Source organism: Ziziphus jujuba, chromosome 9, assembly GCF_031755915.1.
Source record: "Ziziphus jujuba cultivar Dongzao chromosome 9, ASM3175591v1".
NCBI classification, from domain to species: Eukaryota; Viridiplantae; Streptophyta; class Magnoliopsida; order Rosales; family Rhamnaceae; genus Ziziphus; species Ziziphus jujuba.
Genome location: NC_083387.1, coordinates 19,346,269 through 19,418,357, shown reverse-complemented (window position 1 = coordinate 19,418,357; position 72,089 = coordinate 19,346,269). Strand labels below are relative to the sequence as shown.

The window sequence follows — 72,089 nt, the reverse complement described above, 5'->3', positions numbered from 1 at the left end:
TAACAGACCCACTCTCAGTTTCTGTCTCTTGTGCATCTTTTGGCTGATGGATGACTCACGGTGGCAGTACTGCATGGACGAGTGGCGGTTTGTTTGAGATCTGAGAGAAAAATAGCACAAGAATTTCCCTCATTTTCTAATTTACTCTCAGTGCTGAGAGACAAAGAAGATCCTGTGGTTTGTGACAAATGGAGTATAGGAAAATCAAAGACGACCAGGTACTCGCCCTTTCACAATCAATACTCTTCTCTTAGCTTCTTTTTTATTTATTTATTTAATTTTTTTTCCTTATATATATATATATATATATATATATAAAATATACTATGAAAATCTCAATTCAGGATAACAATGGGGATTCAGTTGCTGAAGATATTGAGAACTTGCGGGGAAAATCTCTTTCTGGTAGTTTTTTTTTTTTTTTTTTTTTTTTAATTTTTATTATTATTATTTTTTTAATTCTTTATTTTTGGGCCACTGATTTTGGGGGTGTGGCAGTGAGCAATGTAGCGGGAAGCTTGGGAGGGAGTCCAGTAGAGCGCTCCAAGTGGAAACGCAAGTACGGATTGTATTATTTCCTTTTTTCTTTTTCTAATTTTCATTCATTTCTTTTTTAAATGATATCAATTGCAATCAGAATGAAATTTTGGCAATGTTAAAGGTCAATCGTGACTCTTGCGTTGACTATTCTTACGAGTTCGCAAGCAATTCTGATTGTGTGGTCCAAAAGAGCTGGCAAGTACGAATATAGTGTTACCACCGCTAATTTTATGGTGAGGAATTTAGCATTACTCCTCAAATTGAAGTGCAATGTGGGCTTTAACCCCTATTGCCAATCTGAAATTTGATTTAAACTTTGATGTGTATATGTTAAATGGGTGTTTGGGTTTTTTGTGTTTTGGGAATTTAGGTGGAGAGTTTGAAATGTGCATTATCGCTTGCAGCCTTGGGAAGGATCTGGAATAATGAAGGTGTCACTGAAGATAACAGGTTGTTATTCGGTATCTTATCTGTTTTCTTCTTGAATTTTTTTTCCTTTTAATTCCTTAGCAGATGATTAATGGTTTTCTAAGTTGTTGTTGGTTTATTATCACAATTGAATTGATTGTGGAGGACAGTAAAATTCTACTTCCAGGCTATATTGTTTCTGATTATTTAGTACATATGTCATTCATCATAGCATGTACAAACACTTTCGGAATAGATAATCTTTTTAGATTGCAGTGGAATTATGTGTTTGCTGGAATTCTACACTTTCATATGAAATAAACTTAAAAAGAATATTCATATAATGTCTATTACTTACCAAGTATCTTGCCGCCTTACTAGGTTGAGTACAACTCTTGATGAAGTTATTGTTTACCCCATTCCTGCGTTGCTTTATCTTGTGAAAAATTTGCTTCAGGTGAGTTTCGCTGGTTTGATTTTTTCTAGTAATTTTAGTCTCCCCCCCACCCAAACCAAAATTTGATTCCATCTCTATATTCTTATATCGCAGTATTACATCTTTGCTTATGTGGATGCTCCGGGTTATCAGATACTGAAGAACTTGAATATTATCAGTACTGGTGTATTGTACAGGATTATACTCAAGAAAAAGTAAGTAGTCTTCATTATTTATGGTGGATTTCATGCCTGAGAATAATATGTTTCCTGCATCTCATATGTGGGATAGTTGGTGAAGAAAAATCGTGTTAGTTCCATATAATCTGTGTTTATATTCTAGTTGATATTGCTCCTCTAGAAAAAATAAAATAAAATATAATAAAAATAAAGCTAATAAGGGAAGAAAACATGCCGAAATGAATAGGAATAGAAAGGTTCACAAATGAGCAATTACAATACCTGAGGGAATTTTAAAAAAGAGTAATGTTCCAAGTAACTATGATATAATCTACTTTATGTGTTTCTGAGGATGGAGCTTGATGAAGACGACTGATTGTTTATTTTTTATTTTTTGGCATTGAAGATTTAGACAGACATAAAGGACCTTGTAAATTTGTTACAGATCTGTGTTCTTATTTTATCTTACTACAGGTTAAGTGAGATTCAGTGGGCAGCTTTTATTCTGCTATGTGCTGGATGCACAACGGCACAACTGAACTCAAAGTAAGAGCCACTACCACCATATCATTTAGTTGTATCTTGTGATTGAATTGATGCAGAATTTCTCTCTAAGTACTCATGTTAGTCAACTACGCATATCAGCCTTGTAGATTTGTTTTGGGCTACCTCATGAATTCTACAAACTCAGGGGCATATGTAGATGTTTTTGATTCTCTCTGACTGGTTCTGAACTAATTAAATAACTAACGAGGAGTTTTAGGTCCCTAATATGTTATATGTTCTCAATGCTATTTTTTAGATCTGACATCATCTCAATGCAGTTGTCACTATGAGTAGGGGTAATGAGAGCTATTTCCTACAACTTAATCATTACATTAGATTAATGGATTTTCATTTCTGCAGTTCTGATCATGTTCTTCAAACTCCTTTTCAAGGTTGGATAATGGCCATTGTAAGTTGAAATTTTTTATGCTCTTATTCTACATACAATTTTACTTATATTGTAGGCTTATACAGTTGTTATCCTATGTGAGTACCATCTTTGCAGGTCATGGCACTTTTAAGTGGTTTTGCAGGAGTTTATACTGAGGTGAATTTCTATTGCAGAATCTGCTGTATTGCTCATGTTTAAAACATTGTTAATCATTCAAATCATCTCCCTAGCTTACTTAATTTGATAAAACTTTGGGGTGGGATTAATTTCAAAGGCTTTAGAAAAAAGTGATTCTGGACATGCAGACCGCCATTACAAAAAAAGGGGTGAAAGTTTTGTTGCCAAAAAAAAAGAAACAAAAAAAAAAAAAAGGAGGGGCCGGTTGGGGGTGTGTGTGTGTGTGGTGGGGGGAGTTTCGATCAAGTGCTCTAGATTATAAGTTGTCAATAAACTTGTTTTATTTTTTGGTAGGCTATAATCAAAAAGCGTCCTTCAAGGAATATAAATGTGCAAAACTTCTGGTTGTATGTCTTTGGCATGGCATTCAATGCGGTTGCTATTCTGATTCAAGATTTTGATGCTGTGATGAACAAGTAATTTCAAGTTTTCTTTCTATTTCTCATTTTGATTTACTGATTTATTTTCTTCTGTTTTGCTGAGACCATATCTAAAAAATCTGTAATGCCTTTCAAAGAAATTATATTTTTTTTACTTACTATATTGCAAATATCACAGTTATATATATGCTCAGATGATCTCTCCATTTAATATGTAATTGTTCTTTCTTCAGGGGATTCTTCCATGGGTACTCATTTATTACTGTATTAATGATTCTCAACCATGCGCTCAGGTACTTATCATTTCCAGCTTCATCAGTTTATCAATAGCTCCTTACTTACCATTGTCTATCCTAATAAATCATGCTCTCAGGTATTGCAGTCCTCTCCTATAGCAATGTAATTGATTGTTATATGGAAGTAATTTTGTGACTATCATATTAATTTGTAGAAGGATAAAATTGCATGGTAATATCTTAGAATAGGTTCAAATATTGGGCTGCATAATTATGAATTCAAAACTGCATATTTTGTTGTATAGGTGGTTGGTAATTATACATTAGTTAGGCAAAAATGACTCATCTCTCTTTTTTCTGCTTGTTGCATACTTCATAGCAGTGTAATGGGAAAAGCACTGGAATTTGCCTGGGTTGGCTTGGTTTAAGTGTATGGGGGAAAAATTTTGAACTAAACCAAATTAAAGACAAACTTAATTTTTTTTATCTTTATATGTCTATATACATACATATATATATATATATATATATATATATATATAAGTTTTATGCATTTGGTACTTTATTTGATTTTATAGTTTATTTATGTGTATTATGTATATGCATTTTGATTATAGATATGTCTACATAGTTTGATTTTGTAACATTAAATTCCCTTGAGCTATTAAGTACTTGTAAGTTTGATTTTGTAACGATTAAAACTATGTACATAATAAATAAATCCTTAAAGTAGAATGGGATTGAATTCTTTGGTTGACTTGCCATTGGTATTCTAATGAATCAGTTGTTATGAAAAACTGCTTCTTTGACATGTCCATTATATCCGTTAACTCATATATGTTTATTTTGAAAACAATATTAATATTATGGATAATAACACAAATAATTAAACTTTATAGAAATTTGTGAATAAAATTGAATTGTTTAAAATGTTTGAAAAAGATAAGGATTAATCTTGAGACTAACGAATTGTAAAAGACTGCCACCATACAGCTCTAGCAGAATTAATCAAGATTATTCAAACTTCTCGCTATGTACCACTGAAGAGCTTTGCTTCTTTAGTAAATTATATAATCTAGCTGACATATGCGACAAGGGTCACTTAATCTTGCATAGTCTCTTTCATCTTAAAACTTTATTTATATCTCTGTTGTAGTTAATTATATTAAATTCACCCTTTAACATAGAACTTCTCTTTGATAGTTAATAAAGTTATTCTCAAAATCACAATTTATATAGCATGCAGAAATTGCAAATAGTTTCTATTTGAACTCCGGCATTAATTTGAGACACTTGATCTTTCCATAATGGATAATTTTTTATCTGTTTGTTTGTCTTACTTTTGCTGCTTGGATTCAATATAATATATTATCAGTTTTGCCTTTTTTACAGTGGTATTGCTGTTTCAATGGTTATGAAATATGCTGACAATATCGTTAAGGTAAGAAATGGAAGCATGACTTCTTAAATGGCTATGCATTATTAATGTATATTCACTTGCATCTAGCCTATTGCAATACTTGTGTGCTACAATCATATCTATGCTTGGGCATATCACTGATACATTTTTCCTTTAATTTTGCTTAATTTATTTAGGAATTATTTGGATTCTTTTTAGGGATGAGTTCATAAGTTTTCCACTGCACTAATTAAATTTGTTGGTATCAACATCTTGCATATTTCTTTTCCTTGCATAGGATTCCTGAGGGTGGCGAGCTATAACTTCTATGTTTTATCAATGATGGAACTTGTAAAAAGATTATCTTTAAAACAATCATGGAATTTGCATGAAGAAATTTTTTTTTCTTATGGAATATGTCGTGTTAAGGCTTTAATGAAAATCTTTTAGGCTTTCACCAATATATATATATGTATATATATTTGGTTTATGATGAAATGTTATTTTCATTAATTAAGATCTGTTAGAGCTCATTTGGTAGAAGTTGTTTGTCCTTTTACGCTTTTTCATATGGCTTTTACTCTATCTCTTTAGGATTAATGCATTCTCTTCAAATGTTGGTTAGACATTCTTACCTAGTTATAAGCTTTGAATGAAAATAATAAAATAAAATATATATAAATATATATACACAAAATTAGAAACAGATTGACATGGTTTTCAATTTTGTGTTTATGTTTTTTTCTTAAGCTGGTAATCAGGTGAAAATATCTACTTATCATTTGATTAAACTATCAATCAAACATAACTTAAGTAAAAGCTTTAAAGAAAAACTGAAAGCTTAATACACCAAAAATAAACTTGTTACCAAAACCGACACTTAGCTGTTATATGTTACCAAGCTGAGCATGATGATTATTAGTAAAGCTACAATTCCTTTGTTTGTACTTTTTTCCCTGCTAGCTTGGTCATGGATTGATAATGTTCATTATATGCAAATTATTTGATTTTAGCTATTAAAATTATGTTAGACTTAGTGAGTTGGCTTCTCAGCTTGAGTATTATTTTACAGAGGAAAGTTCCAATCTTTACTTAGCTTCACTGCATGTTGCAGGTCTACTCTACTTCAGTGGCTATGCTTCTAACAGCAGTCGTTTCTCTGTTTCTTTTTGGCTTTCATCTCTCTCTTGCCTTTTTCCTTGGCTCGATGTAAGTCCTCTGCTCACGTGGAATGTTGCTTAATGTTGCTTCCTTATCAATCAATTTAAATCATATAATTTCAGGACTAGACTGGCCAAAATCAACTTAAATCAAATGATGTAACAATTAAAAACTAGCAATTAGGTTTGATGGTTCCGATTATTTTTGTTCAACACATAATCTCAAACTGCACATTTATTTCCTTTCTTATGATGCCGCTAGGGTTAAACAGCATTAAGGCCATTTGAGGCATGAATTGTTATTTTTCCAACATATATGTATATATATATACGTATACATATACATGTACATATGTATATCATGTATCTTTACTGTGTTTCTTTCTTCGTCCAGTGTTGTCTCAGTTTCAGTTTATTTACACTCAATTGGTAAGCTGCAAAGATAGTGACGACTTCTGCTTGTCATCTCCACCCAATTTTGGCAAAGGTCAAGGTTTCTGCTTACATTCTGATATCTTGCTATTTCATCTTATATATATATATATATATATATATATATATGTCTTGAATACTGACCAAAAATGTAAATTAGATGGCGACTATCCCCATGTCCTGTATCTTGTGATCAAATTAATCCAAAATTGATGAGATTTAGGTTCTAGTCTCCCACATCCGCTTCAACTTTCTTCTAAACTACATTTTGTTTGTTGTCTCGCTGAAGTATGATGAATTTTTGAGATTTTTATGTTTCTATTAGATACAAAGCTAGTAACGTGAATGACACTTTCATAATGGATGGGTATATGATGACTCGTGTCAATGTTTATTAAAATCTGCTAAATAGGATAATCATAGTAAGAGCCACTATCGAATTCGAGCATGAATCCTCTGGCCTATATGCAATGTTAGATAGAAGGAAATAATTGGATCTCTGAGATGCTCAATGCAACCTTCTTATCTTACAAAACGGTGGAAAAAATCCAAATAAAAAAAAAAATTGGTGGAAAAAGTTTCATAGTTTGATAAGTATTGCAGTAACAGTAGGGGCTGATTTTTGGCTGTACCATTTGTCTATAACTCTGCATGGGTACTAAAACTCATGTTTTATTGCTATTAACAGCTGACAATCTTTGCAGCATTTCCGCAATCAAATCCTGGAACAGAATGGACTGTGTCTTCAAGTTTTTGACGTCTCATTCAGTTCATAATGATCATCTGGTAATACCTTGATTTCACTGGATCTTACAGATTACAGCTGTTTTGTTTTGTCATCAAGGTCATAGCCAACCTTGTATTATCTTTGATATACCTACTTAATCTACAAAATGAAGGGGCATTTCTAACTGAGGCTTGGAGCTTCCAGTTGAAATACGTGTGTTCCTAACATTGCATCTTATAAAAAGAAATTTGACGGTTCAATCATTAGTACCCCTTGGCCGCGTAAACAAGTCAAAGCAAGGCCTCGGTTTCTTCTAACTATCCTCTCAGCAAGTAAATATCACAAGATTATTTGTATTTGGATGAGAATATCTGCTATTGATTATGGATTGATGAATTCCTTATGTTTTAGGGAATGATTGTTAAGTTTAATCTTTGCATAATTTCATAAGTTCAGTATTGCTTCAAAATTTCATTAATTGGTTTCTTCTTCATCTTCTTCTTTAACAATGAATTGTTTACTTTGAGAAATTTTAAAAATTAGTGAAAGTTTTTTAGAATATGGAAATTGCTTACCATTACGTAATCAAAATACAAGCCCAATGGGTAGGCATAAACAAGTCCGAACTGATCAAACTGAATGGGTTGGATTTGATCTAGTTTGGACAAGTTTTTGATAAAAATTAAGCTGAATCGAATAGACTATGTATATAGATTTGTTAAATATTAATATTTTTATTATAGTTAAATATATATTTTGAAGAATTAATTACACTGCAAACCTTGGAATTTTTTCTTAATTACAATGGGGTATTTTCAATGTTTTCATAATTACATTGCATATTTTCGATGTTTTTTTTAATTAGAACCGGATATCTTTATGTTTTTATAATTACATTGTACACTTTTGAGGTTTTTTTCTTAATTACAATCCATCTTCATGTTTTCATAATTATATCTATCTTCTGATAAAATTTTATTCTTAAAAATGTAATATCTTTTATTTGTCAGTTAAAATTTTATTAATTGTCCTTTGTATATATTAATTAAACGAGAATTTTGATTGATTTAAAAAATAAAGCTTTTTTAATTTGAAAAGGTTGAAATCCAATGAATAATAAATACAAGAATAACTATCAATTTTTAACGACGTCCTCTAGAATGTTTAAAATATAATTTTTATGTTCTCTATTTTCTTTTCTTTTTTAATTTGTTTTCAAAACTTGTTTTTAAACATGAATGGCCAAAATTGTGATATGTGCATTGAGAGGATTAGTGGACTTCATGTTTTCAACAGCTACAACAGGATCATCCTTGTGATATTATATATTTTTATAAATTATGTTTTTTCTAGTTATTTTAGTTTGTAGCTGTTTTCTTTTCTTTAGTTTTTTTTTCTTAATTTTTTTTCTTTAGTAGAACTGATTATATGTCATATTAAATATTATAAAGTACAATAAATATTTTAAAAATTCTATAGTCATGGATAGCCTACGTAACTTTTAACGATTGTATACAAAAAAGAAACTTTATATATATGTATAATTAAGAATCTTAGTCCTAAAATCCCACATCCATTTATTACAAAAACATGTCAGTCTTATCTTTTCATATTTGGCTAATTTCCTAAATTTTTCCATGAACAACTCCAAAAGACGATCCAAATTTTGCCAAACAGGAATGGCCAAACTTGCTTGGCCATTCATTTTCAAAAATAAGTTTTGAAAACAAAATTTTTTTTAAAAAAAAAACATAAATTAGAAAACATAAAAATTATGTTTTAAACATTCCAGAAGATGCCAATAAAAATTTATAGTTATTTTTGTACTTACTATTCGTTGGGCTTCGACCTTTTCAAATTAAAAAAATTTTATTTTTTAAATTAATCAAAATTCACGTTTAATTAATATATACAAGGGACAATTAATAAAATTTTAACTACCACATAAGAGAGTACATTTTTATGGATGAAGTTTTATCAGAAGGGAAGCGGATGTAATTATGGAAACATGAAAGTATTCGGTTATAATTAAGGAAAAAACCTTGAGAGTGTGCAATGTAATTATCGAAACATAAAGGTATCCGGTTGTAATTAAGGAAAACATCGAAGGTATGTAATGTAATTATGCAAATATGAAGATATTCGGTTGTAATTAAAGAAAACCTCAAATATATGCAATGTAATTAACCATTTTTTTAATTATTTAATTAAAAATATTCATAATATTAAATTCAAAATTAAAAAAAATAAAAACAATGAAACATAGAGTACTGGATCAAAGTCCATATCAACAAAACTGATAATGGTTGGTTCAATTTTGATTTGGCTCTTTGTAAAGGTTTGTTTCAGCTTTGTTAAAAAATGGCTGCAAGCGGATGGAACTTAACGCCATGCAGCTTCGAAATAAGGAAATAAATTAATGCCATGCAGCTTCTAAATAAGGAAATAAAAAAAAGTTAGCCAGGAGATCCAATTTTACTTTTCATTTACAGAGGATGATTCTAGATTATGAGTTTAACTGTTTTAGGGTTAGTACAATTGGATTTAACTGAGGCTGTTCATTGGTTCAAAAGGACTCGTTTGGTAAGAATAAATTAGATCTAATTATTAATCCGTTTTGTAATTTTCAAACCGATTGGAACCAATTTCAATTTCAAATCCAATCAAATAATGGTTGGATTGGATTGAATTTAAATTTGAATTTGTAATATTAGATTATAAAATTTTAAATATTAGATAGTTGGAACTTTGATTTTAGAATTTTGAAACCTTGGATTCCAGCATTTTCATAATAAAAAATAGCCAATATTTTTTTTAAAAAAATCTGTTAACATTTTGAAAATGAAAATTTTAATTTTAGAATAAGATAAGCAAAACAAAAGTAGTTAAAATAATATATCAACTACAACTAAATTTTAAACTAAATAATACAAACCAATATAAATGATCAATAAAACAAAAACAAAAATAATTTACTTATTATTTTTGAATATATATTTTTGAATAATTTATTTTTAATTGGCTTCGTTGGGATTGGTTGATCGTTTTTTTCTTTTGAAATTAATTTAAATCAATCCAACTACTGATTTTGAATTTTTGAAATCGATCTAATTTAATTATAATGAAATAACCGATTCAAACAAATTACATTGGATTGGTCAGTTTGTCAATTAATCGATTTTGTTACACTCCTAGATTTGATGTTTGAGTAAAGATATCAGCATATTTCACACAATTGCTTTTAATGTTATTTTTATTTCATATATTTTATTAGATCCGTTCTACGGATCAACCCAGTACCCAAAATTGTCACAGTTATGGAACATATAATTTCAAGCATATATCATGGAAAATTACTAACATCTCTCTGTTTTGCTGGTTTCAAAATGCACATAAATGCATTTCTATTTTCCAGAAATTACGAAAACACATTCTCACGTTTCATTATTGCAAAATCACTCTTTCCTGCATACCTTCTTGAAATATTTACATGGAGATTAAGTGGATGAAAATGTATAAATGTCAATCATAGAGTTTAATGGACTATATTTACGTAGAAGGAAAATGTGTGAGGAAGTGTTTCAGTGATTTATGAAATACAAAGGCATTGTTATACGACTAACAAAACATTAGAAGCATTATGGCAATTTTCTCAAATATATAAGTAAAACCAAAGTGCATTTTAGATAATTCCATAAAAAGTCAAAATAATTACAGAAAAATAGGTCACTGGCAGAGCCTTACTTAACGAATTAATTGATTGATCATGTAATTTCTGGCTCACCAAACCTCTGTCTATATTTGATTTAATTAATGTTTCGTATGGGAATTATAAAAGGAATGAGAGTCATTGTAATTGAAAATGCTCTTATTCATCATCAAATGATGGATAGGGACTTTTCACTTTATTGTATGAAAGAATTAATAGTCAAAGATAGTTAAGGTGGAAAATTGCGTTCTAGTAGTTAAAAGTAGTAAATAATTGTTAATGGCCTAATTAGAAGATTCAGACATTGCCCAGAGAATTCAGCAAAAATGGCGTAAATCACAAATCTAATCAACCACCACCGACTTCAAATCTTCCCTCAATTGTTTTCAAAATACCTTCCAACTTCTTAAACATTAAAATCGAAATTCTAAGGCAACCACATATGATATAATAATATATTGCAAAAACATAAACTAGTTATAATTTTCTTTTTAAAAAAAAAAAAGATATTAGATGTTATGTGTCTCAAAGCTTTGTTGATCTTCTCTGGCCAGATGCAAAGTTAGATTCTTTAAAACATCTACAACTTGTACAAAATAAATTTTACAACAATTGTCGAAATCTTGTATACAAGATGTATTAATCTGGAAGAAAGTGAGGGGAAAACAGTGGCAGATCTCAAGGGCAGGCACGGGCATCCTCCTCCGTCAAATTGTTTTTGGTGGTTCAATTCAAACTATAAAATTTGCTAGATACATTACATTCTATACACACCCATATTAAAATTTATTTTTGTTAGGTACACTAATAAATTGTATCTATTTTACCTTTAATGAATAACAAAATAAAAAAATAAAAGCTGAATACACTATAAGAAACTTATGAAAAACTCTATTGTACTTGCAACCCCAATTTTTCTATAAAAAATAAAATAAAATACAAACTGATTGGATCAAATAAAAAAGCTTAAAGTGTTCTTTCATGTGGATTGAGGGTTGAACGAAACCATATCAAATCTAAAAGCTTCAAATGTTCTTCTACAAAATGATTCGCCTGTTTGGTTTTAGGCTTCGAAGGAAAGTCAAAGCATTGTGGTTTCCACTCCATTAAACACCTATTCTTTGAATTTTTAGTGAGTTTAGTTTTTCACTTTTTTGCTAAAAAATCGTAACCACAATTTTTATTGGTCGCAGATTTCTGGTTGAGACTTTCATTTTTGAAACCCTCATTGGTTCTATCTCACACAACTGGTGACAATTTGGTGAGTATAAACGATTATATATATTGCAATTTATCGTTTTCATTCCAACCTTAGTAAGCTAAGATTAAGCACATAAGTTTATTTGTTTTTTCAAAGGCAAATTCCAATATAGTTTTTTTTTTTTTTTTTTGGAACAAATTATTTAAGTTACAATTTATCTAAAATCCCCGCATCCCATATGATTCAAATTCGTACTTTCATGGACACAAATAGAAGATGCTCAACCACTAAAATTATTCGATTCATCAAATACTTATGTAGTTATTCATAGGAAATTGAACCATATGTATGATGCGTGAGACATATAGGACTGGTTTAGAAGGATGCTTGAATGAAGTAGGTTGCCAAACTGATTAATAGACAGAGGACGACGATAATTCGTGAAATAGTTTTCCCTATTAGTTGCTTTGTTAGTGATGATGTGATGTGCTGCATGATAAATTTTGTTTAATTTTCATCAAACTTTTTTTATATTTGATTTAAATACAATTTATTTTTTTTAGATTTAAAAGTACCATCAACTTTCCATTAGGTTCTAAAAAATTATTGTTAGTTATAATTTTTAAAACTTAAAAGAAAAAGTTGTATTTAATGTAAACCTCAAGGGCTTGAATGTAATATTCACTTTTAGATATTATGCGGCTTATCAAGGGATTATTTTTTTTCTAAATTGTAAAATGGATAAATATAGATGTATATATATGTTTTTGGTAATGTTTAAGGCTATTTATAACATTTTATCAATAATATAGCTAGAATATTAAAAAATCATAAAATACAGTGTTTTTAACAAGTTTTATAATATATATATATATATATTTATTGTATTTATCCTAAATGTATGATAAATCTTGTAAAAAAAAATGTATTTGGCCTCCCAAAAAAAATAACTACAAACTTTCAATATTTTGATTTTTTAGTTTAATGTTAGGCCATTAAAATCACATTTTTATCAATGATAAAAAAAAAAGAGAGCATATATTTATAATGAAGATAAAATAGAATATGATATTTGATTTAGTGGAATAGGTGATAAATATTGTAGCTATATACTATGTGTTGTATTTTATAGAAAAGAAAATTTAAATTTAAATAATATTTATATATTAAACTTGATAATATTTTTCATACCGGTGTGTATATATATAAATATATTTTAAGTACTTTTCGGAAAATATTGAAAAAATATATTATCCATCTTAAATTTTTTAACAAAGAGATTAATTTCATTATTAATTACTATATAATAATTTTATTATTTTATATTAAAATTCCATTTATTACATATCCATACATATATCCTAGTGCATGTAATTTTTGTGTTAAATATTTTTAATAATAAGAATATCTTTTATTATATACATGTTTTTTACTTTATCTTCTCAAAATTTTTTAAAAAAATCAAATAAGAAAATCAATCTCATTATTAAATATCCTAAATTAAATCTTATTATTTTACAATAAAATAAATATAACAAAGTAATAAAAATATTAATATATAGACTATACAAATAAGGAGATGAATGTTATTATTAATTACTGTATATAAAATTTTATTATTTTACAATAAAATAAATATAACAAACTAATAAAGATATTAATATATAGATTATAAATTTTTTTTTAACATTTTTTATTCTAACTATCTTTCTTTTTTTAATTTCTTGCAAGTAATTAATTTTTCTATATTAAATATTTATAATATAATTTAATTACCTTTATTATTATTATTTTTATTATTTATCTACTAAATACGTTTTTACCTTGTAAGGTAATTTATTTATGGTTATATATATTTTACCTTATAAGGTATTATTTTACAGTAAAATAAACATATTAAAGAAATAAAGATATTAATATATAAATTATACAAATAAGGAGATCAACCTCCTTATTAATTACAATATAAAATAAATATAACAAGTCAATAAAAAAATTAATATATAGATTATAAAATCTTTTTTGTTTTAATTTTTCTTATTATGACTATCTTTCTTTTGTTATTCCTTGCAAATAATTAATTTTTGTATATTAAATCCGCATAAAATAATTTAATTACCTTTATTATTATTATTATTATTATTTACCCTGTAAAATGCTTTTACCTTGTAAGATACTTTATTTATGGTTACATATATTTTAAAGAGATTAACTAAGGAGATTAATCATATTATTGAAATCTATATGTTAGGATATTTAAATTCCATTTATTAAATATCCATATATAAATATGTAGTAGTGTATGGAACATCTTTAATAATAAGAAGGGAAAAACATGATTGTTTCACATAAATGTTTATTGAAATATATTTAACCACATTAATAGCCATAAATAATAAGGAAAAGGGGATATGATTTTTTTTCTTTTTTTTTTTTTGGTATAATGATTTTGGAGGCAATCCAAAAGAATCTTATGATGACATGTGACATTTTATTTACTGACTATTCAACTTTTATATATTATATGGATATATTTTGTACTTATAAAAATGTAGTTTGGAATGCATCAGTTGTGCACCATGGTGGATAGTAAACCTAACCAATAACTTTCAATCATAATACATCATTGATGAGTAATTAACATATCATATTTTAAAAATTCTTGACTACTTCAAATTAAACATTATGTGGATATTAGGATCAAAAGATAATGACTAAAAAGTAAATCAAAAATTATGAAGGGAGCATGCCCGTCATTAAAGTAATAATGCAAGTATCTAGTTCATAGTTCCTATATAGTTGTACATCTATTTAAAAGGTTGACTTCCAAATGCAACTAGACCGTATACGAAAAATTCGATGGTCTATTTTATGTATAATGATATTGCCACCCAATTAAGACCTTTGGAATATAAATAGACCGTTTCAAAAATATATATTGGTCCATTGAGCCAATATAAACAAGGCTAATATTTAGATAAAACTACTTGGAACATAGAAACAGAAAAGTCCACATAAAAGAAATAAAAGTCCATCTTACCATGTACAAAATATATATATATATATATATATATATAAAAGGATTGTTATCTATGTTTCCCACCTCTATCCCTTTTATCAGGTCAATCTCTAGGTTTTTGAACTGTCTGACTTACTATCTATTGTTGTTGCTACATTAATCAACTGAGTTGATTCAACCTTCAATTTGGCCTGTTCATGTGTTATTGTCGCCTAAACCAACTAAGGCAACCATTTATTATACCATGATATATCTATCAAATCACATGCCAAGCATAATAACTTGGATCAAACAATAATGCAATGTTTATTCAAATGAGTGATATGTGAGGAGATTATTAAAGCCAATGAAGAAAAACAACAAAAAACTGATCATATTAAAAAAAAAAAATTGCTTACATCCCTAGGGTGATTCTTAAATTGCAAGGATCTTTTATATACTTGACTACAAATACTCTACAATCATAGCCATTCTTTTGTTCCTTGATATCTCCTAGATTTTCAATCTACATAATTCTAAACTTGGAACTTGTATGAAATACTTTTTGTATTTTAATGGCCAATAACGTATGTAACGACATTAAATGTCACAATTAAAATTAATAAGAACATGTAACACCTCTTTAAATTATCTTTCCAATGTTAAGATAAATGCAGTAACATATGGATATGTCATGCCAATTGGTATAGTTTACAAGTTTACAAGAAATTTGTTTTTGTGCAGTGTTTCTCCTACCTTTTGGTAGTGGATCTAATATCTCAGCGACATTAGTGTGGATGTTGACAAACAAACTAGTGATTAAAACCATGAATAAGAAGTAGTATCTGCAAAAGGTGAAAAAAAATGAAAAAAAATATGCAATACCAATATAAACAAGCAATATTTTTAATGATATTGAAACCAGTATAGCTAACTAATAATGATTTACTTTCTTACAGTACTTTAAGTCCCCATAAACTTGCTCATCAACTTCCATTTTTGTGCAAATGTTAGCATATTTCCAATGCTAATGCATCTTGCTAACCATTTTAAATAAAAAATAACCTAACATGGTGAGTAATATACAATGAACTAACAAATCTACAAATTAACAAACTAAATAATAGTTCATATTTGGTAATGAAGTGGGAAATACCACCTAAGGCAATTATTACCATGCTCTACTCTTTCTAGATACATCCTATATTTCACTACTAGAAAAATGACTTTCGCATAATAACAAATTATGGGTAAGAACAATATTAGTGATTACTAATAGAACAATCATATTGAATATATTATAACATGACTTACACAGGTATCAAGCCAACTCTGTGGATACAATGTTAGAAATGACTATTGCTCATAATGGAGGAATCCGATTTAAACCAAAATCTAACTAATAGAAAACAAAATATTATATAATAAATAGGTTTCATTTCTTAACAAAATAAACCAACATAATATAAATAGTAGTACCTTTTTGGAAGAGAAGTATAAATAATATATTCCAACAACATTATATCATTGTGGGTAATTTTTTCTGGACAAGGAAATGAATTAACATGATCACGTCCTAAAGTCTAAGATGATTGTGTGTAATGATTGCTTTTCCTTTCCTCATCTATTTGCAACTAGATTGGACTATTTCAACATTTGTATGAATAAGTTGCAATGCAGGGATACCACTTCCTATAATGTACCATATATAGAAAAAACATTTTGGCATTATAATGAATTAGAATATTTTACAAATAAAAATAAGTTAATGGAAAGTCTCACAAATTATACAAGTCATACTGTTTGATCAATGAATGCATCATATAATTTGTTAAGTGCATTGTCAAATGTACAAAACCTTGTGCAATAAATTGAAGACAAATCATATCCATCAACATCATCAGCTTCAACATTCATTTTTCCTTTGTCTTTAGTTTCACCTGAAGCTATGCACTCATCTACAAATTTCTATTACCTACCATTACAGTTTACAGTCTTCCTGTCTAACTAGTGAGTTAACTCCCTTTTTTTGAGTACATGCTTCTTCAAGCTCAGCAATTGTATGAATTAAGGTTTAAACTTCTTTCATAATGTCCACATTAAATCTAGAAATCCTTCCTTTTAAATTTTTTATCTTTCCCTCAAAGTTGAAATATCTCTTTTCATTGAGCCCATGTCTTCCATCAACACGTGTACAATGGCAAGTTTCTTCCTTAGGTCAATTGTCTATGTATTATTGGTTATCTCATTGACTAATTGTGTTTGTACTTATAAGTATAAACAATATATTTGTGAAATGAATAACAATTACTAAAATGGTGATTTAGTCATCACGACTGTATATACCTCTATTGATCCATTGCCACCTCTTCTTTTCAAGCATTACTTAACCATTTTGATTTCCTTGCCTCCCATGCACACATTGGAATGGACTCATAAACGATTGGCTTACAAATAACTGAATATCCTAGTGAAATAACATCATAAAGTACCACAAGAATAGTTAAACATTTAGTTTACCACACAATATCACCATCATAAAGTCACATATGTAGTGTAATTCAAGTTATATAATTGACGTAAAGTATTAATCATTTGAGATATACCTCTAAGATCAATATGCAATTTGAATTGTACTTTGGTTGCATATTTTGTACTTCCATATGCCTTTAAGCACGAAGTCAAATGCCCAACTACCTGAATCATGCTTCCAAATACAACTAGCATTGCTCATCGATGAAGATAAATCACTCAGATATATGTACACGGTGGAAGAGGAACTCAAAGTTGTTCCCATAAAAAACAAAGTGAACATGACCTTAAAATCATTATCTATGTAGGACCCTAATAATACACAACAAATTTGTAGGCTTATTTATGGTCTAGACCCAAATAAAGGAGAGGGTAAAGGAAAGAACATAGGTTTAAAGGAAGTATTAAGAATAGGGCTTATTATTCATTTTCAAATATGGGAAATCACTAACGTCGCTTAACTTAGTCTTTGAGCTAGTTCCTCATGGCGAAACAGCAAGGTTAGCATTCCTTGGGATATAAGCCCATATCACAGTGATGATGTGTCAATATTCCATTAGCTCAGCATTGTCTAACCTGAGGTGGGGCCTTAAATGATGTTAGAAAATGCAGCAATCAAGACACGTGTCTTCTCCAGGTTAAGCCCTAACAATTTCTCTCATATATGTATATATATATATATATATCAAGTAACATCCATAAGGTAAGGGGATGCCTCTTTTTATTACTTGCTGAACAAAAACTTCATCTTCTTCCTCTTAAAATTTTGAAATTATTCTTTAAGCTTTGAGAGATTTCTATGACTAACTTGACTATTGGAGTGTCTACGCCGGCCCCCACAGTAGTGCCCACTAATTTTTTTTCCATTACTTTAGTTGCTTAGACAGAAGGAAAAGACAACCAGACACACTCAACCTCATTGAACTTGGAGTTCACCAGATTGACCAAAATTCATGATCAACAGCATGGCGCCATCTGTGGACTTCATGTAAGGCATTATTTTTTCTTATCTACTATTTCATTCGTTGGTAGGATGGATATTATATAATATTTTTGAGTTTTATTTTTGAGATCTTATGGTATTTGTGAAGCTATGAAGTGTTCTCTTGTGAGTAGAGTTTATATTCCATGTGATACTTAATTTTAAGTTCTTATGAGGGTTTGTTTTATGAAGGTTTTGCTTTGAAATGGGTCTTGAAATCTTATTGTGTTGAGATTTTCTTCAATTCTTTGTAAGATCTTATGATGTTTTGTTTTACTTTATGAATTTTTTTTTTGGATTTTAGATTTATGGTTCCATATTGTGACTTTGCTTAATTTCTCTACTTGAATCATGGCTATTTTGAGAACTGTTGGTCAAGAGAACATTCCAGAAACGCCACCTTCACAATGTGAGTTTGGAGAATCTTTTGTCCAAGGTGTTCGGCCTGAACTTAGGACTTTGGTGAATTCTGTGGTGGTCCCAGATATGCAAGTTCCACGATCTCATAATGCTTTTCCAATGCTACCTCCACGATCTCCAACTTTGCACCACTATACTAGTTTAAAGAGGCATATTGGTGAGTAGGCAGAGCCTTATGGGATAAACAATATTTGAATCTCAAAATAAAAAGAATCACCTGTATCAATTCATTTCAAGTATGGGTGATTTTTTTCAATGTGAAAAAGGGAGGCATAGAACTACTACTATCAATATACCTTCTCCGTTAGATGAGCTTAATGCTTCCTTCATTATTTCCCCTGGCACTAGTCAACTTAATGTAGGGATACATTGGAATTGGTGTGGTAGGGAAGGCTATCATGGCTAGGATAGACTTCTTCGAGCATACAATGTAAATGACCAACCTTTTAGGTTCTCACGCCATGGCATAGCTCAAGATCTACCACCATTGCTTTTTTTTTCTTAAGCTCATGAGATTCCCCATCTGTTGAGGGAATCTTACATAATGGTTTAAGGTATTCATTGATGTCAAAGAGATTAGCTGAGAAGCATGAGGCAAGGCATAACCAGAGTGCTAAAGCAATTGATCATAAGGTTTAAGGCCATCACAACAAATAGGTGGAAGCTGATTTCTAATCACTTTGTGAGCAAACAAAACAACTCTATGCAAATCGAGGTACCACCTATCCTAACCAACCCTTATGTTTTAGCAGAGGTTGGACTAGCTTTCCATTCTTCAATGACATTTTCACCGCCCAACTTCCACCAAAGCAATTGTTCATAAGGTTTGAGACCATCACAACACATGAGTAGAAACTGATTTCCAATTACATCGTGAGCATATTAGGGTACCACCTATCCTAACCAACCCTTAGATCTTACGGGCGGTTGGACTAGCTCTCCATTTTTTAATCACATTTTGACCACCTAACTTCCACCAAATTTTAAAATACAATCTACGGACCAATTTAAAGGAATAGGAGACCCCACTAAGCATCTTGGGTCTTTCCAAACTTGGATGGATTTTAAGGGAATTTCTGAGTTAGTAATGTGTAAGGTGTTCGCCTTTACTTTGCGAGGATGAGTGTCAACTTGGTTCAGTAAATTGCAATTGGGATCAAATTGGTCTTTTGAACAGCTAAAAAATAGCTTTGCTGTGAATTTTGTTGGATTCATATGAAGCCATCAATGTATATATTGTCTGCTATTCAAAGAGAAAATGAGTCAATAAAGAGTTATGTGTAGAGGTTTGCTAAGGCTACTATGCACATTGAGAAATTTATTTATGATTTGACAATTTACTACTTCATTTTTGAACTTCAAATTGAAGAATTTATGAGGATGCTTACTGATAATCAACCTCAAACTTTTCCAAAAATGCTTGCTAAAGCATAGAGATTCATTACCACAGAGAAACTTCTTAGCTCACATAAGTATCTTGAAAAGAGGGGGCATCAAGGTAAAAAATGATCAAAGAAAAATCACCATTCAAACAAAAGTATAAAAAATATCAACCAAAAAAGTGATGTGTCTCCCAAGGAATCAAGACTACATTTACGAGGAAAATTTGGGCATGTTTGCATGGTCTTATAAGGACATGCTGGATATTGATCCTTATTAATGTTCATAGGTTGCATGTGGACTATCTTTTCGAGCTATATGGTGGAAGCGATGAGCGTTTAATGCCGAAAGATGTGAAGCTTTGAAGAAGAAGGTCGATAAAATCCTAGCTGTGAGGTACACTACAAAAGTTTATAATCCAAGCTAGTTATCCAATATGGTACTTATGAAAAAGCAAATGGGAAATGGAGAATGTGGGTGGATTTTACTGACCTCAACAAAGCATATGCCAAGAATAGTCTTCCTTTACTAAGGATTGATTAGCTAGTGGACTCCATGGCATGTCATGAGCTATTCAGTTTCGTTGATGCATATTCTCTGTATAATCATATCAAAATGCATCTAGATGATCAGGATAAAATGACCATCATTGTTGATCGTGGACTTTATTATTATAAAAATGATGCCATTAAGGTTGAAGAATGTAGGTACAACTTATAAAAAACTTGTCAACAACATGTTTGCCTAGCAAACTGGTAAAACTATAGTGGTTTATATGGATATACTCATGAAATGTTTGTCATCTGATGTACCTCAACGAGATGTTCAATATCCTTAGAAGGTATAAATTAAAACTTAATCCTAATAAATGTGCTTTTGGTGTATTAGCAGCAAAAGTGAGGCTAACTTAGCAAAATCTAAGCTATGTTGGAGATATCATCACCTTATAATGCAAAAGAAATCAAAAATTGATTGGAAAGTTGTCGCTCTTTATAGATTCCTCTCTAGAGCCATCAATCAGTGTTTGCCTCTCATTAAGTTTGTTCGAGGAAGCAAAAAAATTGAGTAGACAAATGAATGCAAATAAGCTTTCAAGAACTAAAGAGATATTTGAGCTCACCCCCACTTTTCTCACAGCCACCTTTTAGGGAAGTATTGTTGCTATATTTTGTTGTCTCTCCCATAGCATTAAGTGCTGCCTTAGTTCAAGAGGAAGGAACAACTCAATATCCTATCTATTATATAAGCCGAGCAATGGTACCTGCTAAAATAAGATACCTAAAGACTAAAAAGCTTGCACTAACCTTGGTGGCGTCATCTTGAAAATTAAAGCTTTATTTTCAAGCTCAAACTGTCGATGTGCTTGCCAATTAATCATTAAGGCATGTCTTGCAAAAATCGGATACTTAAAGAAGATTAATTAAGTGATTTGTGGAGTTGGGTTAATATAATGTGAATCGTAGGCCTAAAATGTCTATCAAGGCTCAAGTGATCGTCGACTTCATTGTGGAATTTACTAGCCTACTTGAGATTGCATCTACAGATGCTCAAGTTGTTAAGGAGCAGCCCAAAGGTTTGCTTCTCACATGGCTTTCTGTGGATGGGGCTTCTAATAAGTATGGCAGTGGTGCTGGGCTAGTACTGATCTCCCTAACACTCGAACATATCAGGTTGAAATATACCTTATGAATGGGATTCAAAGCTTCAAATAATGAAGCTGAATATGAGGTTTTAATAGCTGGGTTAAGTTGGCCAAAATTGTAGGTGTACAAAAGCTACTAATCTATAGTAACAAGCAACTGGTTGTTATGTAAGTGAGTAGAGAATACCAAGCTAAAAGCAAGAAAATAGCAGCCCACTTGAAAATAGCAAGGAAATTGGTAAAAGCTTGGAACGGTGTCAAATTACTAAGATATCGAGGTCAAAAGATAAGGAGGCTGATTATTTGGCTAAACTTGCCTCTGCCCCAACTATAAAGTTAAAGCGTATTCTGCCAATGGAATTCTTAGAAAATCCCAACATCTATAAAAAAACCAAAGGAAGAGTTGTAACACCCTGTCCCGAAGTACATCGGAATTTTCTAAAGTTGACCAGGTTTGATCGTCGTTGACCGAGAGGGTTCAAAGTACGCATCGATCCAAGTTTGTAGACTAGTATTATGTTGAAAAAAAAGCTACAGTTTGAAAGTTATGAGCAAAACAAGTTAAGATCCGAACTGTCCGAGGGTGCCAGAGTTGACTTTTTATTCTTGTGAAATTTACCTTTGACTCATGTATGGTTATGAAGTATTCATTGATATGAGTTCATAGACTATCAGTACGCTTAATTCGAACATTTGGTTGAAAAGTTATGGACCTGCAAAGTTTTTCAAATACCGTAATATTTTAATATATTTTTTAATTGAGTGAACAGTGTGTGCCACATGTCGTGTTCTCAACCAATCCCGTGAGTGAATAGTATCACCCACAAGTGGTTTTATGTGGCCTGAAACGCATGTGTGAAAGGGGGGAGAAGAGAGAGAAAGAGGGGAAGAGAAAGAGAGGGAGAGGAACCACCACCACCGTTGACCGTCGTCCGGTCATTTCTAAGCCACACGCCCCAGCCATCCATCTCCACCCTCCCATTTTCGGCTAAACACCAAACTTTCACGGCCACTCGACCGCCGACGTGCCGGGATTGGAGCCTTTTTCGGCGAGTGGTCGAAAACATTTCAACCTCGATTTCTCCCAAACTGAACCTTTGTTTGACTCACTGCCAGTCCCGTTGAGTCACCCATCCCCGGATCTACCTTCCCACCAAAAATCATGGCCAGTGGCCACCGAACACATTGCCAACGGTGATGGTTTCCAATGACCATGATGGTTCGTCAGAAAACTTGATTCAGGTGATTTCCCGATCACACCGCCCATCTTTTTCCACTAATCCGAACCCCCTAAACCCAAATCGTAGGTCAGTTTCCTCCAATTCACGGTGGTTTGTGAGATTCGAGGACTTGAATTCCAAGAGCTTTCCAGCGACATTCCAACCACCACGGGTTCGATCTCCAGAAGGTGAGACTCGATTCTCAATTCTCATGTTGTAAGCTTCGTTTCAATATATTATTTGTGAACTTGGGATACTTTTTGTGTTAGCTCCCCCGGATACCGTATATTATTTACCTGAATAAAATATTAGTTTATTTGATATTGTGTAATGTTGATATTTTAGGAGCACTTGTGAATTGTGGAATCGATCCCGTGGAGAATCTTGATTGAATTGCGTGCTCGAGATGAGTGATCGACCTTCAAATTCATTTTCGGATGTTAAATTATATCTATTTTATGTCAAATAAGTATTTGAAAAATATCTTTTATGTGTTGGATGTTTAGTAAAATTTTTATATGAATTTATATTGCTAAATTGTGATGATTTTGATGTATGTGTTCCTGTTTATATAATTTGGATCAAAATATTTATGATTTCAAATTTTATTAAATTATTTTTTAATTTAATTGTAGAATATTTATTTCTAATAAAAATATATATTTATATGAATTTATGCATTGTGGGATATTATGCAATTTTAATACAAATTTATATATATATATATATATATTGAATTTTGAGGGATTGAAGGAATATTTATTTTAAATTATTGTTAATTTCATTGATGGATTTGAAAGAAATTATTTAGTTTAAATTTATTATATATTGATAAATTATGGAATTTAATTATATTTTGATTTTTGAGAAAATTTGGAAATTTATTTCTTATTAAACTACTGTTGAGAAAATTTTGGGAATTTGATGCATAATAAATTTGTTTGCATGGTTTTAAGAATTTATAAATTCATGGGACTTAAGCATTGATTTCATGGATTGGAAGAAAAATAAATAAATAAATTTATTACGCATTAACGCGAATTTATGAAATTATTTTATGGTATTGAAAAATTTTGGACATATATGTATATCGTTGGATCTTGAGATGATGGATTAATTGATGAATTGGTATTGATGGGTGTTAGCCCTTGTTTTATAAAAAAAATTGGAAATGGCATTTATATATATATATATATATATATATGATTTTATAATTTTTAGACGCACTTATACAGTACTGGTGTTCTGTACTATGTTTATATGGATATGATTAGCACGCATGATTAGGCCATTGGACTTGAGGACTGGCAGAGTATAATGCACAGTGAGCATTAGCCGCCTCCTCTATGACCAGGATGACTATTGATAACATCTGTCCGGTGGGACGCCACGATGATCGGATGCAGATTCTCTCTTTAACCTCCCTGTCAAGCAGTGCTTTGGGATGCTGGACACCGTCGAGCATCACTAGTATATAGTATGGTACGTTAGGATATTCTCGACATGATTTTCAAAACGAAATATTTTAAAATTGTATTTTAAAAATGCATTTTACTATGATTTTATCATTTAAAAATTTAATATGGATTTCATTATTATTAAATCGATTTATTGCATATTAAATTGTATTTTGTTTATTATTAATTCTTTGATTATTTCATGGATTGATTAATAAATTTTATAATTAAATATTGAGTTTAAGTTGTTTGGTTAATTCGATTTGTGCTAATTTCTTCTAGTATGAATTCTACCATTTATTTGTGACCTTATTTTATTTCATGATATTTTATTATAGATTCAATTATTTGTAATTAAATTACCTGCATGGTTATATTGTAAGCTTGAACTTATTTGTATTTTATTTATTATTTACTTCATTGATTTTTGGGGTATATAAATATTGGGTTTTGTGAAACGTTTTAAAAGGGGGAATATTTCCAACTGAGTGAACTGTGAGGGTTTTGAGAGAAAATATTACTTCAAATGCTTAGTACTTATTTATTAATTTATTCATTGTTAATTGATTAAGTTTATTTTATTATTAGCATTGTATATTAGATTGGATCACTCACTGAGATGATTAGCATCTTATAGTTTTAAATTTCGTTCCCCTAGGCTCAGGTTGTAGACGTCGATCGACCACGGGTGAGCTCGACGACTTGTTCATTTCTAACAGTTCGAGACGTCTTCATTTCTTCTTTTCCTATCTATTTTGCATTGTAATAACTATCATACCTAGAATTTTATAAATTTTTTGTATACTATGTTGGATGTGTTATTTAATTAATTATGACTGATTCCCTGTTATTTATTTGAAGTGCTGCAAACTTGTGAAAATAAATTGTAATAAGGTGGTGCATATAGAAGTGTGCTTTCTGTACAGAAAATTTTATGGTAAGTCCAACTCTTAGAAGAGATGCTGCCGAATTTTCTTTGGAAAGTCCTGTAAGGTTTCCATGGGATCAGGGTTTATCTAGAGTTTTGGTGAAAAATTTTGGACAGATTTTGACAATATTACTTGACTAGGGGAAAACTCCCACTTAGTAAAGTTGAAGCTCAAAAGGTGAAAATATCAAGCTACTCGTTATTTAAACATTTGTTTTGAGATATCAATATATAATTAAACTTTAAAACTTTATTTTGAGGCTTGAAAGATGAATCTAGCCAATAAATATAAATATAAATATGTATGCATATATATTTGGGGGACTGAAATTTCAATTCGACCCTAACATGAATTCAGAGAGAAATTATCTCGAAGTTAAGGATCAGAATTCAAATTTTCAATGAAAGGTGATTTTAATGCAGTGAAAGGAAAAACTAAAATAAAAAAACCAACCATTCAGGAGACAATTTGGAAGAAAAAGAACTCCTTGACCCAGCCCAATAGGTTTATACAATAAGCCCAAGCTGACTATATAGGCCGAAGATTGAATTTTCTTTCTTTTTTTTTTAACATAATTTTTATGTTTAAGTTCTTGCAGTTATTTTTATATATATTCAGCTAATTCTATTTTGCTTTACTAACCAATAAAAAATTAATAATTTATATGTTTGATAACCTGTCTCTAATATGCATATTACAAAGTGCCTTGTTGCCGCATTTATCTAGCGATATTTCTAAAAAGTGCTGCCAAAAGTCATTATAATTTGTCACATTTTCTTTTAAATAAATTATCTAATTTATAAACTATTCAAAATACTTCTGTATTATATATAATTCGAACTCATATTGTTATGGACACAAATAAAACTGCTCAACCACTTAAGTTAATTACTTCATCAATATGCTGCATTTTTAAAAATTGTCTTTAGATTGCTGTATTTTTTAAATTTCTAGTAACTTTACTGCATTTCTCATATTTCATTATATTATTTATAATAAAAAAAAGACCATAAATTTATTGCTTTTTTTTAACCTATTACAGCTATATATATATATATATATTTTTTTTTTTTACCTATTACATCATCTTTTAACTTTGCCATAAAACTATGGCATTCTTTAAAATATTATTACATAATTTTTTATATTTGTCTCAAATTTTATCTTGAAAATTTAAATTTTATTACTAGTTTGTTTTTTTGAATTAAAAAACTACTTTAGTATTTTTTTAATATGAGTTAATGCTCTCCGGTGTGGTAAATTTTATTTTATATTCAAATTAATTGTCAAATACAATACCATAACATATAAATTTGAATTATAGAGGACACAGGGGTTTAAGTAATTTGTAATGTTAAAAAAAAAAAATAATAGTCAAATACAATATTATCTTCAATTGCCATTGTTACAAAATTCCAAAATGAAACGGCTTCTATATCCACTTAAGCTAACAATTTGAAAAAGCAGACAATATAAGCCTTTTTTTTTTTTTTTCCTTCTCCAGTAATAATCAAATCAATGTAGATTGTTTTTGCTCAACTGCGGTTAAAAACAGTTTCTTCAATATAAACCGCTTTCCTCTAGACTCTTAACACACTTGAAGTTCTAGTTTTCCTCATCGATTTGCATGGATATCTATGCTATTTGATGATCTTTCTTCCAATTTTTCTATTTTATCCAACCGGTCAAATTGGATTACTGCATATACTGTTTCTTATTATATATATATGGATAATATATTTCATGTTTTTCAACATAGACTGGGAGAAGGATGGAGGAATTTCTTTTTTTTTAAGGTAATTTGAAAGAGTTTACGAGCAATTTTACTTTAATTAGAAGACGTCTGTTTACTGTGAATCCTTTTTATATTGATCAATGATATTTAAGAATATATACATCAGTTCATTTTTATTGATGTTATTTTTATTTTGGAAAAACTAAATAAAGCGGTAGATTGGATGGCAAGATTAGCAAAAAAATAAGTTTTTATTTTGTGATTGGAATATTAATCTATTTTCTATGTTTCTTAAGATTTTGAACAATGATGATAACTGATGTATTATTTCCTATTTATATATGCATTCTCGTTTCTTTAAATAAAATAAAAATAAAAATAAAAAGAAAATATAAGCCTTATCCGTTTTCCTCTGTTATTAATATCTCTTATCTGCTTCAGTTTCTCCAATTTCACCGCATACACTGGTATCTAACTATCCACTGCCCCTGTTCTACCGATAAATTAAATAAGAAAAAAAAGGTCATTAATACCGTCAAAACCTTATCTGAATCACCTGGTACTCACCTCCATTCCTTTCATTTACACCTTCGCTAAGAATCCCCATGACATTGATCAATCTGATGTTTTGGATGACCCAGAAGATCAAATCCCCATCGTTGACCTTTCCCTCCTCGCCTCTAGTAATCCCTACCAACGTTATTATTGACATAAAAAAATTGTAATTATTCCATTTTTGGGTGTTAACTACGTGTCAATTTTCTATTGGCCCAGTTGCCCAAGGGAACAACAAGGAAATATATAAAAATAATATTTATTTATATAAATTAAACTATCTGGACACATATTGATTATTGTTTCTAAGGTAATAACGGCCCGGCCGTTTGATATAAATATAAACATATATATATATATATATATAGAGTTTTTTTATAGTTAGGTTGGTTTTGACCAAAATGGTACAGTTCAAAAATATAAAAAAATATCCAGTCATTAGATTTTAAGAAGTCTCACAAACGGTTTAAATACTTCCCTGTTATACGTGCGAAAATTGCACCTTTAAAAAAATTTCCTTTAACCTTCCCGCTTTAAAAAATCTTTTCCTTTTCCTTTCACACCACTATTTCACACAGACCTCACCATTTCAAAATTCTCAAATAAAATTCATCATTTCTATTTCACACAAACCTCATCATTTTAAAATTTCCAAATAAAATCCAACATCTCTTTCAAAATTTTCAAAGTAAATCCACCATTAAAATACCCAAATAAAATTCACTATCTGTAAGTGTTTTGAAGTTCCCAAATAAAATCCACCATCTCACATCACCATTCCAGCACCAGATATTCTTCTATTGCTTCCACCGCCCAAACCTCGCGATAATCCCAAATCCATTGAGGACTTGGGATAAATGTTAGTATTTCTAAGCCATTGGTTTTTTTTTTTTTTTTCTTTTTGTGAGCCTTTGTTAAATTTTTTTTTTTTTTTTAAATGTGAACGAAAGGCTTATTAAATCCTGCATTATCTTTTTCAGAAGTCACAATTGGAGATTAGTTGTGTAAGCATGTCAACAAATACTAGTGAAGTTCAACAGATTCGGATATGCTCATGTGGGCAATATATGCATTTAAAAACGTCAAGGAGGGATAAGAACCCAATCCTCATTTAGGAAATGCTTTGGAGAACAGCTTGTATAGAAATCTTAATTTGTTAAATTTTCATTTGTTTTCGTTTATAAAATAATTAAATTTTATATTTTAAATTTACACAGGAAAAAGATATGGTAAATTCATTTGGGTAAAAGAAGGAGAACCTAAGATTGACAAATGAATATATTTATCGGTAAAATTGGTCGTTTGTTTTTGCAAGTGGAGAAATCCAATAATGTTCTTGAAGTAATTCAAAAGAATACTAAGAAGAGCAACCAATAGGACCTTAAAATCAATGCTTTTGACATTAAAAAGTGTTAGTTTTGTTCCTTTTTTAAAAATTTTTTTTTCTCCTTATCCTTCACTATTGTAATTTCCATTTATACTTGTAAATTTTTTTAACAGTGTTAGACAAAATAATTATAAAAGATTTTAATCAAAAGTTAGAAAATCATCATAAAAAACTAACAAAATTTAAAAAAAATAAAAAAAAAAATGAGCAAAGCCAACACTTTTTACATTAACAAGAGTTGGATTTGGTACCCTTTTTTTATAATTTTTTTTTTTTTAATTCTCATCCTTTACTATTGTAATTTCCATTGATATTTGTAATTTTTTTTAATGATGTTAGACAAAATAATTATAAAGGATTTTCATCAAAAGTTATAAAATCATTAAAAAAACTAACAAAATTTACAAAAAAAATCAAAAAATTAAAAAAATTACCAAAGCCAATGCTTTTTAATGTAAAAAGTGTTGGCTTTAGTCTTCTTTTTTAAAATTTTTTTTATTCTTATCCTTCACTATTATAAATTCCATTAATGCATTTAAATTTTTTTAGTGATGTTAGACAACATAATTACAAATGATTTTAATCAAAAATTACAAAATCATTAAAAAACTAACAAAAGTTACCCAAAAAAAAATTAAAAAATTAAAAAATGACCAAAGTTGGCTTTGATCTTGCTTTTTTAAAATTTTTTTTGTTATTATTCTTCTCCTTCACTATTCTAATTTCCATTGATGCTTATAAATTTTTTTAATGATATTAAACAAAATAATTACAAAAGATTTTAATCAAAAATTACAAAATCGATAAATAATTACAAAAGATTTTAATCAAAAATTACAAAATCGATAAAAAAACTAAAAACATTTACCCATTAAAAAAATTGAAAAGCATCAATGGAAATTAGAATAGTGAAGGATAAGAGTTAAAAAAATAAAAATAAAAAAAGGGACCAAAGCCAACGCTTTTTACATTAAAAAGCGTTGGTTTTTGGTCATTTTTAATTTTTTAATTTTATTTTTTATAAATTTTGTTAGTTTTTTTAATGATTTTATAACTTTTTATTAAAATCCTTTATAATTATTTTATCTTACATCACTAAAAAAATCTAAATGCATTAATGGACTTTACAATAGTAAAGGATAAGAATAAAAAAAATTAAATAAAGAGGACCAAAGCCAACGCTTTTTACATTAAAAAGCGTTGGCTTTGGCCATTTTTTTAATTTTTTAATTTTTTTTTGTAAATTTTGTTAGTTTTTTTAATGATTTTGTAACTTTTGATTAAAATCCTTTGTAATTATTTTGTCTAACATCGTTAAAAAAATTTACAAGCATCAATGGAAATTAAAATAGTAGAGGACAAGAATAAAACGAAAAATTAAAAAAAAAGGGATCAAAGCCAACTTTGGTCATTTTTTACTTTTTTGATTTTTATTTTGTAAATTTTGTTATTTTTTTTAATGATTTTATAACTTTTGATTAAAATCTTTTGTAATTATTTTATCTAACATCATTAAAAATATCTACAAGCATTAATGAAAATTACAATACTGAAGGATAAGAAAAAATAAAATTTAAAAAGGACCAAAGCCAACACTTTTTACATTTAAAAAGCATTGGCTTTGGTCATTTTTTAATTTTTCGATTTTTTTTGTAAATTTTGTTATTTTTTTTAATGATTTTGTAACTTTTGATTAAAATCCTTTGTAATTATTTTATCTGACATCGTTAAAAAAAATTACAAGTATCAATGAAAATTACAATAGTGAAGGATTAGAATAAAAAAATAAAAAAAGAGGACCAAAACCAACACTTTTTAGCTTTTTAATGTAAAAAGCGTTAGCTTTGGTCATTTTTTAATTTTTTAATTTTTTAATTTTTTAATTTTTTAATTTTTTTATTTTTGTAAATTTTGTTAGTTTTTTTTAATGATTTTGTAACTTTTGAATAAAAACTTTTTGTAATCATTTTGTCTAAGATCATTAAAAAAATTTACAAACATCAATGGAAATTACAATAGTGAAGAATAAGAATAAATAAAAAATAAAAAAAGGATACCAAAGCCAACTCTTTTTAATTTAAAAAGCATTAGCTTTGGTAATTTTTTAATTTTTTGATTTTTTTGGGTAAATTTTGTTAATTGTTTTTAATAATTTTGTAACTTTTGATTAAAATCTTTTGTAATTATTTTATCTAATATCATTAAAAAAATTTAGAAGCATCAATGGAATTTACAATAATGAAGGATAAGAATTTAAAAAAAAAAAAAAAAAAAAGAATCAAAGCTAACGCTTTATACATTAAAATGCGTAGGCTTTGGTTTGGTATCATTTTTTTATAATTTTTTTAAAATTCGTATTCTTCACTATTGCAATTTCCATTGACATTTGTAAATTTTTTTAATGATGTTAGACAAAATAATGATAAAGGATTTTAGTCCAAAGTTACAAAATCATTAAAAAAACTAACAAAATTTATCCAAAAAATCAAAAAATTAAACAAAGACGAAAGCCAACGCTTTTTAATTTAAAAAGCATTAGCTTTGGTCATTTTTTTAATTTTATAATTTTTTTATCTTTTTGTAAATTTTGTTAATTTTTTTTTATAATTTTGTAATTTTTGATTAAAATCCTTTATAATTATTTTGTCTAACATTGTTAAAAAAATTTATAAACATCAATGAAAATTACAATAGTGAAGGATTATAATAAAAAAGTTATAAAAAAAATGACCAAAGCCAATGCTTTTTAGCTTTTTAATGTAAAAAGCGTCAGCTTTGGTCATTTTTTGATTTTTTGATTTTGTTTTATAAATTTTGTTAGTTTTTTTTTAATGATTTTGTAACTTTTGATTAAAATCCTTTGTAATTATTTTATCTAAGATCGTTAAAAAAATCGACAAGTATCCATGGAAATTACAATAGTGAAGGATAAGAATAAAAAATAAAATTAAAAAAAAGACCAAAACCAATGCTTTTTAATGTAAAAAGCGTTGGCTTTGATCATTTTTTAATTTTTTGAATTTTTTTTTGTAAATTTTGTTAGTTTTTTTGATGATTTTGTAACTTTTGTTTAAAATCCTTTATAATTATTTTGTCCAACATCATTAAAAAAATTTACAATAATCAACGGAAATTACAGTAGTCAAGGATAAAAATAAAAAAAATTTAAAGAAAAGGAGACCAAAACCAACGCTTTTATAGTAAAAAGCGTTAGCTTTGGTCTTTTTTTAATTTTTTTAATTTTTTTTTTGTAAATTTTGTTAGCTTTTTTAATGATTTTGGAACTTTGGACTAAAATCGTTTATAATTATTTTGTCTAACATCATTAAAAAAATTTACAAATATCAATGGAAATTACAATAGTGAAGGATATGAATTAAGAAAAAAAAAATTATAAAAAAAGAGTACCGAACCAAAGCCAACGCATTTTAATGTATAAAGCGTTAGCTTTGGTCATTTATTAATTTTTTTATTTTTTTAAAAATTTTATTAGTTTTTTTAATAATTTTGTAACTTTTGATTAAAATTTTTTGTAATTATTTTGTCTAACATCGTTAAAAAGGATAAGAAGAAAAAAAATTAAAAAAAAAAAAAATCAAAGCCAACGCTTTTTAATGTCAAAAGTTTTGGCTTAAGGTCATATTAGTGACTCTTCTTAGTATTCTTCTGAATTGTTTCAAGAACATTATTGGATTTCTACACTTCCAAAGACAAACAACCAATTTCACCGATAAATATATCCTTTTTGTCAAACTTAGGTTCTCCTTCTTTTGCCCAAATGAATTTACCATATCTTTTTCCTGTGTCAATTTAAAATATAAAATTTAATTCTTTTGTAAGCGAAAAAGATGAAAATTCAACAAATTAATATTTCTGTTCTGTACGACTTGTTCTCCATCTAACCATTTCCAAAATTGAGAATTTAGGTTCTCATCTGTCCTTGATATTTTTAAATGCATATATTGCCCACATGAGCCCATCCGGATCGGTTGAACTTCACTAGTACTTGTTGACATGCTTACACAACTAATCTCCAGTTGTGACTTCTGAAGAAGACAATGCAAGATTTAATAAGCCTTTGGTTCACATTTTAAAAAAAAAAAAATTAAACAAAGGCTCACAAAAAGAAAAAAAAAAAAAAACCAATGGCGCAGAAATACTAATATTTATCCCAAGTCCTCAATGGATTTGGGATTATCACGGAGAAGGTCTGAGTGATGGAAGCAATAAAAGAATATTTGGGGCTAGAACTGTAGTGTGAGCAGAGCGGGAGATGGTGGATTTTAGTTAGGAACTTCGAAACGCTTAGAGGTGGTAGATTTTATTTGGAAATTTTGATTGTGCATTTACTTTGGAAAATTAGAAAGAGATGATGGATTTTATTTGGGAATTTTAAAATGGTGAGGACTGTGTGAAACAGTAGTGCGAGCAGGAAGGGAAAGGATATTTTAAAACGGGAAGGTTAAAGTATATTTTTTTTAAGGTACAATTTTTTCACGTGTGACAGGGAAGTATATGAACAGTTTGTGAGACTCCTTAAAATCCAATGGCTGGGCATTTTGCCATATTTTTGGACATCATCATTTTGGTTAGGAATATCATCACCATAGAAGAACTCTCTCTATATATATATATATATATATATATACACACACATATTATTTAGCCATTAGAAAAAAAAAAAAAAAAAAACACAGCCCACTATGGGCCCAAGTAAATGTCATCGTAGAAGCTTGCCTCCTCCTCCTTCTCCTCCTCCTCTTTTTTCTTCTCATCACCTTCCTCCTTTTTTCCCTCCTTTTACTTCTTCATAATATCTTTAATCTTTCCCAAAATCGTCCTGACGGCCATCTCCCTAGTTTTCTGGACAGGGAAGTATTTGCGCCATTTATGAGACTCCTTAAAATCCAATATTTGGGCATTTTACCATGTTTTTGGATCTCATCATTTTGGGTAGGACCATCATGACCATAGAAGAATTCTATATATATATATATATACACATATTATTTAGCCATTAAAAAAAAAAACACAGCCCACCATGGGCCCAAGTAAATGCCATCATAAAAGTTTCCCTCCTCCTCCTTTTTCGTCTTCATAATATCTTTAATCTTTTCCAAAATCGTCCCGACAACAATCTCCCTAGTTTTCTGGACAACAAGTTCACCAAGCTTCTTTGCTTTTGTTTTAATTTTCATTGGTTTTTTTGGGGACTTTTTGGTGTTTTCTCGTCCTATTTCACTCTTTTTTTTTTTTTTTCATCTTCTTCGTTGGCTATAGCTAGAGCCTTGTCTTTCTCACTTTGGTCACTCATTCTTCAGGGATGGGGGATTGATTTATTTTGGCACGAAGAAAAAGAAAGAAAGGGAGAGATTGTGGGTGATAAATTGCATAAAAAAGGTGCCTTTAAATAATCGAGGAACAGATGTAACCCAGTCATGCTAAATCAGGCTTGCCCAGCATAACTAACCTGCTTTAGAAAACAATTGAAATAACATGACCAGAACTTGGATATCAAGTCATGTTCATGTTATCGGAGATGCTTTTTCATTGGGCTCGTTCTGTTCTAGTTTGTTATATTTATTAGATACATGAATTACAAAACGGGAACGTTCAACACCAAAAAAAAAAAAAAAAAAAGGAACTTTATTGGATGTTTATGAAAACAATATTACTAATAGGCTACAGATACACTCAATTTATGATGCTAGCTTTAAACTTGTTTGTGGATGTTTATGAAAACAATATTATCCATAGGCTACAGACACACTCAATTTATGATGCTAGCTTTAAACTTGTTTGTTCTCTACGTTCTAGTAAATTAGTGTTTATTGGATGTTTATGAAAACAAGCTAACAAGACCCGTCCCGAGAACCCTCCTTAGATCTCCCAGATGGTCCCGTCTGGTGAAGTTGCACTGGACAATCCCTAGAGGATATCTAATAGAACCTCACTTAAAACGTGGACAACCAAACACAAGCATTATCAATAATACCTCAATATATAGATAAAAATCACATCAGCATAACTACACAATAATCAGGTGTGAAAAGAGAAGCGTTCAGACTATTTCTGAATTTCAGACACAATTTGATGCAACAAGGAGTCCTATAAATGGTAAATATCTTCTAGAAATGATGATTTAATGTTTAGGAACCTCATTGCTCTACCATAGAGGGTTAAACCAGTACGAGTCACCTATTACCCTTTTTACAGTGCCTATGAGACTGCTATATATCTATGTGCGAAAATTTGGTTATTCTAGTGTATGGTATCAAGAATTTATGCAGTTATGATTTATGTCTTAAACTTATATGTGGAAATACCTATGGCATTTTACAAATCTGACAAATAACAAAGTTTTGTTGACGAGGAATGTTGCAAATATAGTAGATAATATGAACAGTCAAATAAAATGTGCTTGCATGGGTACAAGTTGATTATAATTTTTTTTTTTTCTGAATTGCATTTTACAAATCTAACAAATAACAAAGTTTTGTTGACGAGGAATGTTGCAAATATAGTTTAGATAATGTGACCAGTCGAATAAAATGTGCTTGTATGGGTGCAAGTTGATTGTAATTTTTTTCTTTCTTTCTTTCTTTTTTTTTTTTTTTTTTTTTTTGGTTGTTGTTTGGGAAATAAAAATAGCAATCAGCCTATTTTGAAAGAGGTAGATTGGGACATGTGGAAGGAAAATGACATTGAATGAACAAATAAATGGCCACGTGGAAATGTGCCAATCATTCACTAGCTTATTTGTATGTTTTAGCTTTCCCCCACTTTTCAACTATGCTTTCTCACAGGACAGAATTAATCTAGTCACCTCAATTCTTTGTCTTTCTTTTTTATTTCTCCCTCTCTGGTTACACTATGAGTCCACATCCATTCAGTAAGAAGGCACAAAATTCATTTGCTCATGTTAGAAATAAGGTTTTTGTCTCCATGAATGAGTTGGTTGTATGGTTTTAAGTAGTGACATAATAGAAATACGCTTGATATTATCAGATAGATCTTTGCCTTCTTCCACTTTCTCTATTTTTCTTCTTTTCCCCTATGATTTTCTTTTTTTAATGTCAGATATAAAGGACAATCATATATATGAATTATCGGAAAACTAAAACACACACAGACACCAAAATTGGATTTACTTTATTTATTGCCTTTAAATTGTCAATTTATGTTGTTTGCCACAATTGGCGTTTGAGTTTTGAGGCTTAATTCTGACTGAAGTTGATACTTCAGACTGCTGATTGAAAATTGTCTCGTAGGTTTTTTCTGTTCATATTTCTTCCTCTCTCTTGTTCCTGTGGTGTACAGGAGAAAGTGCCATGCTTATGCAGTTTTGGTTTAGATTTGTGGATCTTCTTGTTGAGTCTGATCTGAAGGTAAGCTGCTCTGTTTTTTCTTGTATTGTTAAGATAACTTGTTTGTGTATGATCAAGGTATATTTAAAGATACCATGACAAAATCCTTATTACAAAATTTTCTCCTTTAGTTCGACATTTCAGGGCACCACCAATGTCATGCATAGGAGGTGATCCATGTTTAGTTTTCCTTAATTTTATTCATGTTTTAGTCATCTAATTGTAGCGCGAATTAGCTTATTCTATGTGATGCATACAATACGAGTCACATCAACAATGCAAGAACAATTTTTACCCTTGTACTTCCATTCGTCATTTATATGAAAAATTGAATAAGCTTTATTCTATGATCAACTTAAGCCAAAACAGTGCTGAACTTCTTTCTAAAGATTTATGAGTTTCATATCTGCTATCTGATGGTCCAGGAATAAGATATGCTATCTGATAATCCATGAATAAGATAGTCTAAAGAATTGGAAAACAAAACTAGCAGCTATCTGATAGTCCATGAATAAGATAGTCTAAAGAATTGGAAAACAAAACTAGCAGATATGAAATTCCTTAATCTAGCAGATATGAAATTCCTGAATGGGCAAAAGTTAACTCGATGTCATACTTAGAAAAGCTTCAAACAGAGGGCAATGAAGTATACAAACCTGTGTCTCTAAGGAACATGAGAACCCTTAACTAGGGGTTTTAGGGAAATAAAAATTGCTGTTGTATTAATTGTCTCTGACAGCAGCTAGCTAACAAAGGAAAGATATAAACAGTATCGTTCGTTCTTGCTTAACTAAACGATAGCACTTTAATGGTAAAAGGTTTAAACTAAATCTTATAACAGTCAAAACCCAAATAAACAAATGGCGACTGGGGACATTGAGCCTTATTATCATCAGGAAAAGGAAAGCAACAGTATGAGACTTCCTTTCAACTGACATAGAAGGTGCTGGAGGTTTCATGGACTTATACCTGATTGGAAAGGAACTCACTAGCAACAAGTATGTATGCAATCGGTTATATTCTATTCCTTATGATTTCTCGTAAAAGTATGTCTCATCAGCTGCCTGATTATTTTCTGACGAGCTGAATCTTAAATTTTTTGGAAAGTTTTATTTAATGTCGTTTGCAATGCTATAATTAAATTGGTCAATCATCTACTTCTTCAATTTCCATTATTACAGAACGAAATATTGTATACCGTCGTGTTGCCATGTCAGAGTATACCACTTCAACTAGTTTATTCCCGGATTTTCTCTCTTCCCCGAAAATTACAATTTGAACATGGCTTATTAAGGGGAAAAGAAATTATGGTTATTACGCATGAAAAGTTGAAAACCGATTGATTTATGAATCCATGAGAAATAGTAGAAATCAGAAAAATCTTAGGACAGAGCTAAAAGAAACTAAACAAACCCGAAACGAGGACAGAGCTAAGAGTGATCCGAAATTGTTAAAACAAAAAACGAGGATCAAAACCTAATCCTATAAGTGGAAGCGGAGGGGAAACAAAGGTGATTAATAGATAGATTAAACATCAGGATAAATTGTGACATTTGGCTTGCTAAAACATTATTTGGGAGACCCACAATTTGTACCCTCCTCTCCCTACTATTGTTTTCGACGGCTGCTGACGGAAGTTACCTGCAAACGGACTTGCGAAAGAGAAAAGGGGCAGTTGAAAAAAGTAAATTACTTCTTCAAAAAAATAATAGTGAGCTGGATGTGAGTATCCAAAACTCATTCAGGCTGTGCCCCCTGCAATTCTTCAGCATCAATTGAGCTTGTAAGACAGTGGGAATAGGAACAAGATCTTCATGTTTCTTTAATAGACTAACATGGAAAAGGTTATGCACCAAGGAACCTTCTGGCAAATCCAAATAGTATGCTACTAAACCAACTCATTTCAGAACATGATAAGAACCATAAAAACGGGGTGAGAGTTTTAAATAAGGTCATCGCACCACCAAACTTTGACGGAAGGGTTGTAGTTTGACATAAAAATAATCTCCAACACTGAATTCCTTTTCTTTTCAATTCTTGTCTGCTTGCAACTTTATTCGGTCTCTGGCCAAAATTAAATTTTGCTTGAACATCTACAAGATTTGATCTCTGCTTTGCAACATATCATCCACAGCTTGAACCTTTGCTGATCCAAGAATACCATAAACAACTTCAAAAGGTGTCATTTTAGTAGCAGAATGAGTAGAAGTATTGTAACTAAATTCGGCCTAGGCTAACCAATCCTTCCATGAATGTGGTTGATCCTCAACAAAGCAATGAAGATATTGCTCTAAAGTATGATCAACAACCTTCGTTTGCCCATCTGATTATGGATGATAGCTAGAAGTCATACTCAAGGTTGTTCCTTGCAATTGAAATAGTATTTTCCAAAAAAAGCTAGTAAGAACTTTATCACAGTCACTCATAATGGAGGATGGAATGCCATGCAATCTTACTACTAGATCCACAAATGCATTGGCCATTGTAACTGCAATAAATGGGTGCTTAATCGAAATAAATTGCGCATATTTTGATGGTCAATCGACAACCACCATGATTACTGAATACCTATAGGACAAAGGTAAACATTCAATAAAGTCCATCGAGACATCTATTCAAATTCTATTAGGTAGAGGAAGTGGTTGAAGTTGACCAGATGGCTTGGTATGGTCAACTTTATTCCTTTGGCAAACCTCGAACTCTTTGATGTAATTTCTTATGGCAGATCGCATTTGAGGCCAATAAAAGTCCTTTTTAACCTGGCTAAGAGTTTGGTGATAGCCAAAATGTCCCTTAACTCAAGAGGAGTGCATATGCACCAAAATAGAAGGAAGTAGTTTTGAAGTAAGACTCAGAACAATTTGGTTTTGTTTAAACCAGACTCCATCATGAAGCAAATAAGTTGGAAAGGTTATCTTGCTATCAATGGGAAGTTTGGTATAATATGGTTCTATTTGGACTTCAATCTATAGTGTAATCCACCAATCTGGATAAGGCAAGGAGATGGCATGACAAGTATACTCTACCTGTCGTGATAATACGTATGCTCCACAATTGTCACGACTCTGCCTATATTCAATGGTATAGTCATAGCCTAACAACTTTGGCAACCAACGGGCTTAAGCTGGAGTGGTGATTCTTTGCTCCAAGAGATACTTTAAACTGTTATGATCAGTCCATACTATAAAGTTTGCGAAATTGCCCTTGATGATTGGTAATTTTTCTTTCTCATATGTTGATAACAATAAAGTTGTTCCCTTCAAAGCCTCACTGAAATAAGCAACATGTTTGTCTTGTTGAACAAGGATGGCTCCAATTCCCTCTCCACAGGCATCGCTTTCTACAATAAAGGTTTTCGTGAAATTTGACAAGCTTAACACAAGTGGTGTGGTGAGGGCTTGCTTAAGCCAGTTGAAAGCATCTTCCACCTTTTGACTCCAGTAAAATTTTTTTTTCGTCAATAATTTTGTTAGGGTCGGCACTTACCTTGTTTTGGTCAACGATGTGGCCCAAATAATCCACCTATGTCACTCTAAACCAGCATTTGTTTTTCTTGACAAATAGTCGGTTAATTATAGGAATGGGGTACATATCTTTGATTGTAATTTGGTTGAGAGCTCGGAGGTCTACATAGAATTTCCACGAGCCATCTACTTTTTTAATGTGTAGAACTGGAGAAGAAAAGAAACTTTTGCTAGGCTGGATTAGCCCTGCTTCCCAGAATTCTTGTACCATGCGCTCAATTTCCACCTTCTAATAATATGGATATCGGTAAAGACGTACGCATATAGGTGGATGGTGTGGCAACAATGGAATTGCATGGTCATGTTCCTATTTTGGAGGTAACATTGTAGGGGATGAAAATAGGTCTTTGTATTCTGTCAATAGTTCTTCCATGTCAGCTGGTATAGGCTCCCATGAATTCTGGTGTACTTATGCCGAATTACCAAGAAATAAGCGACATTGTTGATTGTATATAAGTCACTGACTTCCGTCACCAAAACAAAGGCTCTCATAATTCTTTGAATCACATGGGTTTTGCAGTTCACTTGAAATATCATGGTGAGTTTTTGGTAGTCTGTTTCAATAGGTTCCAATGTTTCTAACCATTGGACCCCTAAAACCACTTGAAACATTGCTGTTGACAGCACAAAAAAAATAGTTCAAATGGGGTAACCTTGAATAATCATGGTTACCCCCATGCATCTTCCCGAACATTCTATGCGATCTCCATTAGCCACCATGACAAGAAATTTGAAGCTTTGGCCAACTGGTTATGCCTAATCTTGTAACCAAAGCCTGATAATAAAATTGTGAGTACTTCCACCATCTACCACGGCCGTAACACTTACCTTCTGGATTTGTCCTCTAACTCGAAAAGTTTGGAGACAATTAGCTCCAGTCATAGCCTGTAAAGATAATTCTGGAATGTTTTCTTCAGTCGTTGGATCCGAAATATCCATATCTTCCTCTATTGTGGCTGGCTCCTCGATCATGAATAATTGATGTTGTTGGCAGTGATGACCTAGAGTAAATTTCTCATTACAATAGAAACATAGTCCTTTAGTTCTTCGCTATCGGGCTTTCTGAGCTAAAATCCTTCAAAATGGCGCTGTATTTTGTGCAACTCAAGTTTAATTAATTGATGGGGGCCCTAACAAGTTTGGAGTTGTGTGGTCGATGGATATTGGTCCATTGTAGTGGACTGCTTAAGCCTTGATAATGCTTTCGAGGAATCCTCGTACTCTATAGGTCCAAAGCGATGTAAAATTGCCTTGGTAAAATCTGGCTATAGTAGTGGTGATACGAACCTAGGTCGACTTGCTTTTAAACTCGTATTATATTAGTCCCGATCGAAAATTAAGTTCAGATTTTAATGGAAACCTTAACCCCTAATCAACTTGTGATTAGAAGCTTTAGTATATGGTGACAACACTACAATAGATGATGGATGTCCTATTGATAAGTCAAACTAAAACACTTACTCTCTAATGGTGTTTTAGGTGTCAAAGAGAATGAAAAGAATCCTTTCTCACAAGTATTTTTCTGTATGAATAATATATTAATTATTATTAAGAAAATAAGCCTTTATATAGACTAGAGTTACAAAACAAAAACCCTAATTTGACTAGGTTAAATTCGGCCAACATAGAATAGGATTAGGAAAGTGGCTGGATTTCCAAGTCAGCCACTTTCCGAAACTAATTTGGATTAATTAATTCCTATTTAAATTCTATTTCCTAAACTATTAATTTGGATTAATCCTAAACTATTAATCTACAACAAAAAAAATAAAATTCTACCTTTCCTAAAGTAAAATAAAAAATAAAAGACTATTTCCTAATTTAGAAGTCAAATTTTCAGATTTGGAAAGTGGTTGACTAGCTTTCCAAATAAGCTATCTTTATCCAATCACCAGTTAGTTTAGACTCCAAATCAGCTCCAACATGCAATGTAGGATGCCAAATAGGACTAAAACTGGTTCCCATACGTTGGCCTTGATTGGAATAAGCAAAGATTGCTTGAACAACAAGAAAGATCAAAGCCAATGCGAAAACCATGCCTTTTTGGCCAAATTGATGTCTTATGCGTACATGTAGTTTTTTATTAGCTTTAGTTCACACTTGGCATGATTTCATGGTCCTTTGGAATGCTCAATCACGTTCGTAAGCCCATAAATTCATCCTATGCTGCCCGGGGTCCATAAATGCATCAAAACAGCTTGTCGGGTACATTTTCACCTTCATAACTTGGATGCATAAAATAGACTTTGGATATTTGGGTATTGTCATGCCCTCTTGAGATTTAATCACATCTTGTATGAAGCTAACCAGGTTGTCCTTGAATCTTTTAGCTTATGTCCTCATGATTGGCCCTGTCTTCATTTGTACATGGTCACAATCCCAGCGGATAGTCGGTTGTACGGGTACAAGCGGATTCTCATCAAGTGGGCCCTTATATTTGCTGAGCCAACTAAACCACTGCAAAGATATTCCCTCTAGATGAAAAGAAGCCAATTGAACTTGCTGGATGGCCTCAATGTTATAGAAGTCAAAATACTTCTCACATTTGTAAATCCAACCATTCGGATCTTCTCCATTAAACTTTGGAAATTGTAGCTTGAGCTTCATTAGGCGTGCCTCGGAATGATTGGTATGCTGCAACATTCCCAGATATAGTCCTAGCTTGGTAAATGATTGTTCTCCAAGACTAAAGGCTGTGTTGCCCCTTTTCTCCATGCTCCTAAAGGATTGAGCATGCACCCTTTGGACCAACATCGTTTTCAAAGTGGCATTGATTTGCTCAAGGCTGACATTAATCTGGCCAATGCCAGTTTCATGTTGGTGCAAGGTTTCTTCTACCATGCCCTGAAATTCAACTTGGGCCATTGTTTTAGTTTTTATCATCAATTATGGAGGAAAGGCTAGCTCTAATACCACTGACAAGTGCTTTTTTCTGTAAGAGTGATACGCTTCATTGATGAGTGCTTTTGTGTGCAAGAGTGATAGGCTCTAGTTTTTGGCAATGTGGAATAGAGGTTAACAGAGTAGAAGGGAAAAACAATAGAGAGTAGAGAGAGAGAGAGAGGAGGAAAATAACTTTCTTGTTATCCAATCACATAATGCATGTGGGTATATATAAGTGAGACATAACAACTACTTCTTAATCTACAGCCAATAAAAATAACATGACAGCTACTTCCTAGTCTATAGCTAATAAAAATAACAACAGGTATAACCCAAACTTAAGACCCGTTCTAATAACAACAGTCAAAGGAAAAAAACTAAAGACTCGTTCTCATGCATGCCCACATGAACAGTAACAGAAAAATAAAGAAGAACCTATCACCTCACCCCACCTTTTGATTTAAATACTCAAGAATATTTGATCACATTGGTGGAACTACAAATACAGTTGTTTTCCAAGGCACGCAGTTATTATTTGGTCTAGAGTGTGGGGTAGAAATGTCGATTGGGTCTTGCATGCTTGGATTAGGTTAAACCTGATCCGTTTTGGATTCCTATTAATTAGTTTGATCTAATCCCATTTGTTTTATTTTAATTTACTTTTTGGGGGAAATATTATGGCTGAGAACCCTCTCTCTCTATATGTATATAAAACAATATCACTTAGACCTTTTCACCAAATATATATATATATATATATATATGTATATATTAATTAGATCTTTTGAGGTTTATCTCTATTTTAATTAGGATTAATTGCTGATTAGTATTGTGAAATCCTAGCATTATGCAAATCAAATCCTTAAGTTTGGAAGTTCTTGAATTAAATTTTAAAATTTCAAATTTATTGCAAATTAATCCAAATAACAAATGGTATTAATTTTATCATTTGATGTTTTTAGAATATTGATGTCATAATTTATTTTTCAGCAAACAAATAAAAAATTATAAAAAATAAATTTTTTTATTTATAATTTTTTATTTGAAAATTTTCATAGATTTCTATTTTATTTAAATTATAATTTGAAAAATTAAAAATTTTTGAACCTAAAATTAGATAAAAATAAGAATAGAAATAAAAATAAAAATAAAATTGAAATAATTGATTTGATAAAAACTTTTATCAGTTTAAAAATTACATAAAATAATTTTATAAGACCAAAAATTATTAATATTTTTTCGCCTAAATCATACAAAATTAAGTCAAAATTACAAAATTAAAAATTATATTTAAAATTAGATCAAATAAAAATAAAACTGAAATTGAAATTTTTGCTCTGGTAAAAATATTTTTATTAGATCAAAAATTAAATAAAATAATTTCAAACCAAAAATTTTATAAATTTTTTTATGCCAAATCACAAAAAAATAAAAATTAGTTAAAAATAAAAATAATTGTAATACGTATGCTTTTCTTGTTTTGATCTGATATAAAAAATAAAATAAATTTATTATCTTTGATTTTATTTTATTTTATTATTTTTTTAAATTCTTATCTTTTTAAGCAAAAACTATTCATTCTTTTTTTTATTTTTTATGGCTGTTCCTTCTTTATAGAATCCAATTATTCTTAATTAATTGTATTTAAATTTTCCATCTTTTTCTTCTTAGGTGAAAAAAAAAACATAAAAATTAAATTTATTTTTATTTTTTAATGGTATGGGCATAGAAAATTATTTTTAATTTTTTATCTTGAAAATAATTTTATTTAATTTTTCGTCTAGTAAAAATATTTTTGTTACATCAAAATTTTAATTTTATTTCAAATTTTTATTTTTAAACGAATTTTATATCCAAAAATTTTTAATTTCTTCGGAGCTTCAAATTAATTAAAATAGAATTAGATACAATTTTTTAACTAAAAAATTGTAAATAATGGTTAAGTTAGAAACTTTATTAAAAAAATTTAATTTTTTTGCATTATAATTTTAGCATGATGTCATGCTAATATTGTTAATGCTATCTGGCGTTAAAATTAACATCGTGAATAAATTATATTGATTTGAAACAAATTTAAAATTTCAATATTTGATTCATATATTTTTTAAAATTTCATAGTATTGCTTAGCAATTAATCTTTTAAAATATATCCAAAAGTTTTGAACAATTTAAGAACACTCCTGCCATTTGTTTATTTAAGTTGGATTTAACTTTTTTTAAAAAAATATTCCGCTAGATTTAAATGATAGAGGGTAAAATAGTAGTTAAAAATATTGAAAATCTGAAAAGTTCAATGGAAAGCGAGAGAAATATTATATATTTTAATGAAAATAATATGTCATATATCAATGAAAAATATTTATTTAATTAACTTAATAATTATTAGTGCTTATAAAGTGATTTTTCTTTTTTTTTGTTTCTTCTTATTCTTCTTCTACCATTCTTTTTTTTGTTTTTTTTTTTTCTGTTTTACCCTTCCCTAGTTTTTTTTTTTTTTTTTGGGGTCAAGCCTAGGTCTCTCTTCTTCTTCCCCCACATCTTCTTCTTTCTCTCTCTCTCTCTCTCTCTCTCTCTCTCTCTCTCTCTCATATATATGATTAAACCCTGTTTCTTTTGAAACACGTACTTCTTTTCTTCTCACTCTTTCCAAATCTTTTTTTATGGCAAACCCTGATCTTTTTATGAAAAAAGGGAAAAAAAGAAAAAGAGCCCATATATATATATATATATTTTTTGATTGAAAAGGCTTTTTCTTCTTCTTCTTCTTCTTCATCTTCTCACCCTTTCCAGATTTTTTTTTTTTTTTTTGGGGTCAAGCCTAGATCTCTTTTTGAAAATCCATTGTTTTTTTTTTTTTTTTTTTGGCTGGAAACTAAAATTTGATGTTCTGTTTGAAAAAGATATATATATTTTGAGGAAACAACCATCAATAATTGTGGATACACCTGAGGATTCCATCTTCCCAGGGTCTCTCTTCCTCATCTCTCAGCATTCACCTATCGTTCTAATTCTCCAATTTTTTTTTTTAATTTTCTGATAATTAATCCATTTATTTATTTCATATTTTCTCATACCTTATCGATACCCATCACCATACACAAATTAAATCTTTAACAAAAAGAATAAATAAATTGTAATGGAGAATTGAAAAAAATAACAATAAAAGAAAAAAATTAATGGAAATTTCACATGTAAAAAAATGTTGAGAAATAATAATAATAATAATAAGTTGAAAGAAAGTAAAAAAAAGTTCAAAAAAACTCTAAACCCTTGAACCATTATATAAATAAGTAGGAAAAAAAAGAGAAAAATATAATTGGAGAAAAATTAAGTTGTATGATTTTTTTTTTTTTTTTTTTTCCAAACGAGTAATACCAATAATAAAATAGTATATATTTGTTTAGATGGAAATTTGATTTAAGGGTATTTGAGACATTTTATGTTGCCAGTTAAGAGAGAGTGTTGGCTAACAAAAAGTGGCTAAAGATGGGGGACATTTTTAATTGTTTAAAACATCTGGGTGCAATTTGAAATAAACCAATATATATCTGGATTGATATTTGATACAATGAGAGACTAATGGAGGAGAAAGATAATCATTTATAAGGATCAAATCGCATAAATATACAAATTTAACCATTGTAAGTAAATAGTCATTTTTTTTTACAAATATCTAAAAACTTTTACACAGTCCCTTATAATGTCCAAACTATATATATATATATATATGTTATACATATCGAATTAGCTTTTTATATGTGTTTAATGGATAAACTAGAACATAATAGAATATAAAATATATAAATCTATCCAACTTTAGTTACCCCATCTCCTTTTTTATTTTAATTACCAAAAAAAAAAAAAAACTCCCTTTTTATTTCATCTTGAGCGTGTTGCATGTGCAATTTGGAATATGCAAAGAGACTAAATTCTGTAATTGAATCAATTGGTTACTAGCTCATCTTCAAGCCAATAATTGTTCGCTCATGATGGTCTCAAGAAAAAGATCATATGTAGTAGTAATTTGTTCCTCGTTGGGTGGGCAGATACAAAAATAATTAATACATCTTTAGCTATTATGTGCAAGATAGTAAATTTATTCTCCATTCTTTCTCAACCAAAACATATATCAAATGCTAAGAGCCAGTTCTAGCATCTTCCATGGCACAGCTGAATCACGATTTATTGAAGCCAAGGAAACTAAGGACTAATGAAACTAAGCCAGTTCTAGCAGATTCTCCCACTTCCTGCTGTTCTCCATCTCCACGTCCTATTACAATGGGAGAATCTGTGCAGAAACAACTTCAACAACATCAATAGGATCAACCGGGAGCAGTGGGAGAACATGTGCACGAACAACATCAACAGAATCAACGGGGAAGAAGCACTGCTCCACCTGATGTTTGCCTGTCCCATTTAACTCCAAATGCTGCCTTATCTGTAACGCATCTCAGACAAATCAGAACTTTCCTATTGGCCAAAGACGAGGTAATTATATTAGTTTTTCCTCCTTCTTTGATGTTTCTTAAGTACTTGTGATTGTTTCCTTCTTGGAAAGTTAACTGTGGTATTGAAGTTGAAAGTTCTTAGAGGTTATAAATATACATGCAGCAATTTTGCTTTAATTTTGTCTGAAGTTGAAGCTGTGACACACAACTTTATCAATGTACTGTTTTTCACGTCCACCACCACCACCACGTCCTCTTCCACCACCACCACCACCACCACCACCACCACCACCACCACGACCACCACCACGACCACCACGACGTCCTCTTCCATAACCACCATAATTGTTATTGTCATCATAGGAACGGTCAGATTCATGCTCAGACCCTGACCCTACAGGCAAAGCAAATCGACCTAACTGTGGATGCCCCTCTCCTCCAGGAAATGCACCATGATGATTTTGGAACCAGCCTGCCACATGTGCCGCATGTGCATCATCATCGAGCGGTTGAAGCACTATCTCCACACGATCCGGCACACTCAGTAGCTCTGCCAACGATTCCATTGTATAAATCTGTTGTGCATTCGTCATGCGTCCCATTGTCCAATTTTTGTTGCAGCTTCGTGTCCACCGTTTCATTGCATGTACCACCCACAACTTCATGCTTTCAGACACCTTTATCACTTGCGGATTAGGATGTTGCCGGCAGTAGCGTCGCATTTTCCTTAGACAGTATTTTTTTTCTATTAAATAGCTCTTGCATCCCCTCACGATAAGCGGCTTCCAGATCAGTTAAAAGCCGAGACACAAACTGTGTTAACTCTTCCCTGTTTGGTGGATCATTGTTGTTATCTGGATTTTGATTCCCCTCCTTCAACATCTTCTTCGCTCGTCTGACGAGAAGAATTGCATGTGCAATTTCCGACTGCCATATGTATTCAAACAGGTTCCTATTGAATACTTGTACCACCTCATTCATTGAGGGAGCCATGTCTGCAAAACAAATACAAATTAAACTTTGACAAAATATCAAGAAAAGTAAATAATAAGAGAAGGCAAAATGATAAGAATTGAACACAGATTTCTCCAGCATCACCAACAGCAACAGAAATGAAATCAGACAAAAATATATTACGTCTAGGCTCTTAACTAAATTCCAAGGTTAACATGAAAGATATTAGAGTTGGTGGCCTAGAGGCAGTGTGAACAGTGAAAAATCCAAGAGCCCCTATTTATGATTATGCTGTAAAATGAGAAAAGCAGCAACCAGCAAAACTACTTTACACCGACTTCGTTCATGCTAGAATGAGCTAAATGATTAAAACGAGTTTATTGTAAAATGGGAAGCAAAACAAGTTTATGGTAAAACGGGACAGCAAAGTTTATTGTAAATTAACACTCAGAATTTTGGGCATTGCACCAAAAGGTAAAAAAAGATGTATATAAGTGCACACAACATACCTTTAATCTAATAGAAATAGTACGCTACAGAATAGTAGCCATTTTCTTGTTTCTTAAACACCAAGACTCTTAAATGTTCTACTTGAAGAATCTGACAGCAAACCAAGAACACCTCAAAAAATGCACTTACCAAAGTCCGTGAACAATTCCCATTTCTACAAACTTATGTTGGATTCATGGTTCTCACAAGAAGCTCCAAACAGAAGAATGAAGTTAATTTAAATCTAAATCCTAAGCTATAAAAGTTCAAAGAAAAATTAATCCCACAAAATAAAGAACCGGAGCAGCACAGAAATTGAAAATCATATCCATGGTCATAAAAGTAAGCCATGACCGAGGAAAGCAAAAAAAGAAGGGGAAAAAAAGGCTTGGATGAGTAGACCCAGTTTCACAGAGTTCACGTTGAAACACAATACAGAACATTCTAGCTTAGAATTAAAGCAGAGCAATTCAATTTGACCACATAGCAGAAATAAAATTTAACAAAGGGGATGTCATTTGGAGAACCATATCCAAATTCCCACATCATAGAATTCAAACTTGCTAACAAAACAAAGACCCACTATCAAATCCCTGACAATTGAACTCTCTATGTAAGAATGAACTATTAATAATATTTTATTTTTGGCTAATGTTAGAAGCCGTAGGAGTTTCACTAACTGCTACAATTTCGTCCCAAGGGGGGAAAAAAATGGAAAATATCAAATGCCAAACGCCGCAATCATAAACTGGGTCTCCAGTCCCACACAGTGACGAAAACAAATTCCAGGAAATAGAAAAAGCATACCGTCAACCTTGAGAATACACAAGATCTTGCTCCCGCCAACACTCTTGCAAATGTTCTCCTCAACCTATAAACCAAAACCCTCATTTTATTAACACAAAGTGAAACCAAATAAATAAATAAAAATGAAGTACTTGAAATAAATCCATAGACTAAAACCACATTCACATATTGCCTCGGAAAAAAAAAAAAAAAAAAAAAAACTCAGAGAAGACAAGAGATGCAGGCAGGGAACTTCAGCTGCCGGATCTGGGAGAAACGAATGAGAAAAAAAAAGCATAAAAACAAAGCCCTAACCGGATCTGGACCACCAATCAAATGTCCGATCAGTTGCCGACGACGCCATACCATACAGAGACAGAGAGAGAATAAGATGAGAGAGGGGATATCCGAGAAATGGCTAACCTCTTTCTGCCGAGATGGTTACGCCTTTCGTGCGAGTCGGAACTTACCCGACAAGGAATTTCGCTTTGGAGAGTTCCACGGAGAGTTAGAAAGAGAGAGAGAGAGAGAGAGAGAGAGAGAGAGGACGAGAGCTAGAGAGGGAAATACGGTGTTTTGAAGCATCGGAGGAGTAAAACTGTCAAGAGTTCAACAGTAATTATTTATTAATTTTTTTATTAATAAATAAAAAAATTATAAAAAAAAGGGTACCGAACCAAAGCCAAACGCATTTTAATGTATAAAGCGTTAGCTTTGGTCATTTATTAATTTTTTTATTTTTTTAAAAATTTTATTAGTTTTTTTAATAATTTTGTAACTTTTGATTAAAATTTTTTGTAATTATTTTGTCTACCATCGTTAAAAAGGATAAGAAGAGAGAGACGATGAGAGCTAGAGAGGGAAATACGGTGTTTTGAAGCATCAGAGGAGTAAAACTTTCAAGAGTTCAACAGTGCAAACTTAGAAAATAATAATAGTAGTAGTAGTAATAAATAGATTTAACAAAAAAGAAAAAAGAGTAAAAAATTTTGACCTGATTCGGCTTGGAAAGACGTTGATTGGCACTGCGATGCTCGATCGGTGGTTGTTCGGCTGAATGACTCTTCTGAGCCTTGCGAATGGGAATCGTGGGAGCTAGTTAGAAATATCAAAACTAAACTGAAAGATAATAACTGGACAATATCTTGGTCCCCAAGGCAAGCAAACAAAGCTGCTAACCTAGCAGCAAAGAAGACCTTGAAGGATAATTTATTGTTTCTGAAAATGAACTCAATCCACAAGAAAGTGCCAGTTCTGATTCATAATGGTAAACCCATTTGTGAATCCCTCATCACCCTCCAATATATTGATGATGTTTGGAAGGACGATCTCCCACTTCTCTTTAACAATATTAGTCCTCACCCTAGAGCAAAAGCTAGATTTTGGGTTGATTTCATCGACAAAAAGGTAAGCACTACGGATATATGTTCTATTATATATTACAATTATATAACATATATATGTATATGTTTTCATTTATACGCATAAGGGATTTTTATTTTTTCCTGTTTTGTTCTTCTACTTATTGTATTATGCTTGTTTTCTTTCTTCATTACAGTAAATATATGGCCCTTGATAATGAGAAGTTTCGTAATTAAAAGTATAAAAAAATTTCACTAAAAAAGTAGCAATTGCTTGCAAAGTTTATGGTCATGTTTTGACTAGAACTCTAGAATAAAAAGTTTTGATTTATATCTAGCTAATTTTATTACCTACAGATTAAAAACATATATATCTCTTTTAAATCACAACAAGATGTTTACTAAAACTTGCAACAATAACACAAATTTTGGTCACATAATATATATGAACCTATATGAAATCATATTGATTACCAATTTATTTATAAATCTTAGCTCTTGAAGTTTTCAAAAACTTTATAAGAGAAGTTTTAATGGTTTTGCTACTAGGTTTACTTGATATGCTAATATAAATTTATATATATATATATATAATATAGATATAATTTTGTTATAGAAAACATCAATTTGCTCACACCTGTGCATGTCTAACATTGCAATTTGAATGTTTTCTATATGATGTTCTTTGTAATAAGGCTGTGTGTATATATATATATATATATGATTTTGTTATAAAAAAACGCTTATTTATGAGTGCTTCAAATATTTAAATGCATATCCTTTAAAGAATAAGTGTGTAACTTGTCTATCCCTCAAAGAAAACGAACCTATATGGTTAAGCACATACATTTTAGAGCAAGACAAGCTATATGTATCAACATTTGTGCAGACTGTGGAAGGAGGATGTGGGCAAGCAAGGGAGCTGACCAAGAATCGGCAAAGGCGGAATTCATAGAATGCTTGAAACTGTTAGAAGGAGAACTTGAGGAAATGCCTTACTTCCATGGGGACCATTTTGGTCTCTTGGACATTGCCCTAATACCATTCTCTTGCAGATTCTATACATATGAGACATTTTGCAGATTCAGCCTAGAGAAAGAACGTCCTAGGCTCGTGGAATGGGTGAAAAGGTGCAATCTTAGGGAAAGTGTTTCCAAGACCCTGCCAGATCCATATAAAGTCTACGACTTTGTTTGTCAACAGAAGAAAATGCTCTAACTTTCGTGAGAATCCAAACTCATGACTTTCGTAGGAGAAAATAGTAATTTTCTTATTGTGTTGTCTTATGAATGTCATGATATCTATTGCTATATATGAAACAAAAATTAACATTGTTAGGAATAAAGATATGCCTAATTTGGGCACCGTTGTAACTTTTTTACCGTCATGTTTTATGGATGACATGATATCCATTGTTAGATGTAATTCGGAAAATTGGGTTGTTCCGAAGGTATGCCTAGTTTGGGTGCTCTGCATGAATGGTAGTTACCTTGTCAAAAAAGTTTTAGTTTTTAGTCCACTGTTTGCTTGGGAGTTCAAACCTCCTAGTGTGGCTTCAATTTGTTATTGTGGTCTGAAGTATATGATTTGAAAATTGACTATGAAATGAGATTAAATTGGAAGACCAATTTTACATGGCGATGATGCATTACAGGTGGCCAAGAAATTAGCCCTCCAAATTGCTGGGTTACATAATGTGGAGGAACCATCATTTACTTAAAAACTCTCCAACTCTTCTAGATCGTTTAAAATTGACTTCTCAGAAGAGAAAAAAACAAAAAAAGAATATTTTTTTTTGGATAAAATTTGATTAAAGTCAAATTGAAGGCAATTCATCTTTGATAATGGCCTGAACTATTCCAACGACCAAAACAAAAGCAATTGACACAAACAACTAAAAGTTCAATTACAATATAGATGAAATGAACTATCAATACCAGAATATAATTTGTCCCAAAAAATTCAACTTTTTATTATGTTTCCTCCATCCAGAAAAAAGCAAAGAACTAAAAATTTTGGACTATTTCTAGTTTAGTGAGAGGAGAAATGAGGTGAATGCTTTTCTAGTCTGCTAATATCAGAATCAGTATGTCCAAAATTTGCATATCCAAACTATATCATTACAATTGAGTAGATTGATCAACACAAAGAAAATAAAATAAAGGGTCATAAAAATTCCTCAACTAGGAGTATGAAAGTGACTGAAATGTCCATAAAAACTCACAAGGGAACTCACCGCCAAAGCCTACTAATGAAACCCTTTTTGTCTTTCTTCATCCGATTTTCAAGGGATGGGAAATCAATGAAATTGTAGGCAAGATCCAGAACTATAGGGTTGCGGGGAATTGCTTGGAAGGCAGGAGGGAAGGCTTCGATTCGTGGAACATTTTTTGCACTTGAATCTCCAACTGCAGACTCATATGCCTCCAGTTTCTCAAGTAGGAATTTCTCCAACTGAATGAAATTCAAAATCATCATGTCAAGCAAATAGAACATCCAGACCTAAGGAATGGTAGTGCATCTTTCGAAAAAAGCATAATTCAGAGATGCTCACAGACACAACCCAACCCACAGAGCCAAGCACTTTTTTAATGACATTTTCAATTTGAATTTGTATCCTTCTCTATGTCTTACAAAAAACAAGCATAATTTAGAGATGCTTATAGACAAAAAACACCAATCCACAGACAAAAGCACTATGTCAAAGACATTTCAATTTGAATTTGTAACCCTCTCCAACTTCTACCTTAATTAATCATTCTCAATTTACACGATAAAATGCTTTCCTACTTTCAAGCTCCACCAAATCCTAGGATCTCTAGTTCCTCTACTCTATTTTCTATATCAGTACAATGTTTAGTGCCAGTCTCACCAACCCATGTTGGGTAGTTATTTACTCTAAATATCACTTTGTATTTTCTATAGCAACTCCCTTCCACCTCTACCCTCCAACTTGGGTGAGATCTATTTTCCTAACATGGAACCAATTCAAAAGAACTCACAGGCAAAACCCGCCTTTAAACCATATATATATATATTTTTTTTTGGACATATGATAGTGAGGTGAATTTTAATTGTCCCCATCAAACCATGTTGCTGGATAAAAATCATACGACATAGCAAAATCTAAAATAATAATGAATAATTACCTTCTTGCCAGCTCCAGTTAATGATATATTCGAGATTTTTTTAGAGAGATTTTCAGGGGCCTTCAGTTCTTCCATGATCCCTGCTGCATGGTCTATGCAACTGTTGGATCTGCATTCCTCACACAACTTCTTCAACTCTTTGATCAGTATCTGTTTAACAGAAGATAGAAGAACACATTATCAATAATGTACCAATCTAATCAAAATACCAGCCTACCATATGGTCTATATGAGAAATTATTATTTGGCATTTACGTAAATTTGAAACCAAAGTTTAAACATGGTTGAATATTTTTCAGGTTACGCAGGAAAAAGGCCAACATAGAAACAAAATGAGATTTAGCAGCCATGAATCTTCTGTAAAAAGAATATCCCAAAGATATATTAAAATTTGATCATTAGAGGCCAAAATTTTTGATCAATTTAGCACCCCCAAAAAAGAAAAACCTTTGTGAGGGGAAAGAAAAGGCTTTTGCTCATCTACACACCTGATCAGCATTACTCGCAGCTTGGAATTTCTGCAAGGCATTCCCAGCAAGAGAGCGAGCCCTGCAGTACAATGCATATGCTTCCACCCTCCTACCAGCTAACTTATATGATCTACCCAAAAAGAAACACCTGCGTAAAGTTGGAAGTCCAATAAATATAGAGTAAAAACCTCCTTTTGGCACCCAGAAATGAGTTAAAAAAGCGGAATAAGAAACTATAAAAGGTTAAGGACTTGGCACAATTTAATCAGATAAGCATAACCTCAAAAAGATGATCAGAAATCATAAGGATGAAGGAAAACAGGTAACAGGACACATAATGAAAAAAACAAGCACAAAAATGGGTTTAAGCACCAAACAAGGAAAAACATAAACAAAAAAATTACAAAAAGTTGGTTCTTGAAGAAGAAAAAAGATCATGCAGGTGGATGTAATATGAATATAATTTCTCATTCAGAAGAAGCCTCATAGAGGGAAAGATTGATTCCAAGATTCAGTGAATAGGGGATATCTACAAAAATAATAATATTAAACACACTCAATGTCAATGGAATACAGGATTTCTTGTGAGCAGTACATCAGCCACTGAAGACGGAAAAATACCTTTCCCCTCGGAAGGCCAAACTTTTAAGCTCACACTCTTCAGCAAATGCTACCTTCTTCAGGCTTCCTATCTCTTCCAGAACTGACTAAGTCAGAAAGATCAGCAGTATTCAGCCAAACATAACATCAGTTACATAAGGATTTAGGTGGAATCCATAATACAACTTATAAGCATTAATTTAATTCAACAGTACAGGGTAAAGCATCCTTACATGAAATATAGTAGGTTAAAATAGTACATCAGTTAGGTAGTAAACCTGTAATAAGAGATCGTATAATCGAACAAGCTCCTCAGGCTTGGTAGCTTTCTCATTTTTGCCATCATGTAGCTTACTAAGTTTACTCTTTGCAATGCCAACCAACAACTGGTTGCGTTCGATGGTTCTTTGACCCAATACAGCACTAACAGCTTTATCAAGACCATTTAAGTCATCTTTCGCATTTTCAGAGGTACCTGCACTGACCTAGAATATATACTACATCACGAAAAGCAGTTTGAAAAACAGAGGAAAATAAACAATTGATGAATCAGGTGGCAAATTTTAAATAGGTCTGAGAGGAGAAGAAAACAATAGTACATTGAAAAACTTCATACCAAGTCACTATGAATGCAGCTCCTGGCCTCATGATATGCAGTAAAAATTTTGTCAAAAACAGCTAGTTTTTTCTCTGCTGGGAGTGAATCAGCTGCTGGACCATGCATATCTTTCTCCAGTTCTTGAGCTGAACAAGTTTGTCACATATTGCTAATGCGTTAGGAACAATAGAAGCCAAGAAAAGGAGGGGATAAAAATAACATATTATGAACCACAAACTATTTCTTTTTTTCAAAAAAGAATTTCCATAAAACGTGCAAATTAAGGAGAAAAAAGGAGACATTTTCCAAATCATTAACAAAGTGAGATGTAGACTTCAACAAACACCCAGTTGTCCCAAAATAAAGACAATCCTTGTCCTAATATACAAAGAGAAAGAAAAAAGACGGGACTACTTAATCAATTTTAAAATGTATCAGCAACTGTCAAACAGAATTGGAATAAACACAATCACATTCCAGACATGTCATTGACATTGTCACTATTCGCTAATTAAACAAACCAACATAGTTCCCCTGGCAGAAATTGTGGTTATTCATTTATCATCTGCTACATCCTCTTGTGCACTAAATCGTGTCTATTGATGTTAATTGTTTGGTTCTATTGGTGATTTTCAAGTTTTTACATTGAACAAGTTCAACAGGTTTGGAAATAATGTAAATCTACAGCCTAGAGAATAAATCATATTAACAAAGCTAACAGAAACAGGCAAACCAAAGTTGCTGTCTAGCATCGTAAATGATGGTTACATCATATAGTGGCAACAGCAGCTTGAGGGTCAGAAGACAGAGACAACAAGACAGCTGTAGGTTAGTGGGGTTAGGTGGTGGTAATTAATGGATAAGGACAACAATGGCAATGAGTTCAATGGTCAAACTGATAATAATAATAATAAATAGGAGATAAGGGGATGTCAATTAAGGAAGGCCATGAAGATGCAGATGCCACCTTTTTTTGGCAAAAAGATCCAGATGCTACTTGTTACAAGGTAGGGAACAAAATGAGAAACTAGAGAAAGGAGAAGATGGAAACAAGGAGAGAGAAGGGGAGCACAAAGCAAGGAAAAAGGGAAATTTTTGTAGCGGGGGAAGTTGCGAATAAGGAAACACTGAAAAAGGATACGCTCAATTTATGAGCTTTAACAAATATTTGAACCTTGAGTAGACATAACAAAGCAAAGTAATAAAGACGAAACTAACTTATTCAAAAGAACCACCAAAAGTAAACTAGCCAACACCATTTATTTTGAATACCACTCATCACGTGCATTATACCGAGACTATTCTTGTAATACTTGAAAGGAGAAAGCTTGAAGTTTATTTTTGCCAGAAATTTGGCAAATACATTGCATTTCACAGCCTACAATTAGACTTTTTGGTGAAGAAACAAACCACGTAGAGCTTCCTTCCATGGAGAGAGAGAGAGAGAGAGAGGGTGAGCATGAATACCTAGCCTGATATGTCAATCAAAGTTTTGTACTAAATAAAACATCAATAGTGTTATGAGCGCATGGGCTTCACGGCTCCAATGAAAGTTTCCTTTATGTAATTACTTTAAATAAATAGCCACATAAAACAATAACAAACCTTTTAAAATGGAAACACGTGTTTTAGCATTGGAGATTGGAAACCTATGACCAAGCCAATGGAACTCTGTCATTGAAGCAGCCTGCTGAGATCTTGCCTCCGCCATTACAGCCTACAACCAAAAGCAAGCAAGATATCAGTTGAACAAACAGAAGCTTATCAGAATCAAAGGGGGAAAAGAATGGATAAACTAAAAAGGCTAAATCAGATATTCATTTTGGATATGTTAAGAAAATTCTGCACGGTCTGCTTAGACCAAAGTTGAGGGTGTAAGGCAGTGGGTAGCATCGACCAAACTAATTAAACTTGCTAGAGGACATCAAAAGAAATCAGCTCATGGTCTACTGCTTAAACAGTTAAACTAATAAAACTCACCTCCAATTTAGCCTTAAAAAGGTCTAGAGAAGGACCTTCCATCTCACCTATTTGTAGAAGATCAGAGGCTTGCAGATTTGACTTGCCAATCGTATGCAAGCAGTACCTGATACTAGGTTCTAGTTCCTCAACCCGCTCACGGCACAAAACTTGATTTTCTAAGTCTCCATACTTCCCAAGTTCCTCATAGACAGCCCTAAAAGATTATAAGCAAAGTCAGCAATTCACAGTATCCATTACACTAACATATTCAACTTATGCCTACCTCCTAATGATATAATTGAGACAAGAACACAACTGGCACTTTTGAAATTCATCAATGCTGTATCCCAATTTTTGTCTTGTTCAAACAACAAGTTTTCTTTCATAAAGGAGGCATATGCCTAAACATTGAAATGTCACATAATCTCTCATCGTTAAAAGGATGAAGCCCAAAGTGCAGTACAATAATTAAACATACAAAAGTGTTCACAACAAAAATTAACTCACCTGGTCTAGAGGAAAACATTTTGAAAATATGCAATGGTATGGCCAAAAGAACAACAGTAAGTAAAAGAAATAAAGATGAGTAGCATTCATGGCTAGGTTAAAAACTTAAAAGTGTCAATGCTATAGCCTCATGCAAAGTAATGCCAAAGAAATCATTTGATAGTATTTCAAAAATTTTCCTAGCAATTCATTTGTTTATTTGGTATGCAAATATCTGAAGTCCTTGTAAAAGTGAATTCCATGCTTAAGTTATTTCCTTTCTTTTGAAAAATATCTTTGCCTTTCGCTTGAAACTTTATGGCATCTGATAAATTCATAGTGGCAAAACATAGCAACAAAGAAACTGCCAGTCTTCTAACTTTTTCTTTTATCTCCACTCCCAGCATCTGGCAACAAGACTGCTAGTGCATCCATTTTCAGTGGAATAACGTTAATAAACACTTGTTAAACTTCATATCTGCAACCTTAACCTCACTTTTCCACATAAAATGAGAGAGGAGAGTGGAAAAGGGAAATCAGGTGCCTAAGCTTATAGGTAACCAAACCAACAATATATAAGAACAAAAACTATATAACTTAAACAAAAGAAGTTTTAACAAACCTCAGCTTCTAAAGATGTTCTAGAATCTCCCTTGACTGCACACAACTGCGAAACCAGGGTAGCCCACTTAACTGCCTTCCTCAGCCTACCAATCAAATAAATCCGCTGACGTGCATTTGGACCATCAGGAAGCTGTCTCTTTTCCATGGCATGGCTCCAAGCTCTCTCTGCTGTATACAGAACCAGATGAAGAAACCTGTTTTTAATCCAGAAAATGGAATCATTAAGCATGGAATAATCAGAAAAAAACTAATAGTTCCTATGTATTTGAAACTTTCTGATATTTATCTTATTTAACTGATGACACTAGAAGACAACTCAATTATGATTCTAAAGATAGTTTTACAATAGTAAAGCAAGGGAATTCAGTAGTCTGCAACCACTGCTAATATACATTAGAAAAAGTCCCAAGAAAAATTACGGATGGTTTGGCTGTCCAGACCGTATGAAACCAGATAAGAATACTAATTTCCTTAAATGGTTAAGAGATTAAGTACAGCAGATTTTATCAAGAAATGATATGCAAGACACACCTTACTTCAGTTACAGTAGATTCAGTTATGGGTCTTTTGGAGTATTTCCCACGGCCATGGGTGAACTTCAAAGATTTATATAACCTCCGCAATCGGGCAGTGCAATACCTCCTGTGAATTAACAAGAATCAACCCATTAACATAATAAATTAAGATTGACTCACAAAGTAGTAATCCAATAACAGTCTCAATGTATCACTAATACTGGAATCGAAACTTATCGCTGAAATGGAATCACAAAGTACTGATAGTAACACTAACAATGACAACAAAAATAAACCACAACAGTCTTGCAAAATATTATTAACACTATCAATGAGGAAAAGAAAAAATAAACAACAACAGTAACACAAAAGACTACTAGTAATAGCAATAGTGGCAGTAATTAAAGGCTTAGGCTCAATAATGCTTAAACTTGATTTAAAAATAAAATAAAAAGCTAAAAATGTAAAGTTTAAAAGCTTATTGATACCGATAGCGAGTGTAGTCCCCATGCCTTAATCCATGTTGCATTTGAGCAGATTTCAAAAGCTGCAACACTGTAAACAGAAGAACGAACAAAATTACAAACAATATTAAAAAATGCTCAGATTAAGCAATATACGAATTCCTTTACTGAAGTTCAACGGAGCGCACAAAAATCAATCTTTTTGCTCAATTGAGCGAAAATTCAACGACACAAATGATTAGGTAATTAATCAATTTGACCCAAAAAAAAAAAAAAAAAGTTTCAACCTATAGTTAGCACACAAAATGAGAATAGATCAGAATGAAAGAACCCACCGTTTATAGAGAACTTAGGTGTAGTCTGATCAGAAGTGTTCGATTTCGGATCGTCAATTTCCATGGCCGATGCTAGGTTGTCTTTCCCCATCTCCAACCTTAATTCACCACATTTGTAATCCAAAAACCCCCATAATTTTTTTTTAAATAAAAAAAAAAAAAGGAAATTCCACACCAACGTTGCATTGTTTGGCTGCCGAGAAAATGAATGTCGCGAACAATTGCTGTCCAAACGCTTTCACGGAAACCAAACAGAAAAAAATAGTACAAGTACTTACGAAGGGTTAAGGGAAAGCAATGAACAGGTGGAATTCGGACAGAAAACACCAGTCGCGGCGGCGGCGGAAGGTTCAAACTGATCGCGGCCCAAAGCGGCGTCTCTGGTCTGGTCCGGTCCGCACTTTCGTTTGGGAAGTGGCGTGTTTGGTTCACGCTGTTTATTTCTCTTTCTCAATAACCCATTTCGGGGATTTTACTCTTTTTAAAATTTTTATTTGGTAAACTTTTTTTTTTTTTTTTTTTTTACTTTTTACTTTTTAATGTAATTTTTATTTTCTTCAAATGGGGTCCAATTGTGCTTTTTTTTTTTTTTCTTTTTAAGATTAAAATACTTCGCTTAACTAATTTGGTATTTTATTCCTTTTCTTTGTCATGTTGTCTATCTTATTTCACTATCCTTTAATTTTATTATTATTATTTTTATTTAAAAAAATAGTAAAAGAATTATCCTACAATTAAAAAGCTTTTTATTCAATTTCGTCTAACAAATCAAATATTCAGTTAAAGAAAAGAAAAAGAAAAATATTGTCTTTTAAACTAGGACTAAATAAAATACTCTTAATAATTTAGTAAAAATAATTTAAAAATTAGGATCTTTTATAATTAATTGAATGTCTCCTAGATATAAGTGGCTTAAACCTCGGAAAAAAAAAAAAATTCCTAGCACTACGGAATTATATAATCACTTTCTATGCTTTCAGAAATGGCCTAGAAATAAGAATGAAATACAACTTGTATTAAAAAAAAAAAATGCATTATACACCAGACAAATTAAGAAGCTGGACAATAAATGTACACAAATTAAATAAAATATGCTTGGATAACAATGACCTTAATAATTTTTCAAAGCTATTAATTTACATGTGAGAAATAATTATAAAAAGATGTATCTCATTAATAATTTTGCATATAATTATTAATATATCAGCGATATGAATCTTACATTATTAGTTAACTATGTGCATAACTACTACTATCCGATGGTTGAGTTTGAGATAGTATCTATGAGTTACTACTTGATAACATTTCATAAATATCCGTTGAATACTGGTTATGAAAATGACTTCCAACCCTCGTATATCCAAAATTCATAGAAATTGAATATTTTTTTTTTATAACATCTCTATTATAGATTTCTTTTTATGTATACAGTCTTTTCCAACAGTACCGAATCTTTGACCTGCATCTTTACTCCCATGAATTTCATCTTGTGTCACATGTGTGTAATGTTGTTCACCAGTAAGTGATATATTGTCTTCTTCTTAAAAGAAAATGAAAAATAAAACATGTTATAAAGAATATATTTTGAACAATTTTCATCTTTAAAAATGTAAAAAAAAAAAAAAATTGTGAATTGTCAGGAATTTTTTATTTTTTATTTTTCAAACAAACATTATTATTTGACATGTATATATTTCATCATCTATTTACCCACATTAATAAAACAGATATTCCCGGCAATAAGATTTGCCAGATTCAAAAATATAATTCATAATATTTGTATTTTTGTTTTATCGATATTCAATAAGTAAAACTTAATAATGTTATTTAATTCAATTTATTCTATTTTGCTTATATCACTAAATGTCTAGAAAACAATTAAAGAGTAAAAAAATTATCAATAAAATTAATTTGATAATTTATTTTACTAAATATCAATAATATTTATAAATTTTTTAAAAAAAAATTAAAAAATTCCATAGATACTTTCGAAATTTCAATGGAAATTTCAAAAATTTTCATGAAAATTATAGATTTATTAACCAAATTGTTACAGATTTGATGTAGATATTTTACGAAAAGTTTCATGAAAATTTTGACAAAATTTCTAAAATTTCAATGGATATTATGGAAGTTTTATCCATTTCCATTTCAAATTTAAATTTTATTTCGACCCCTTCAAAAAATAAAAATATCTAGAAAATTTCGAGGAAATATTAGATATTTTAGATCTTGATTTGGGTTAAACGATAAAAGATAAATAATCTTATACTTTTTCAATCAATTATTTAATATTATAATATTTTTTTGAATACAACTAATAAAGGTAATTTCTTTTTTATATTTTTAAATAGTTGCTATATTTGGTATTGATTAATATTTTGTTAGGATCATAAATAATTAAAAAAAAAGATATTATTTTTTATTGATAATTTTGGATAGAATTTGAATTGATAATATGATGACACATGTCGCAGACTCTTCTTCTTTTATATATTGTTATATAGATATTATCTACAAACATATTTTTACCTTATAAGGTAAATTATTTATGGAATCCAAATTTAAAAATGTTTACATATTTCATTTTTTCCATCTAGTGAATTCAATTTAGATGTATTTATATAATGTAATTTAAATTCAAATGTATTTATATAATATTTTTCATATTTGGATTTCGAATTCAAATGAATTTTTTATTTCTAAAAATAATTAATTTTTCTATATTAAATATTCATAACATAATTTTATTATTATTATTATAAATATATTTTTATCTTATAAGGTAAATAATTTATAGAATTCAAATTAAAAAATGGTTACCTATTTAATTTTTCCCATCTATGGATTCAAATTCAAATTTAAATGTATTTATATAATTAATACTTATAATCAATTTCCTATATTAAATCTTTATAATATAATTTTCTAAATTCATTAATAATAATTTGAATTTAAAAAGAGGTATGAATATATATATATAGTTAACATACCATATGTGTCGACTTGTACATTATAATATAAATCAGTATCAAATTATATATAATTTATGGTGTGTTGTATGTATTTTATTTCAATATTATATTTAATTTAATTATATGTAATATTTTAAAAAAAGCATGTTTATTTAAAATTTATTTCAAAACAAAAATTGATTTTATATATATATATATATATATATTTGGGTAAAACCATAAAACTTAAATAATTTTATACTTTTTCAAATCAATTATCTAATATTATAATGATAAAAATATATATTTTTAAATACAACTAATAAAGATAAAAAAAATTTATATTTTTAAATAGCTGTTTTATTTGATATTAATTAATATTTTGAGAGAATCATAAATAATTACAAAAAAAAATATTTCAAAATAAAAATTGATTATATATATATATATATATTTCAAAACATAAATCATTTTATACTTTTTCAATCAATTATTTATTATTATAATAATAAAAATATATATTTTTGAGTATAACTAATAAAGGCAAATTTTTTTATATTTTTAAATAACTGTTTTATTTGGTATTACTTAATATTTTGATAGGATCACTAATAATTATAGAAAAGAATATAATTTTTTTATTAATAACATTAAAAAGAATTTGAATTGATAATATGATGATACATAATACAGATTTTTCTTCTTTTATATATTATATAGATATATTTATATATATATTATAAAAGTATAAAAGTATAAAAGTATGTGAAGATATAACAATATATTCTATGGTATGGGTTCCATTGAAAAAAGACAATTTAATAAAATATAATTTAAAATTTAACGTTGAGAATTTTTTTTTATATTTTCTATTAAAAATCAATATTTAAAGTTAATATTGATATTCGTTGTTCAAAAACTCATGCCATTAAAAAATCAATATTTAAATTTGATATTGATATTCATTGTTAAAAAACTCATGCCAATATAAATTTTAAAAAAATCACAATGCCAAAATAACATTTTTAGTTTACCAAAACAGTATTTTTTTTTTTTTTGGACAAATGAAGAGCATTTGTTAAGTGGCGGGAAAAAACAAAAATGATAAAAATGGATGTGAAAAAATATGCAATGAAAAAAGAAAAGTTAAAATTCCCAAATTATCCCGCCACATCGTAAATAAAACCCCATCTCTGTCGACATTAAGCGGCTACTTCCCAAATTGTCCTTGAAATTCAAATTGGATTGGCCGCCTCCTTTTTTTGCCCTAAATCATGAATAAGAGATTTGAATTTTTATATACAGCGTAGCCTGAAAACTTAAAGCTGGACACCACCAATCCAATTGGTTTCGGTGGCATAGGAGGAGGCGTTGGATCTTGGTTGTACAAAATCATAGATCGGGTAGATGTGGGTTTGTTCTTCTTCTAAGAATAACTAATTGAAAGTGTTTGTATTGTGCTGTTTGGTGGCTGTAGCATCATCATCATCTTATCTATGTTTATTCCATTTCAGACTTGTTGTATTGTTGCCATTTTGACTGTCTTGTTTGGGTGATCAAATACTCAAACTCAGAGAATGCAGTCGATTCCACAAGCCAAGCTTTCTACTAGGATTCTCAAGGTAGTTTTTTTTTTTCTTTATTCTTTTCGTACTTAGTTTTTGCATGAGAGAAATAACTAATTTAAAAAAATAAAAATTAAAAATTAAACCTTGATCAGGCGGAGGAGGATCATCGTATCAGTAAATTACCGGATGAAATACTGGGATCCATTATATCTTTGTTGTCAGTGAGCGAAGCGGCAAGAACCACCGTACTTTCCCAGCGATGGAAAAATCTGTGGATGAACACCATTATGTTTCACCCTAACCTGGTATTTGATGGAGCTTGCAATGAATGAGTGATGAAATCTCCAATGCATAACTAAACATGGGAGTTGGCTAAGCTTCTAGAGGGAAAGAAAATTTTGTAGAACAAGTGGATGTATCATTTGAAAGAGGAGCATGATGTTCCAAAGGTATAAGGTCAGGTTGGTGGTGAAGGGCTTTCAGCAGAAGTAAGGGATAGACTACACTGATATATTCTCTCTAGTGGTGAAACTAACTACTATTAGGTCAATTTTGAGCATTGTTGTAGCTAAGGATCTTCATTTAGAGCAGCTAGATGTACAGACAACATTCTTCCATGGTGACTTTTAAGAGGAGATATATATGCAGCAAGCAAAGGGATTTGCACTTAAAAGCAAGGAGAATGTGGTTTGCAAGTTAAAAAAGAGCCTATATGGCTTAAAATAGGCCTTTAGACAGTGGTACAAGAAATTTGATGGCTTTATGAAAAAGAATGGGTACTGCAAGTGCAACGCAAAACATTGTTGTTACTTCATAAGATCTGGTGAATTTTTATTATTTTATTACTATATGTTGATGACATGTTGGTTGATAATTCAAATCTTAGTGAAATCAATAAGTTGAAGAAGTAGTTATCTAGTTGATTTAAGATGAAGGACTTGAGTGAGGCCAAAAAGACCAAGCATGAGGATTAGCAGAGATAAGAAAAATGGTACTCTAAAGATTTCTTAAGAAGAGTTCATTCAAAAAGTATTGGAAATGTTTGGAATGAGTGATCCTATGCCTGTTAGAATACATTTAGCTAATCATTTTAGGTTATCTAAAGATTAAAGCCCAAAGACAATTAAGGAATTAGACTACATGACTAAGATTCCTTATGCTTTAGCCATCATAAATCTATTGATGCCATGGTGGGCACGAGATCAGAAATAGCTTATATAATGGGAGTTGTTAGCAGATACACATATAATTATGTTAAACAACATTGGGAGGCCATGCGATGGATATTTAATTACATGTGGGGACCATTAAAAAATGTCTATGCTTTAGAAGGGGTGAGCTGAAGCTACATGGTTATGTAGATACGGACTATGCCCGTAATGTAGATAATAGAAAAAGCACTATGTGTTATGTGTTTTCTCTAAGTGAAATCGCCATATTAAATATGTGGTAGTGATAGAGGTTAGAAAGGAGATGATATGGTTGGAGGGCCTATTGTCAGAGTTGAAATTCCATCAAGAGGAGTATGCTTTGGATAATGATAGTCAAAGTGCAATATACTAGGCCAAGAATTCAACATTCCATGCACGGACTAAGCATATTAATGTCCTATACCACTTCATTGGAGATTTGCATGAAGAGAAGGTGCTGATAATTGTGAAGATATAAGGAAGTTAGAATCACTAAGATTTCTTAACACACCTGGGGACAACAGAGAAATTTGAGCTATGCACTTTAGTTAGTCTTCAAGGTTGAGAACCATAGATGAACGCATCATATCCACTAGTCATTGAGGTAAGAGGTTTGATTCCAGTCTTCAAGTGGGAAATTGTTAGAGTTAAGACATGCATTAAAAAAAAAACCCTGGAAAGAAGTGGAATAGCTATTGTGAAATAGCTACAGAGAGAGCTACAGTGCTACCTAAAGAGAGTTACAATGGTGTGGTGGTTGCAAAGAGAGCTACAGCATTGCTTAAAGAAAGCTATAATGTTATAGCAAAAGTTTAGCTAGCAATAAGACAAAGAAAAGCATTGCAATGCTGCAACAAGGAAGGGCCCACACTCGAGGTGCTCAAGCACGGGCACCGCTGCAATGTGCAGTTTTTGGCTGAGATGAGAGCTTTATAGCACCCATTGCACAAGCCTACAGTGCTAAAACCAATGTTTAAAAGGGTTTTTTTTTAATTTTTTTAATCAATTTTATCCTTGTTTTAATAGGTTATTATGCCCTAAGTTTATGATGTGATATTCTAAGTTTGTAAAACTTAGAAAGAGTTTTAGAGTCAATAAAAAGAGAACAAAAGAGATTCTTTACCATTATTGTAGAACCTCCACATTTGATAGTGGATTTTTAACTGGGTGTTCTCATTGGAAGATGGATCATGTTATTATGAAACACATTAAAAATTTCTTATTTTGTGTACGTGTGCATTGATATATTGTTTCATTAATTTATCTTTAACATCAATCCCAAGATCTTAAAGAATTGGGAGAAGATCTCAACTTTTCCCAACAACATAATGAAAAATAAAATCAAATAAAAAAGAGTACTCCCTTTGCTACTCACATGGTACATGTAATCAATAGTTTTTGTGCTTCAATTTTTTATTCAGATAGTGTGACATGAACTGTTGAACCAAAAAAAAAAATAAAAAAATTAGTGAAATAAACTATATTACCAATAAATAAAAAATCACAGATATCCTTTTATTTATAATCGCTAGCATTTGTAATTGTTGGATTTTAATTACTTTAATGAGTATTTATAATTTTTTTTTCTATTTTATTTAGTTATTATTATTATTCTTATAAAACCAAAAGAGAATTTTAACATTCATCTTTAAACCCAAAAATTTGATGATATTATCAATCATCATTATCCAATGGTACAAAGGGACTATCTTTAAAAACTTACAGTGGTAGCTAAAAAGAAAACTTTTAAATTTCATAGCAAACAACGAATTTATATAATATCTGTGTGCCACATAAATAAAGGTCCTCACATTACTCCCAACTAATAATTAGCCATTGATATCAAATGGATGTTAATCTAACATATTCCTTAAGAAAGATGCCTTTGAGTTTGGTATTTTGCTTTCTTCTTTCCTCAAATCTTGCTTTCTCTAGTTTAATTGTCACGTATCAGTTAGATATTTTGTGTGGACTAGCTGTAGTCATATGATCACTTACTGGGCTTGTTTGTGCCAGTAATGAGAATGACTTATTTACTAACTTTTGTATTAGGGCCTTTAAACACACATTCTCTGTAGTAATTCAGTTGACTTATTGGACTAAAGGACCTATTCTTTCTAAAAATCTAATTGACTTATTCCCTACTTTTATTATTATATTCATTATATATTATTATTATTATTATTATTATTATTATTTATTTATATTTATATATATATATATATATATGTAGATAAATTGGAGAATAAGTGACTAGGGAATTAGTACAATATATACGATAGAGAAATTAGGCATTGAGACATTTACGGGTGCCTGTTTGGTGAAAACCTTAGGAAAAAAGGTTAGAGTTCGTGGAGGATTATTACAAGGAGGTGGAGATTCTCATGATGAGATTGAGGATGAATGAAGATAGAGAAGCAACCATGGCATAGTTTCTAGGTGGATTGAATCATCAGATAGCTAACCAATTGGAATTGCAACAACATGTGGAATTGGAAGAGATGTTGCATATGGCTATCAAACTTGAGAATCAATTTAAAAGGAAGGGCTCAAATGCATGGCTTGGAGGAGTTTCAAATAGTGGGAGATCAAATCCAAGTGCTTGGAGAAGCAATCCCACCTTTGAAGCAAGACAAAAGCTAAAACTTGGAGAAAAAAGAACCACACGGCCAAAAAGGGAGTCCAAAACCAAATCTGTCCAAGCACACAAAAGTGAAGGTAAATTTGATCCTGAACATTTTAGACCTCATGAAATTCTGTGTTTTAAGTACCAGGGATGAGGACACATTGCTAGCCAATTCTCGAATAGGAGAATTATAATGCTGAAAGGTAATGGCGAACTAGAATTCGAAAGTGAAGCAAGTGATGCTGAAATCGAAATTGATGGTGGAGAAGTAGGAGTTGAAGAGCATGATGAATCCAAAACATTCAAAGCATCTAGGGCTGATTTGAGTTTGGTAGCAAGAAGGGTTCTAACCGTGTACAAAGATGAGGACCAAATTCCAAGAGAGAACATCTTTCACACTCGATGTGAAATTCAAGGTAACATTTGTAGTATGATAGTTGATAGTGGAAGTTGTGCAAATGTAATTAGTAATTTAGTAGTTGATAAAATAGGGCTAACAACCATTAACCATCCAAAACCATATAGATTACAATGGCTAAATGATAGTGGTGTGATGAAAGTAAATAAACAAGCTAAAGTAAAATTCAGTATTGATAAATATGTAGATGTTGTATTGTGTGATGTTGTTCCTATGCATGCGGGTCATATTTTGTTGAGTAGGCCATGGCAATTTGATAAGGATTCCATACATTATGGGAGAGAGAATTCCATTGTATTTAAATTTAAAGGGAAAAAGATTAAGCTGGAGCCATTAATTCCAAAAGAAGTATTTAGAGATCAACTTCAAATGCAATAGAGGAGGGAGGTCGAAAAGCTTAAAGAAAAGGCTAGTATGGCACCCAAGGCTTCAACAACTGTTCAAGGGAACAAGGCCATGCAAGAACAACCAGGTAAGTGTCCTAAACTCAATGGTGAGGGGAAAAACAATGATAAATCCGAGAGTAAGAAGAAACTTGAAAAAGTTGAGAGTGAAAGAAAACAAATGGAACCCATGAGTGTAAAAGATAAAGAGAGGAAAGAACAGAAAAATAATTTTTTTTTTATCTTAGCTTAGATGAGCTTAAAAAGGCATTTGTGAGTAATAAATCTATGCTGGTTATGAATTATAAATATACTTATTTAAAGATGTTTTTGTTGTATAGAACTTTATCTGCATTGTTGAGAGCTTTGCTTAATGAAAACTTGAAAATTTGGGAGAGATTATTTGTTAACTTAAAAAAGTGTGATTTCTGTAAAGATAAATTGATATTTCTAGGATTTGTTGTTATAGTGTTACCAAGGAGATTTGGTTTGGTTGTACTTAACGAAGGAGAGGTTTCCTAAACAAAGGAAGTCCAAGCTTATACTGTGTGGAGATATACTGGATGAGTATAATGTTAATGATACATTTAATGTTGCTGACTTATCTCCTTTGCTGCAGGTGATAATTTTGATTTGAGGGCAAATCCTTTTCAAGAGAAGGGGAATGATGAGAATTCGCTGGTGCCCGCACAACCGACAACTTGCTGAGGTGCTAACCCAATACGGATGAAGACTGAGCCGATCACTAAAGCTCAATCCAAGAGATTCAAGGACCACGTAGTTGCTTTTATACAGGGAATAATTAATATTCAAAAGAGTTTGTCAATACCCGAAGATACAAAGCTTGTTTTAAGAATCCAAGTGGTGGAAGCCGTTACGAACCCAGGTAGCTGTTTTAGTGCAAATATGGACTCCGGGAAGCAACCAATGGATATCACCAAGAGGCCATGGAATCATGTTAAGGTAGAATAAAAAACATCTAAAACTATCTTGTACTACAATATCTCAATTTGGTCGAAAATGTGTTGTTTAGCCGCTGGCTTTGACTTTTCTTCTTGTTCAAGCAAGTTTGACTTATTCCAATCAAGAGGCAACATGTGGGAATCATTATTAATCATATTTGCCATCCTACATGGCATATGAAGCTGATTTGGAGCTCAAACAAGCTAAAAATTGGTCAAAGATATCTTAGCAGTCAAACTAGTCAACTAGTTTCCTAATTTGATTTTGACTTTTTGTTTTAGGAAATTAGTCTTATAATTGGTTTCTATTTATTTATTTGCTGGACAAATCAACTAAGGAAAGTTATTATTTTATTATTTTAATTGTAAATTAATTAAATCCTAATTCAAAATAAATGAATTAATTAATCCAAATTAGTTTAGAAAAGTAGGTGAATCTCAGCCAACATGTTTCTTTTTCTCTTTAGTGGCCGATTTTAACCTAAATTTTTAGGGTTTATTACTTTGTGACTCTAGCCTACTTAAGGACTTATTTTTTAGGAAGAACACAACCTTCAATATTATTTACAAAAATTAATTGTGACATAGAATTCTCTTTATCCTATTTGAACACCTAAAACACCAGATGGAAGGCTGGGATATCTTTATCCAAATTGCTTAAATTTTGTCATGTGGCATCATGAAATCTGGAGAAGACCAAGTCCAAAAGAATTGGATAAGGCCTCCAATTCATCTTAAACCTATGGGCCATAACTGCTAGAAATCTCAGCAGTTATGCCAGCTTGTAACCTGAATATCTTGGGCTTCCCAAGGCCTTTTTAAGTCATTCTTTTTTCTATATTTTAATTTACATGTCTATTACAACATATCCAAAAAATCATAAACTCATTCTAAAAGCATATAGAATGCTAGCCCTAACAATGGACCTATGTTGCTAGAAACACTGTTTCCAACACGAAGCCATTTTACAAAATTAAATCAATACCCAATAAAGAGACAATTCCTAAGCTAAATACAATAAAACTTAGGTATTCAAAAAACATTAAAAGGAACATAAAACATAGACCTAAATATTGCATTAGGTCATTCAACAAAATATTTTTTTCAAAGAAAGAAAGAAGGTGCAAACCTTAGTGGATTTTGGTTTGCACAAGGTGTCAAGATTACCACCTTTTCAACACTCCTCCTTGGTAATCTTGCTAGAGACATTAAAGAGATTCCTTAATGCCTCAAATTTGGTCTTTCCAAGTGGCTTTATGAAATCATCCGCAAGGTTGTCCTCCGAATTCGCATACTCCAAAGAGACTTCTCCAAGATCTTCAAACTCCCTCAAGGAATGATATTTCACCGGAATATGTTTTGATTTTCCATGTTGTATTGGGTTCTTGGCTATTGAAATTGCTGAAGTATTGTCACATTTGATGATAGTTGAACTTTCTTGAGTATGACCAAGATCTTCCATCAACTTCTTTAACCAAATACATTGGTTTGCACAAGATGAGCAAGCAATGTATTCGGCTTCCGTGGTACTTTGAGCCGTTGTGCTTTGCTTCTTTGCATTCCATGAGAAAGGACCACTCCCAAGTGAAAACAAGTAGCTTAAAGTACTCCTCATACCATCAATACAGCCTGCCCAATCACTATCCGAATAGCCAACAAGCTTCAACTCATCCTTTGCTTCATACCAAACTCCATAATCACTAGTGCCCTTAAGATACCTAAGAACTCTTTTGGCACCTTTAAGATGAGTTTGAAGAACTCTTTTGGCACCTTTAAGATGAGTTTGGGTGGGTGCTTGCATGTATCTTGAAAGCA

The 72,089-nt window shown here is 31.0% G+C and overlaps 3 protein-coding genes and 1 pseudogene across 13 annotated transcripts; 2 read left to right on the top strand and 2 right to left on the bottom strand.

Annotated features, from left to right (window-relative positions):
- The first annotated feature begins 7 nt into the window (after positions 1-7).
- Positions 8-7,497, top strand: LOC107423365 (CMP-sialic acid transporter 4). Of its 7 annotated transcripts, none has more exons than XR_007243192.2 (17): positions 11-218; positions 345-405; positions 499-559; positions 662-773; positions 911-990; positions 1,330-1,405; positions 1,499-1,599; positions 2,038-2,109; positions 2,470-2,518; positions 2,615-2,656; positions 2,972-3,093; positions 3,291-3,350; positions 4,686-4,734; positions 5,807-5,901; positions 6,247-6,339; positions 6,973-7,070; positions 7,184-7,497. XR_007243192.2 is itself a non-coding variant. In XM_048481520.2 (16 exons), the coding sequence occupies exons 1-15, from the start codon at positions 189-191 to the stop codon at positions 6,296-6,298; spliced, it is 1,062 nt and encodes a 353-aa protein (XP_048337477.1). In that variant the 5' UTR covers positions 11-188; the 3' UTR covers positions 6,299-6,339; positions 6,973-7,497. The 7 variants fall into 7 exon arrangements, 3 of the variants coding, with proteins under 3 accessions (XP_048337477.1, XP_048337478.1, XP_048337476.1); XR_007243193.2 differs by having other exon boundaries at positions 6,247-6,345; positions 6,989-7,070; XR_007243191.1 differs by having other exon boundaries at positions 12-218; positions 6,989-7,070.
- A 39,393-nt stretch (positions 7,498-46,890) lies between these two features.
- LOC107407561 (glycine-rich cell wall structural protein 1.0-like) lies at positions 46,891-50,997 on the bottom strand. Of its 5 annotated transcripts, none has more exons than XM_060811378.1 (4): positions 50,604-50,997; positions 49,925-50,207; positions 49,631-49,694; positions 46,891-48,375 (listed from the first exon to the last, which is right to left on the bottom strand). In XM_060811378.1, the coding sequence occupies exon 4, from the start codon at positions 48,100-48,102 to the stop codon at positions 47,554-47,556; it is 549 nt and encodes a 182-aa protein (XP_060667361.1). In that variant the 5' UTR covers positions 48,103-48,375; positions 49,631-49,694; positions 49,925-50,207; positions 50,604-50,997; the 3' UTR covers positions 46,891-47,553. The 5 variants fall into 5 exon arrangements, with proteins under 5 accessions (XP_060667361.1, XP_060667360.1, XP_060667363.1 ...); XM_060811377.1 differs by having other exon boundaries at positions 50,033-50,207; XM_060811380.1 differs by having other exon boundaries at positions 49,638-49,694; positions 50,033-50,207.
- LOC132799416 (probable glutathione S-transferase parA) lies at positions 50,047-52,188 on the top strand. The gene is made up of 2 exons (XM_060811221.1): positions 50,047-50,116; positions 51,860-52,188. Exons 1-2 carry the CDS (start codon positions 50,047-50,049, stop codon positions 52,186-52,188), a joined length of 399 nt encoding a protein of 132 aa, XP_060667204.1.
- An 854-nt stretch (positions 52,189-53,042) lies between these two features.
- On the bottom strand, positions 53,043-60,637 carry LOC125424338 (uncharacterized; annotated as a pseudogene).
- Between the last annotated feature and the right edge of the window lie 11,452 nt (positions 60,638-72,089).

What these genes read in the sequence shown, in the direction of transcription:
- LOC107407561 (XM_060811378.1), bottom strand. Translation starts at nt 48,102, where the DNA reads ATGCGACGCTACTGCCGGCAACATCCTAATCCGCAAGTGATAAAGGTG.
- LOC132799416 (XM_060811221.1), top strand. Translation starts at nt 50,047, where the DNA reads ATGGTTACGCCTTTCGTGCGAGTCGGAACTTACCCGACAAGGAATTTC. An exon ending in TTTGGAGAGTTCCACGGAGA is followed by an intron (nt 50,117 to 51,859) that starts GTTAGAAAGAGA and finishes ACATTTGTGCAG; the next exon opens with ACTGTGGAAGGAGGATGTGG.
- LOC107423365 (XM_048481520.2), top strand. Translation starts at nt 189, where the DNA reads ATGGAGTATAGGAAAATCAAAGACGACCAG. An exon ending in ACGGCACAACTGAACTCAAA is followed by an intron (nt 2,110 to 2,469) that starts GTAAGAGCCACT and finishes TCATTTCTGCAG; the next exon opens with TTCTGATCATGTTCTTCAAA. An exon ending in ATGCTGACAATATCGTTAAG is followed by an intron (nt 4,735 to 5,806) that starts GTAAGAAATGGA and finishes TGCATGTTGCAG; the next exon opens with GTCTACTCTACTTCAGTGGC.